Below are 72,089 nucleotides of genomic sequence, written 5' to 3' on the forward strand. Positions count from 1 at the left end.
AATCATAAATCCCTAAAAACTTCCATTGAAAAACCACAAAAACATACAATGTATATAAAAAAATGCATAAAAATGTAAAACTAACACAAAATCATGTATATTACTCATCCTAATGCAAAACCTATGATTTATTTGCAAAATAATTAACTAAAAATCAAGAAAATAAAAAAAAAACTTACCTTAGAACCCTAAAAACGCAGCCCCAAATCGCCCAATTCTTCTCTGGTTTGCTCTCGGGTTCGTGTGAGGAAGAAGAAGGCTGATATGTTTGTTTTATAAGTGGAGACATCCAACGTCTCCCACTGGGAGACGTGGGACACGTGGCACGTCTCCCAGTGGGAGACGTTGGATGTGCTCCCATGCACATCCAACGTCTCTTACTGGGAGACGTGCCACGTGTCCCACGTCTCCCAGCGGGAGACGTTGGATGGACCCATAAATCACTACCAGCCTATTTCCAACGTCTTCCACCATTTTTAATGTCTTCCAATTGTAACCATTAATATGCACTTTCAATGTCTTACACCATTAGCCATTTAAAATCCCTTCTAATTTTTAATGTCTTACACCGATGGTGTAAGACATTGTAGGGAGTCATTGAAAGTAGAATTTGTTGTAGTGCCAGCTTAACCAAAGGCCTTCCCTCATTTTTTCTCACACGCGCTGTGGCCCTGCCTGTAGGGCGTCGCGGCGCGCCTCCACTTTCAGGCCGCACAAAGTTCTAGAGGGTCACGGCTCAGCAAGAACAATGCCGCGGCCCGACCCCTCGAACCCAAAAAAATCCTCCATTTTTCAACCAAAACCAAGACAATTTACCCCTCAAATCATCCCAACAACTTAGTTTAATCCTTCCAGGAGTTCCACCATGATTCCAGCAGCAAAACTTAATAAACTCTTGCTTTAAAACTCATCAGACGAAAAATTCAGTCTTCAACTTCAACACCTCAAAAGAACTAAGAAAACCAGCCAATAACAACTGAATTAATTAACTAAAATAACAGTTTGATGCTTACCTTTGCCTCTACTTGAATCCACAAAGTGAAGCTAAGTTAATCCCCAAATCTATAGCTCAATTTCTTGCTTAATTCCCAACTTTTCCCTTGGTTTGGCTTAGAGAGAAAATGAAAGAGAGAAAGGGATAAGTGTTTTGGGTCGGTTTAGTGAATTCTGGGTGATTCTTATGTTTTGCTTTATTTAACTTAGTCTCTAAGGTTACCTCAAGGCTCGGGGTACCAAAAGCGTCCCCGAGGGCAAAATGGTAAATTTCCCCGATAACTTCTCCTAAACATTCTAACTTCAAATATATCTCCAAATCTTTATTTTCATAACTCGATAACCCCATAAAACGTCAAATACCCAGAACACCCCTCGACTCACCCCGAATCGGGTATTCAACCCCGTTGTGGCTTTCCAGCAAACTACTCCCTAGGACTTTCTCGGATTGAATGCTACACATATAGATATATCCACATAATAATGTGGTCTCAACAGTTTATCACATTTATGCCCTAACGGGCCAAAATTACAATTATGCCCTTACAAGCTAAACAGGGCCCGCATGCTTATCTAATACTCATAAACATGCATTCCACATATCCATATAATCATAGGACCATGCATATCACATAATCATACATTTTCACCATTAATTCACATAACTTCCATTTATGCCCTCCCGACACACTAATCAAGGCCCTTAAGCCTTATTAGTAATTTTGGGTAGTTACAACTATCCCCTCCTTATAACAATTTCGTCCTTGAAATTTATTCGAGCACATCAGATAGTAAACCTCGTACCTCTAACTATAATTCCCAAGATCCAACGCCTTTACTCTTACTCTTTGATAACACTCAAACGTGAGTAACAAACTTGTTCCACAAGATCTTGTCTGTTAATTGGACTTTCATTAACCATCGCTTGCACATCAGATCTGCAGAAACTCTAGGGTCTGCCTATTTCATCATCCATCGCTTTATTCTCTTATCGTTGATACCAAAAATACTTATGATTCATCACCCCTACCAGGGTGAGATCAGCTTGTAGGCCCCCGGCCTAACCATTGGTACAACCTCAGAATTCTTCTCGAATCAGGAGTCAGAACTTCTCTTTTCTTCCCAGAGTATCATACTCTTCCATGTCTGCACTACTTGGAGAGATACAAATCTCTCATCCTGGAACTTTGTATTCCAAAGTTAACAATTTACCAGTTCTTATGTCCATTCAAATAGGCAGTTACTCATGCGTTAATAATTTCCAACAACTTCTTTGGTTCTCCCCTGAACCAACACTGAACCGTAGTGTCCACTACTCTTTACTTCTTTACTTAGAGCAGTACCCCTTGTTTTGTATCTTATCATGTCTTGTGTTGTGTCACCTTAGCTGAACTCCAGCATTCATCACTGTGACCACATCACCAAAGGATTATACTTTCCTGGACATCTCAAATATCTGCACATTCAATGCATACTCTCTTAATTAACCGTTAGGTCTTCAGATTGCTATACCATCTGCAATCAACCAATAATTCTGGGTTCCCACTCTATTCTCTTCGTTCTCTAGTTTCTTTCCACAGCTTGGAAAAATATACGGTTTCAACTTGGCATTACCAATGCTCTGCCCCATTATCAGTTGACCTGATCCAAATTACATTAACTCATTTAATTGAGTTATACCTTTCCCTATCCTATCACTTTAGTTATAATATAATGTGGTCCATTCCTATGATCCACCACCATATCCCTTTACTTTTCAATATCCGAGCATATTAAATTCTGTCACCCGCTTAAACCTCCCGGTACAACATACCCTAGGACGTGCAACGATACCCACTCAGAATTCTCATCTCCACGCCAAACTCCCATCGGACCTTTCATCCGATCATTGTACCTTAACTCGTATTATATTCATAGAATTCTTCCTCGTCTCCACAAAACCATCACTCTGGATTCCATTGTCCAAAGGGATACATATCTGTTCATCACCACACACTGATGCTATACCAATCTCAATCGTTATCTTGTTGATTCCACTGAAGTCCGTGGTCCTCTATTCATGCGACATACTCCTCCCAAGAAGAAATCTTCCTCCAATTAAATCTCATCATCATACAGTCGATGACTTCTAATATAAACCATCCATCTATTACGTTTCGCTAAATCTTGGTCTCAAGGTTATCTTTTTTTTTTTACAAATGACCAAACGCTCAGACACCTTATATTATGCATTCACCGCCAATTTAACGTTCCACGTATGTCGGCCATGTTCCTATTCTTTTACCTCCCACAAGGTTCGATCCGTCCTCGCGTCAGTCTGTGCCTGGGCGCATCTCATTTTGTGATGTACTACTTACAGTTCACATCTTATAAAAAATTAGGTCCTTCATGCTACCCTTCTGTATTCAACCATAACACGCATATTCCTAAATTAATAAGCACTAATCAATTCTCACTCTCTCTTCTGAACTTTTGATTTGACACTATCCATTCAGGCTAACTTCAAGTTCTAAATCCTTCTAATCTCTGGTTTAACTGCCTACGAAGATACTTACGTAGTAGATGACGCGGTTATCGTCCTCGTTGTGCTCCCTATCCCTCAGATGTTCTTCAGTAGCTTCTCTAAGGCTTCAGATCAAATCTCTTCACACCTAACCCCTTCACTTCTTGTCGCATTGTCTTGAATAACCCTGGCGAGATCGAAACTGGTGCTTCCTAGAGCCTTACCTATAACCCTGATTCTTTAGTACTAACATCATCAGCGCCGTAGTCATTCGTATTCCATTTCCAACTGGAGAGTAGCCCAACATACCGCCAATAAACCTGAAGTAGACTTGTCCATACTGTTCCTATATCTTCTGCTTGTAGAGCTTACCTGTGTTGCTGAGTCTTGAATCAGTTAAAAAAAATCTTCATTACCAATTCATCACACCTCGCTTGGTACAAGTAGTAATTCCTAAAATGTCTCTTTCCTTGATCCTCAGCTGGTAATAACCAGATCATAGATCAATTCCTGAAGACATTGTCCTGTCTTGTAACCAGGCATTTAAACACTTCTTCCTTAACAGATGATGCAAAAAATTCCCACAATATGATGCTCTATCTGATTCACCCCGAGGTCAAACTTCTTCAACTGCTTCAGTAATTCTCTCTGTCAAACCATACCATCCTCCATAATGTCCCTGATACCCAACTTATCTGTAGCCCAGTCCTGAAGTGTACCTAGTCCTTCCTTGTATACCCATTTGAATCCCTACTGGTCAGCTTAGTTCCCACTCAGACCAGCTAAAGTACTTCAAGTGGTATCCCCCATAATCCACGGTGAACGGATTAACTCTCACTCTGACTCATGTCAAGGCTTCCATATGTCGAGCTTTATTGCTCTCACCACGAACCTCTCTATTACTTGTCTCCCAATTCTTCTTCCAACAGTTTATAATTCCTCTTCAACAAATACTAGTATTTCTAGCCCCTCACAAAATACCTTGAGGCATATTCTCTATGTCTGAGTCTTTCTTGGGACATTCCCAACACCGAACTCTTCCAGCTCGTTATATAACCACAAACGTGAAATATCCAATCAACTAATCAGCTCTGAGGAACTAGCCTCGTGTAATGACCCAACTATTTCTAAAACTTAGATCATTAACCCTACTAGACATAACTACTACTTTGAAGAGAACATACATGAGAAAAATTCATAACTTTATTGAAAAATTTAAAGTAAAATTTGTAATACATAAATACATAAATGAGCTCATTGTTTTAAAATAAAACATAACTTTAAATGAAATTGTTTACAAAGCTAAATGCAGAAAATACATAAAAACGTAATTTAAAGAAACTAAAGAAAAATAACGTCATCCTCGAATCGACACGTAGCCTATCCACTCCATTCACCTTAACACACACACCAAGCTTCCAAGAATCCTTCCGCCTTTGTATCTATTTTCCTGCATCACACTAATAAGAAAAAGAATGAGCCTACTGCCTAGCAAGGAAAATCAACCAACATATATATAACATCAAACGTAAACATTAGATCATAACAAAACATACACTATAAAACATATAACCCATGTACATGGTGAATATTGGGGTTTCCTAACTAAGCAACTGTAAGCCCGAAGAACATAAAAGTGTTGGGGTTTGCTATTTAAGCAACTATAAGCCCCAAAACATATATACTATAACATATCATAACATAACATATTATAGCATAATCATAACATACAAGCATATAAAACTATCCTATTTTCCTTACCAACACCGAAATAATTGAGAGCAAAATGCGGGACTTCTAACACTCCTAAAGCCAACAATAGAATGGTGAGTATTTCTAAAGAGTAAAGAATCAATATCAAAAGTTTCAAGAGCTTAATCAAAAACCAATATCAAAAGTTAGGATCTGAATAAAAAGAATAAAGAAAACTAAAGAGTTTTAAAGGATTGAACTTAAAGAATAAGAGTACCTTAGTTGACCTGATGGATTGGTCTAACTCCAATACCGAAATACACTAAACCTCACTACCCAAGTATTTTATAAAGCTTAAGAATGGAAAAGCTTTTTCCCAACCCAAGTGTTTATCACTCTATGGTAGTACTAGCACCTTGGAGTCTGATCACAGCTAAAGAGTGAGTGGAAGGGCTAGGTACTAGGTCCTATTTATAGAGTTCTTGGAATAAATATCTTATTTTTGGCTTTGAATAAAAATAATGAATAAAATTGAAAATAATTGAGTTTTCATCAATCAGAGGCTGAGGACTCAGTCAAAATGTTCAGAAGTAGGTTTAAGGAGTCAAGCCTTATTTTAAAAATTCAAAACAAAAATAAAAAAATAACTACTTAGGGCGATATGTCACCCCTATGTGGTGATATATCGGCGCTGCCCTAATCCCGAGCCTCCATTCGTATGATCGTGCAACGTCAATGTGTTTTCTATATCCTTCGTCATGCGATATACACTACAAGAAAAAACAGTATTCATAACACTTAAAAACTGCTAACCGGGAGTATTGTTAACACTTCTGAAAACGCTAACATAGTCCCTGTTATTAAAAGTCCTGTCTTTTCTATTATAGTATTTGAATGTTATGTTTGATGTTATCTTAAACTATTCAATAACACATTTTTATTTGCTATAATATTCAAATAATAATATTTAGTTAGAGTATTTGATTATAAATTTGACGTTTGATCTTATACTTTTTGCATAACACTTTTCAACTGTTAGATTTGATTATTTTGATAATGTTTTTAGTTTGTTATATTATATAAATCATAACGATTTGTTACGCTTATAATATGTTTCTAAATCATAACATATCAAAAGTCTAGTAATAAAATTGTTACTTTAGTGTGGATAATATATTTTAAATTTTATTTTGATAAGTATACTTGTAAGGTTTTTTTTTTTAATTAAAAGATTTTCATTATTGTATTTTGATAAAAAAAAAATCAAAATTAATCATAAAATGTAATTCTCAATAGATTGATAAACCATGCGTATTGACATTAAACAATAACTAATTCAAACCATGAATGTGTCTACTTCATGAGATTTTAGTTCTAACTTAAGTTTGAAAGCATAACATAATAAAATTTTATAATCTTGAACATTTTTTACTTGAAAAATGAAAAACAAAAACAATACAAGATACACAAAAGTAAACCATGCATGAAACTTGCTGTATTCTTCAATTCATCATCCTTTGTCCACTTGTCTTTGTTGTGAGTCCATTTGCTTAGCAAGTCTTTGTGTTTACCTAGATATAAAGGGAATATATGGTGAGAGAGTTTGCTCAAATTTTTGTGTGCTTGCAAAGCTAGTAGTCCAGTATATACATAACTAACAAACATATAAATATAACATGGATATGAAATACTAAAAACAAAGTTATTAAATTGAATATGTCTTTGAAATAATAGTAAAAAACCACTTAAATCCTTAATTGAATAAAAACAAGTAAATGGAATGCAAAATTATTGAGAAAAACCTAGTCAAATCAAAGTGGATCTAACTCTGTGAGCTGGGGTTTCCCTGCTTCTTCTCATGCTTCTTTTCAGATAATAGGATTACAAAAGGCCCTCTTGGTTATGTAATTGATTCCTTGAGTGTGATACATATTAAAAAAATTAAATGATTATATACTAACAGTATAATAAAATCGAACATGGCTAAGTTTAAAAGGTTATGCACAATGAAATACACAAAAGAGAGCTGATTGTATATATATATTATTTCTGTAAAATACCATTTTACTCATATGATCGTGAATAACTAGAACACTTGGAGAGAAAAAATAGCACAAAAAACAGAGCATCATAGATCAGATTTTAAACATACTCAAAAACAGAAAAATTAATCTGAAATAACATCATAGATTCAAGCAAACAAAAGTCAATAACAAAATAAGATCAATAATCAAATTCACCACACAACATAGACAACCGTAAAAGGAAAAAGTCTCAGCAAATAAAAATCATCATAAGCCACCCTTCAGTTTTAGGGATTTTCATCAAACAAGATCAGAAATATACCTCACAAATAAATTAATTACAAAATAAAATCAAAGACCAGAAAATCACTGAACCTGAAATATATGAAACATGAATCATAAAAAGCACAACCTTTTATTTACTCTCTTGCTAACTAAACTATGAAAAAGAAACAACAAGGTTTGTACATGAAAAAAAGAAAGTTCAAGGAAAAGTCCAGAAAAAAGAGTTACATAATTCTCTTCCAATTCTATATGAGTGAATGAGGAGTAGAAAGATGAGAGCCAAACTTGAAAGAAAACATGGACTGCTCTCTATCAATGCCAACCCTAGAAAAAAAATTAAATTTACAAATTAAAAAAAAATCAAATTTACCAAAAATTAAAAAATATTATGTCTCATAAAATTCATAACAAACACCATAAATTAATGAATAAATAAAAGAATCATATCCTTATTAATTATGCATATCTCAAATCTTAGTAAATGCCCTGCCAACAATAAGAGTGGACTCTAATTACCTCATGCTAGAAACATAACCAACCAAGGATAAAGGACCACTGCCCAAAACAAAATACCAATTCGCCCTCACATCTAATTCTTTTGTTGCCTACTATATGTGAAGCATCTTGGAGGCCTAACACATCTAATACCTTTCCTATTTGCAAAATAAAAAAAAACAAAAACAAAAAATATAGAAAGAATATGCTGATATTGATGATCGTGCCACACTAATCCTTCTCATTTGCTGAGAATGATAAGTCACAGGTGAAATTTCAATGTTTGATTACTACCATGACTCATCCTTGTTAATATTCAAATATAGTGTCCAAATGTAAAAATATCAACTTTGACGTTTTTCCCACAAGCAAATCAAAAGATGAGACCAAAAAGAGGGATTCAGGGATGTTAAAGGATAAAATTTTTTGTCATAAGAAAATCTAATAGAGGAGGTCATGGTTGTCTGTATGTAGCTAAATTGAGCTGACTCTAACAAATATAGTAGCCTCAGTTTATGATTATCTAATCTCAAATCTAGGTCCATAGATCAAATTGACATATGAAAAAACCATTTGGCAAAGTAATTGGGTAACATAGCTTCAGTGGCAGCATCACAACCAAAAATTCAATATAGAATTTCCACAATTGAATCTTAAAAGCTTCGACATTTTTATTAGGAAGGCATTCCACTACTATTTTTATAGAAAATATTACATAAAAGGAACACATCATTGTTGTAATCAAACCAGATAATAGGGCAGCATAACAAACGAATTGGTCAAAATGAATCATACTCTTTATATATATATATAATACTGGAGGAAAGGAACCCTTTTTGGTCACTAAAACAATAAAAATGGAACCCTAATTTAGAATAAAGCAAATGGCCAAATCAAGCACTGCCCTATTCATATCTAAAATAGAGCACAATTCAAAACCAACATAATTGAGAAGAGTAGAAAATCCAATCCCAAATGATTGAAATAGAGAAGTACCTGAGAGCCAACAAGCTCCTCAAACTGCTTGACCCAATCATCCATCATAGCATCATTACCCAAGTCTAGAATAGGTGGCCTGGCAAATAATATTGAGCATAACATTTGCTTTTATAATATTAAGAACTATTATAATGGGAGTTATAACTCATAAGTGTTATTCATGATAAACTTAAACCAGTAAATGAAAGTGCGGTCTAAAGGAAAGCAAAAAATGTCTACAATCACTTCCAAGATACCATAATCCGCACAAAATCAAACCAGAATTGGTACAAAACTAAGCCAAAATTGGCACAAAACCAAACCAGAATTGGCACAAAACTAAGCCAACGTTACAACAAAACCCAACCAAATTAATCATAAGAAATTAGATAAAGATATAAAATTTGACCTATAACTATAGTTAAACACCCCTTGTAGCACAAATGTATATACGTGCAAAATTAATAAACCCATTTATAAAATTTTGTTGTTAAAGGAAAAGTAAAATTAGTGTGAGTTTTACCTTTTAATGCCTTGAGATATAGATTCAAATTCATTTCTTTAAGCATAAGAAATCATAATCTTAAAGTACAGTAAGATTAATTAGGAGACCTTCATTGTAGTCAATTCAATAGAATAATTATATACTTAAAGCTGATTATAGTTTGTTGTTTTTCCTTAATAATCGCACAACATGACAACTAAAAATCAAGCAATCCCCTAATTCAAGGCCTGCAGTCTAACAAAATACAAAAGCCCAAGCATCCAGTAATTCACAATACAATCAGCAATGTCAAACAAATCTTTAATATAAGATTAAAAAACCTAATTGTGTATAAGCTTGAAAATGTGAACCAAGAAAACTTTGAAAGAGTAGTTTAGACCATACAGATGCTATTTTCTGTGTACCCCACATTTAGATTATATACACGCATACACATATCATCACAACATCATCAACACACAATACTTCAATATATATAATGAATATTAAAATTTTATGGAAGCATTAATATATAATGAAGAGGGTTTAGCACCGATCCAATCAAAGATTGCATCAATATACAATACTCAGATTCAAGAAATCCACAGATAATAACAAGATTCAAAAAGAAGATATACCTAGATTCAAGAACAAACATATAATGTGGTAAACAACATATGAAAATTAAACACTGTAAAAGATTAATACACTCATACGAAGACTGCGTCCACCACGAATGGCAAGGACAACCACCAAAAGAGCACGTATATATTACTCGGAGATCGTGAGCTCAAGCACCGCTGCACCCACACCGTAGACCCACCGCCGCAAGAACCGTCGCACCCATGAACGAACCACACCGTAGACCCACGAGTCGAGCCTCCTTGTCACACGACCCAAGCCGCGGGCCCCCATCACCTTGTTACACAGCTGCAACAAACAAATAGAAAGAAAGAAAGATTGAACGAGAGAGTTGCTCAGAGAGAAAGATAGAGCAAGAGAGAGTTACTGAGTGTGAGAGAGAAACAGAGGAGGCGTAGGGTTATTAGGGATTCTTTTGATTTTGTCTTTCATTTGGCGCCTAAGTGTATCATTTACCGCCTAAAATTTTTAGCTGTGTCTTTTTCTATTAGAAAAAACAATAGCACTTTTTAAAATAAGTGATATTTTAATGTAATATATGGGCATAATTGTTGTAGTGATATCGGCTCCAATGTTGCGATATATTAGCATATGTGAATATTTTAAACACGTAATTACACTTTTTCAGCATAATTATGGTTGGATACCTGCTTTGACTGAGTCAAACTACGACCCTAACAGTTTCTGGTGAAGACTAAAGCTTATATTTCCTTATTTAATCTTTAAAATACTTAATTCCTTAATAATCATGCTTATGACAAGTGTCATATTCCTATTGGCTCTATCTAAACCTTAGGTTATAATAAATATCATATTTGTGACCAGCAATATTAATCAAACCTTATGTTATAATTAATATTCTTAAACTATAGGTTAAACTTATAAAATCCATAACTATTGCTAGGAGTTTCCAACTAAGCCCCGGTTTGAACCAAAATCCATGAAATCTAGAATACTACAACTACTACTAACTAGCTAACTAAGTAAACATTCTGGGACTCTACACCTCGGGCTTCGAATCTAACAAGGAATTCTAATCTCCCATTCCCTAATCATGGGCAATCCATCCCTACATTTCGAATCATTCCATGTAGAAGTTGTATCCTCACCTGACGCCTTTCCAGGTGAAGTTCCCTGCCTCTGGTGCATAATAGATAACCCCACCAGTTCCCATCACTGCCCTGACATCTATCTTGTAAATCAGACCCCCCTTCCTATCAAAACCAGGTGCCATAGCACTGTCTGGGGTTCTTCTGCTTCAATTACTTAGAGTCTGTCCTTATTGAATCCCACCAACGGAAATACTGTCATTTGCATCTCTTGCTCTATGACATTCATGCTCTATACCTCTTTAGACAAATGTCAAATAACATAGCCCTCCCTGATGTCAAAATACAGACAAAGATCTCATACATTGGAGCGGCCCTGATGCTTTGGACTATTCCAAAGTTTAATCCTTACATGGGTCATCATTCCCATCTACACCTGCCTGTATCAATTTCCCAAAATAAATTACCCAACTCACAAAACTCATTGACATACACAATCATTACCTTATCATTCCAAATCAAGCTTATAAGCCTATTAGTCTCCGCTGCTCAAACTATGTCATTATAACCTTTTTCATCAAATCGCCTTCTGAGTTCTTTCCAACCCATCATGCCAATATCTCAGTCTGAGTACCATTTCCAGGCATCCTTCTGCCACAAATACTTAGCACAACCTCTTAGTTATGACCTCTCTCCTTCATATAACCAAGGATGGAATTAGCTTTGCCTATCACCGACCAATTCTTAGGAGAATCCGAACTTTCCTCAAAACCAGAGGTTAACGCCTTATAAGCCTTCCATATAATACTCTTATCTGTCTATATCCTCATATTAAATCAACACTGGTAACTTCAATGTCAAAGTAGGCAAAGCAACTTTTTCCCTAGAGAAGTCTGCTATTATTCCATCTAGTCTCAACTATTAGACCCCACAGCCTACTCATATACTAGAGAATATCTTCTGCGACTTTCAGGGGAAGATGGAGGTTTCCAACCCCAACTACCATCTGCAACCCCCTATAATACAATGCCAAGTCCACTTAACCATTCTGGGCGCAAACAATTTGAATCCATCCACCTTCGCTGACTAAACTCCTCAGCCTTGAGGTTCACACTCTGAATCAATCCACAACCCTGTCCAAATAACCACAATAATCATGCATACATAAAGCATATTAAACACAGGTCCACAATACTATACATTTAGTTGCCAAGTTTCCTTACAACCAAGTATACTCACACTTTATCATGCTTCCTACAAGCCAATAAACAAGTACAACATATAAGTTCAATTCAGGCAGTTCACCACATACAATTAGTTTACAAACCATTATCCAAATATTCATTCACATGCGATAGCAATGCAGATCAGCATGCCTCAATCTCATCGCACAATAGTCAAGGGCCAAGCCCTATCAGTATCTCATGCTCCCTATAATCAAACAACATAATACATTCATATTTCAACCAAGAACTTAAGCATATAATCTCATATATTCAATTATAGAACCCTAAGTCGAGCTTGTCTTTAGCGGCGAGTGTACATGTCTAGCCTATCTTCAAGAACCCTTAAACCAAGGACGCTCCGATACCAAGTTGTAACGCCCTGGATAACCAAGACTGTTACACTGTGTGTTTAAAATAGTGCGAGACTTGCAAATCAAGTCATTGAAATAAAAATGTGAGTCTAAAGACATAAATAGGTTAGGTTTAAAAGGTTTTGGTTATAAGCAAATAATATTCATTAAAACAAATGTTTGATACATGGGATCCCAAATCAGGGTTTAAATGACACATTTACAGGGTTTCCAAATGCTATAAACATGCAAATCCACTCTAATGGCAAAATACATATTTTAGGCCTCAGTCCCTGTACAAACCCTCGACCGTGGTGGCCGAGCAGCTGACAATGTACACCTCGCCCCCAGAGCTCTCCAACCCATGGTCGAATCATCTTACCATTGCCTTTACCTGCACCACGTAGCACCCGTGAGTTGAGGCCAAGCAAGAAAACATAATATCATAGCACATTCAATATCAATAACCAAGTAGTCCACAAAGCATAATCAAATGATTTACAAGACATTAATCAATACCCAGCAATCCATAGCATTCGTTCAATCCAGAATATCAGTCAATAACCAACGAACTAGTTTCCAGATATTCAACATATCATATATATCAATTTAACAATAGTATACATGTCAAGTGACAACTAAGGTCGACGCCCGTAGGTCGCACCCTTTATTTAATCCACTGTCTTTGGCTCGCTTAGGCCAAGCCCAGTGTTCACCCCACTGACTCCGGCCCGCTTAAACCGAGCTTAGTGATCATTAAGCTGTCCTCAGCTACCAGTGGTTGAGCCGTGCCCTGTGCACAAGTTGTGATTCTAACACTCTTAGGCCGTTTATCACATGTCCCCATGGCATAATACCACTAATGATATTCATACAGTTATATGGAGCTCTTACTCCCAACATATTCACATAGTTTATCACAATCATATAAGAGTGCATACAAATATAGGGAACGCTTAGTCCCATCCTATCCACATAAACGGGTGCAAGTTTTCTTACCTAGTTCCGATCTTTCCAAGTACCGATGTCCCGAGCACAGTCCCCTAGTCCAAGCCTCGCTGAAAACCCTAGCCACAACGCGTCAATAATATTCATCCATCAAGTTCTAATCCATTAAATATCATTGAATCATGATTCTAATCTCCGGCACCTTGAATTCTATCAATCCGGGTGATAAAATCCATCCCGAGCCTTAACTTTTGGATTCCCGAGCCTAAAACCTCCTTAAAGTCCGAAAAGACACTAAGCGCCACGGCCTCAAGAACCCATGCTGCGGCCCCTAGCTTAACACGAGACCTTGCCTTATTTTTTCCCACACACGTTGCGGCCCTGCCTGTAGGGCGCCGTGGCGCGCCTCCACTTTCAAGCCACCCAAAATTCTAGAGGGCCGCGACTCAGCAAGAACAATGCCGCGGCCTGACCCCTCGAACCCAGAAAAATCCTCCATTTTCCTACCAAGACCAAGCCAATTTACCCCTCAAATCATCCCAACAACTTAGTTTAATCATTCCTGGAGTTCCACCATGATTCCAGCAGCAAAACCTAACAAACTCTAGCTTTAAATCTCATCAAACCCAAAATTCAATCTTTAACTTCAACACCTCAAAAGAACTAAGAAAGCCAGCCAATAACCACTGAATTAACAAGCTAAAATAACAGTTTGATGCTTACCTTAGCCTCTACTTGAATCCACAAAGTGATGCTGAGTTAATCCCCAAATCTAGAGCTCAATTTCTTGCTTAATTCCCAGCTTTTCCCTTGGTTTAGCTTAGAGAGAAAGGGAGAAGTGTTTTGGGTCAGTTTAGTGAATTCTGGGTGATTCTTATGCTTTGTTTTATTTAACTTAGTCTCTAAGGTTACCTCAAGGCTCGGGGTACCAAAAGCGTCCCCGAGGGCAAAAGGTAAATTTCCCCGATAATTCCTCCTAAACATTCTAACTTCAAATATATCTCCAAATATTTATTTTCGTAACCAGATAACCCCATAAAACGTCTAATACCCGGAACACCCCTCGACTCGCCCCAAATTAGGTATTCAACCCCGTTGTGGCTTTCCAGCTAACCACTCCCTAGGATTGTCTCGAATCGAATGCTGCAAATATAGATATATCCACATAATAATGTGGTCTCAACACTTTATCACATTTATGCCCTAACGGGCCAAAATTACAATTATGCCCTTACAAGCTAAACAGGGCCCGCATGCTTATCTAATACTCATAAACATGCATTCCACATATCCATATAATCATAGGACCATGCATATCACATAATCATGCATTTTCACCATTAATTCACATAACTTCCAATTTTGCCCTCCCGGCACACTAATCAAGGCCCTTAAGCCTTATTAGTAATTTTGGGTCATTATAGTCTGTATTTAAAAGACATGGTTTGGGGGAAGCTAGACCTACTTCTATTACTCTTCAATTGGCTGATCGTTCATTAACACATCCCTGAGGTATTATTGAAGACGTTCTAGTAAAGGTAGATAAGTTAATTTTTCCAGCGGATTTCATTATATTAGATATGGAGGAAGATGAGGACGTGCCTATTATATTAGGATGACCCTTCTTATCCATGGGGCAAGCGCTAATAGACGTTCAGAAAGGAGGGCTTGGAGTACAAGGACAGGAAGTCATTATTAATGTTTTCAAAGCTTTGAAATATCCTTCAGCTAGTGGCAGTTGCTTTTGTGTTAGTGTATTTGAGAAATCAAGTAAAAGGGTTGAGATTATTAAAGATCCATTGGAGTTGAGACTGATAGAAAATCCTAAAGAGTGTGCTGGTACTGAAGTTGGTGAGTATGTTAAGTGGTTGAATTCATCAGGGCAATTATATAAAAAGAAATATGAGGAATTAGGGCAAGTGCCTGAGAGACCTCTTCCATCCATTGAGAAGCCACCGACCCTTAAATTAAAAACCTTAACTGATCATCTTAAATATGCTTATTTGGGTAAGAACGATACTCCAATTATTATTTCTTCTTCTTTATGTGAGGCTGAAGAGGAGAAGCTTTTGAGGGTATTGAGGGTTCACAAATTAGCAATTGGATGGACTTTGGAAAAAATAATGGGTATTAGTCCTTTGACAGTAATGCACTGTACATTAATGGAGGAGGATAGTAAACCTAGTATTGATGCTCAAAGGAGGCTAAATCCTTCAATGAAAGAAGTGGTAAGGAAAGAAATTCTTAAATGGTTGGATGCAGGAGTAATTTAGCCAATATCTAACAGTGCTTGGGTTAGTCCTGTCCAGGTAGGTCCAAAGAAAGGTGGCATGACGGTGGTTAAAAACAATAATAATGCACTTATTCCGACTCGTACGATGATGGGGTGGAGAATTTGTATTGATTACCGTAAACTAAATAAAGCCACTAGGAAAGGCCATTTTCCTTTACCTTTTGTCAATCAAATGCTCAATAGATTGGCCGACCATCCTTATTTCTGTTACTTGGATACATATTCTGAATATCATCAAATTCCTACAGCATCAGAGGATCAAGAAAAGACTACCTTCACATGTCCTTATGGAACATTTGCCTTTAGGAGGATGCCATTCTGGTTACGTAATGCTCCCGCCACCTTTCAAAGATGTATGATGTCAAATTTTTTGGACATGGTGGAAAAAGGTATTGGAATTTTTATGGTTGATTTTTCATTCTTTGGACCTTCTTTTGATGGATGTTTACTTAATTTGGAAAGGATTTTGAAAAGATGTGAGGAGTCAAATTTAATTTTAAGCTGGGAGAAATGTCACTTTATGGTGACAAAAGGAATAGTCTTGGGCCACAAAATTTCACGCCATGGAATTGAAGTAGATAGGCCCAAGATATCAACAATGGAAAATCTACCTCCTCCAGTGTCTATTAAAGGGGTTCATAGCTTCTTGGGTCATGCTCGATTTTATAGGAGGTTTATGAAGGATTTTTCAAAAATTTCAAAGCCCTTAATAACCTTACTTATGAATGGTGTGGTATTCAATTTTGATTTTGAGTGTTTAAAGGCATTTAATACATTGAAGGAAAAAATAGTCTCCACTCCAATTGTTGTATTACCAAATTGGGAAATTCCTTTCGAATCAATGTGTGATGCTAGTGATTATGCAGAGGGAGCGGTTCTTGGACAATGAGTTGACAAGGTATTTCGAACAATTTATTATGCTTGTCGAACATTGAATGATGATCAATTAAATTATGCAACTACTGAGAAGGAATTACTTGCAATAGTCTTTGCATTTGACAAGTTTAGGCCATATTTAATTGGTAAAAAGGTGATAGTTTACACATATCATTCAGCTATTAAGTATCTTATGATGAAAATGGATCCTAAACCTCGTCTGATTCGATGGGTTTTGCTTTTGCAAGAGTTTGATATGGAAATCTGTGATAAGAAAGGGACAAAAAATCTATTTGCTGATCATTTATCTAGATTGGAAAAAGAAGAAGAGCATAGTGCGAAAGAAGAGTCAGTTGATGAGAATTTTCCAGATGAACAATTATTTTCAATTGAATGTGAAGTGAAGATACAATGGTTTGTAGATTATGTTAACTATTTGGTAGCAAAAGTTGTGCCTCCTGACATGTCAAGGCAGCAACTAAAAAAGTTCTATTCGGAAGTGAAGCATTATTATTGGGATGAGCCCATTCTTTTTCATCATTGTGTTGACCAAGTGATTAGAAGATGTGTCCCAGAAGAATAAATGACTTCCATACTTACTTATTGCCATACTTTACATTGTGGTGGTCACTTTTGGGGAACAAGGACAGTAGCAAAAGTTTTGCAATATGGTTTTTATTGGCCTACGTTAATTAAAGATGCTAATGCCTTTGTTAAAAGTTGTGATCGTTGCCAAAGGACTGGTAATATATCCAGAAGAGATCAAATGACAATGACTGGAATTCTGGAGGTTGAGCTGTTTGATGTGTGGGGCATAGATTTTATGGGACCTTTCCCGTCATCTCATAATAATAATTACATTTTGCTGGTAGTAGATTATGTTTGTAAATGGGTAGAAGCTCCAACAACTCCTACTTGTGATTGTAAGGAGGTACTTAAATTTCTTCATAAGAATATTTTTACTCGGTTTGGTACTCCAAGAGCTATTATTTGTGACAGAGGTAGTCATTTCTATAATAAATTATTTACATCTTTATGTGCTCGTTATGGAGTTCATCATAAAAAAGCTCTGTTTTATCATCCATTAGCTAATGGTCAAGCTGAGGTGTCAAATCGAGAAGTTAAAAGTATTTTAGAGAAAACCGTAAACACATCAAGGAAAGATTGGTCGAAAAAGCTTGATGATTCACTATGGGCGTATTACACAGGTTTGAAAACTCAAATTGGTATGTCACCATATTGGTTGGTGTTTGGGAAGACATGTCATTTACCAGTCGAACTTGAGCATCGAGCTTATTGGGCGGTGAAAAAGTTGAATGTTGATTATTTATGGCTGGGCAGAATAGGCTTCTAGAGTTGAATGAGCTTGATGAATTTAGAAACAAAGCTTATGAAAATGCAAAGATTTATAAAGAAAAGTCTAAGGATTTTCATGATAAATGAATAATCAGAAAGGATTTCCAATTGGGAGATAAAGTTATGTTATTTAATTCTAGATTGAAACTGTTTCCAAGAAAACTAAAGTGTAGATGGCCAGGATTGTTTATAGTTGTGGTATTGTTACCTTATGGAGTAGTACAAATTCATGGTGAGAAACAGGACGTTTTAAAGTAAATGGTCAGAGGTTAAAGCATTATTTATAAGGACCGATGGAAAACTGTAAATCAGTAATGGTTTTGGAACCCCTTTAAATGGGGTGTTCAGCATCCGGCTAAATGACGTTAACGAGAGCGCTATAGGAGGCATTCCTATATTTAATTTTACTTTTTGTTTTTAATTTTAATTAGTGGACAATTTATTTAATTTTATTTTGGATTTGTAAAGTTTAGTTATTTTAATTTTATTTATTTTTCAGTATAAAGTTGTAAAAATCATGAAAATCGCGAAAAAAATGTGTTTTTTGATTAGTCATTGGGCCAAGTCGCGACTTGAGATAGCAAGTCGTGACATTATCAAAGTGAGAGAGTATTCCAAAAATAAAGAAGGGGTGGGTCGTGACTTGGGCTTATGAGTCGCGACCCTATGCTGAAATAGAGAGCAAGGATTTCTGGTATATAGTGGTAGTCCTTGACTTGATGATCTAAGTCCCGGCACTTGGAAGCGAGTCAGCTAGAAAAATTTAGGGTGGGCCGAGACTTGAATAGGCTCCGTCGCGGTGCGCCTATGCCAGACTGAAGAAAAAGGCTTAAAACTCGTTTTTTTCTCACATCCTCTATCATTTTTTGAAGTTTCTCATTCCAAATCAAATTTCTTCAAGAAAAAGCTCTGCAAATTTTCCCTCTTCTCTTCTATTTCAAATTCTTTTCATCTATTTTTCTAATTTCTACTTGATATTTCTTATTGATTTCTTCCATTTTTTCTCTAAGCCTAATTTATGTTCTATTGGTGCTCATTGAGGAATTGAAGGAGGATTAAAGGGTGGCAGATTTTTCAACATTCAAGGCTAGAAAGTTTTTATTTTTGAAGTTTTCCTTGAGTTGAATTTATATTAAGAGATTGCCTTCGATTTTTGAACTATTTATTGGTATATTGGGTGTTATTGGGTGAAAATTTTTGGGAGTTTTTAGTAAGGAAATTTCAGAGTTTATGGGGAAGCGCTGCAAAAATATTTGTGTGCCATTTTTGAGAAATTGTGAAGGTATGAGACCAAGGAAACAACCCATTAGGGCAGCATCTTCAAAGAATACTAGTCGTCCTTCCTAATCCCATTCCCAACCACCCCAAACCCAGAAACCCGCCAGCACCTCAGCCAATTTTAGAATATGATCTCGCGCGCTTCATTAAAAAGGATGCCCATGATCTTTATCAAAGGCTATCCCAGCAGCCAGTTATTCAAGAGTGTGGGATGGACATTAAAGAAGAACTGTACCCTAATGACAATCATCATATTACTAGGAATGAAATTTTACACCGAGGTTGGCAATTGTTTGTGGATGATAAGATGCCAAAAACCAATTGCTCCTTGGTTTATGAGTTTTACGCCAATTTTCCTAGGGCTGGAAATAGAAAGGTGTTTGTTTGGGGCATTTCAATTGAATGCACCATTGATAATATTGATGAATTATCTAATGTACCTAAGTTATCTCCAAAAGAGGATTAGCATTATAAATTGGCATATCATAGTGAGGTAAATTGGACTTAGGAGGCTGAGACCTTAGGAATTCCTGGTTCTTCTTTTGTAATATAGAATGGGGAGCCGAAACATTTAAGAAGATACCAAATGAATGTCGTAGTTAAAGCTTGGACTCTTTTTGTGAGTGCACGACTTATGCCAAACACCCACTTTTCTGAAGTGGGGACTGATAAGAGTTGTTTGGGGTATTCCATTACGACAGGGCTTTCCAATTATATCGGGCGAGTTATTCACCAAAGCATGAGGGATTTATGTAGGTTAACCACTGTTGCTGGGTAGGGGCACGGTTTTATCGATGGTCGAACCAAGTGGCGGACCGCCAGTACTTCCATTATCCACCACCTTGGCATCCATTTCTAGACCCACCACCATTCTGAAGTTATTTACATCAGGTAAGTTTTCTTTTCTTTACTTATTTTTAAACATTGGGGACAATGTTTAGGTTAAGTTTGGGGGAGGGAGCTTATTTTTTCTGTTAGTGTTGTTTTTTTTTATTTGTTTATGTTAGTGTTTAGAGTTTTGTTTTAGTGTGTTTAGTTTGGTACCAACATGAATGAAAATTGACAACAATTGCCGATGAGAATAAAATGAATGTTATGAGTATAATTAAATGAAAATGGAATCTGAAACAAAATCTATGTGCTTGATTGAACACTCTGGTAGTACATTTTAGTTTAGATAACATTTTTTGAATATTTTTTCATGGTGTTAAATTTATGTTCTTTATATTGATTATCTTTGTTGAAATTGGTTAGTGGAATGATGAATGGAAAGTGAAAATTATTTTCAACAATTCTAGAACTTGCTTACTCGTTATTTGAGGCAAAATAATATATCATGTATGCTTAGGAATATGATTTAGGCTATCATTTGGATCATTTGAGTTTTCATTCCAACGTTAAATTACTTAATCCTTTGTTTACCCTTTTTGAGCCTAAATTTGTATCCTTTTTGTTCTAAACCATCATTTATGCCTAATACTTGCAACTTTGTTATACATCAATCCTTGACATACTATGAGCATATGATTGAGAAATAATTATGGGGATTGATTTGTAATGGGGTCTAATTGTGATTTGAGTGGGTTTAGAAAATGAAAATTGAAAAAATAATTAGAGAGAATATATTTATTGAATATATATATATTTCAATACACTCCCAAAATGAGTATATAGAAAAATCAAATTTGGGGGAGTGTAGTTATTATTGAAAAAAAAACAAAATAAATATATATCTCTCTAAAGAAAGAAAAAAAAATAAAGGGGATTAAGGGATTATATTCTTATGGAAGTAAAGTTTGTGATTTTTGGTCATGTGCTTATAGTAATGTGAGCTTCAAATTTACTTTGTCAACTACCTTTACCTAAGCCATCGTTACAAGCCTATAAAAGTCCTATTGATTCTTATGCTTATCATGATTTATATTAGTGGGGAATAGCAAGTAAGTGAGCTTATGGAATTATTTAGTTTGAATGGATCGATTGAAAAGAAATTTGGTCAGCATAATTGATTTCAAATTCATTTATTTAATGATCATGATTTGATAATCTAAAATGTTAGTAGACTAAGGTGTCCTGACGGAGTGTTTTGATCAAAATTCTAGATTGAATAAACTGTTGAGTAGTTTTCTGAGAATTATATGATTAACATTCATGATTTTGAGGCATAGTTGTTTTTGGTGTAGTTCATGTTGTTAGAATCTAAGATTGTCTTTAGTCCTTTATTCGAGGGCGAACAAAGAGTAAGTTTGGGGGAGTTTGATAACTTCATTTTAGGGTAATTTTAGAATGTGTTTTTGTGGTAATCTTGAGTTTTTATGTGTGTTTTGTGCGAGACTATGCTTTTGTTTGTTTTAGATGTAGGTTGGAGCAATGAATCACGACAAAAATGCAAAAAGAAGCAAAAATGGTGGAAAAACGAGGCCCTTGGAAGTTGTGGACTAAAAATGATTCTAAGGATGCTTAAAGGACGGTTTTTGATGAAGAGATGAGCTGAAAGATATAATTTGAGAAAAAATTGAATTAAAGTCACAACTTGGACTTATGAGTCGCGACTCAAGGTGAAGTCAGGCGCGCATATGCTTGCTGGAAGGAATTAATGTCGTGAATTGGGCTTACAAGTTGTGACTCAAGAGGGAAATAGAGGCTCAGCTAAGGGGAAACTCAGACACGGGCCACGACTTGAGATTCTTGAGTCGCGGCGCCTGAAGACTTTACACGAGAAAGAAAGGTCCCAAAACAGACAAGGGCCACGACCCAGAGAAGGCCATGTCACGATCCGCACATGAAAAAACACATATTCTTTTAATTTTGTATCATAAATTTATATTTAGGGTTTAATAAAGTCATTAGGTCAGTTTTTAAGTACGTTTTTGGAGACTAATTTTGTTTTCTTAAGCTAGTAATTTTTCAGTTTTATATTTTCTTTCTTCTTTAAGTTTATGAATCTTATGTTCTTTAATTATTATTTTATTGATTTAGTCATGTCTGGTATGAACTAAACAATTTTTATCTAGGGTTTAATGTAGTCACTTGGAATTCTATCTAATTGAATTATGATGTTCTATTTATTTTTCTTCTCTATTCTAATCTATATAATGTGTGTTTAATGCTAGTAAATACTTGATCACTATTTGCTTGATATAATGATTTTGATTCAAAATTCAAAAAATGATAGTTGAATATGCTATCATTATATAGACATAGTTTGCATATTGAACGAAAATACTTGTATGGCTTGTGTAGTAATTAGGTTTCCATGCTTAATGCCTTCTATATGTTTAAGTTTATCACAGAGATGTAGAAAATCTGCATATAGGTTGAGATTTTATATCTTGAAAAAGAATAGGAATCAATTTATGTTAACCTGATATTAGAATAGAAAGAAAGAAATCTAGAAGTGATTAATACAATTAGTAGAATGAAAAGTTGATGAAATTAACACCCTATGTATTTTTGATGGTGATTTAAATCTTTTTTTTAGTTGTTTTTTTTTAAAGTTATTTTCAAATTTTAAAACCAAATTCTTAGTTACCAAATAGAAATTTAAAGAACAATTAGTGGTACTTGGAAGATAGTCTTCAAGGGAACGATACTTTACTTATCATATATTACTTGAATCGATTGCGTGCACTTGTGTATATAAATATTTTCACGATCAGTCGGGTATGTCTAATTCTACAAGATATGTCTAGCGCTATGCTCAAGCAATTTACAAGGCATACCCAATTTATCAATCAAATTCATAGCAATATCAGAGTGAGTCGCTCCAGAACCAATAAGGACTCTACACATCATACTAGAAATAAGGAGCTGAACTGTGACTACGGTGTTACTGTTGACTGCTTCATTTTGGGTTAAAGCAAAACCCATGCTGGCACTAGGTTGCTATTACTATCATGTCCCACTTTCCATTGTGGGCAATCTTTTCTCAGATGTCCTACCTTATCGGACTTGTAACATTTATTGGTGCCGTCCTCACATTCTCCCATATGTCATCTCAAGCATTCAGGACAGCTGGGGGGCTCAACTTTATTGCTTTGGTGATTGCCATGGTTTCAATCATTATTGTGACTATTGCGGTTGTTGTCATTTCCATTGGTGGCTGCGACCTTGGGCCTTTTGTCAGTGCCACTGTTTTTACCCTATTAGGCCTCCTCTTGTTACTCTCTTGAAAGACTTTACCCTTATTTGCCTCATTCCTTGCAGCATTGTCCTCCATATAAAAATCTTCATGTACTTAGTGTCTAAAGCTTTGTCCAGAATCTCAGCATAGCTACCTAGCTCTGCACTGCTCATTTTGACATCCCTGGCAATCATAGGCATCAGTCCCCTTACGAATCCTTTAACTCTCATGACCTTTGTTGAGATTATCTCAGATGCAAACCTTGCCAGTCTTTCAAACTTTTAGGCATACCATGTGACTGGAAGACTAACTTGTGTGAGTGTCACAAACTCATTTACTCTAGTTGCTAGTATTGTACTACTTTTTGCTGAAAACTTGTACAAAGTCAGCCTGCGTCATGGTGTCTAAAGTTTGTGTCTTCTTAACCATGTCCAACCAAATTCTAGCATCCATATTTAGGATTGTTATTTATCTTGTTGTCCCTGGAAATTCTTAGTCTGTACTAGTAGCCTTTGTCTTATTTTGTCATATCGCAACTCATTACTTATCCTCATTGTTATGTCAGTTTGTAGCTTGTCATTATCCTCTATGTTCAACTATGTAATCAAGGATTTACTCACCTCTCCGCCTCCTTAGTCTCCACTTACTCCATCAAGATTTTGTTGTTGTTTGCTACTACATGTTGTGCCGTGTCCACTTTGTGTGCTCCTCTGCTACTGAACATATCTATCTAGTGAACAACATCACCTTGCAAGATAATTTCGCGGAGTAAAGTCCGTAACCTATTTCTTTATTAAAAATCGCGTCTCAAAACTTATGTGCCCTTTGATCTTGACAGTGTCCAGTTATATTATCATCGTCGTATTCCATTCTTCGCTGTACTTGAAACTTGATAGTGTCATACTTGCGATTTCCTATGATGCATCTCATCCATTAAATACATTTATTCACAACAAATATCTTTCGGGGAGCTGATATCCACTCATATTCGTTGTTTACATCAACTATATGAACCCTTGAGATCCCACTGATCTCATCGAGAAGTTTTTTTCTAGAAGTACTAATTACTAGAGGCATACTTTATACACATCAATTACAAAACTATAAAATTTAAAAGTAGGAAAGAATATAGATAACATTTAGAGCAAATACTTACGATGCGGTGAGGTGAGATTTTCCCGTCTTTAGCATGTATGGGGAGGATCCTTGGAAACATGGACGACCGTCTCTGATACCATTTGTAAAGCGTCCTAAACTACTACTTTGCAAAACGTCTACATACTCATAAAATTATAGATGAAAAATCACTTCACATATGAAATCTAGTAGGGCCTTGAGAAAACATGCATGTTGGGCAAAATAGTTTAAAATAAAATTATGAGTACTTATGCAACGTTTAAAATAAATAAAGCTTAAGTTCCACTGATAGTTTTAAAACCTAAGTTCATAACATATCTAAAAAAAATCCGGCATTTAAATTGATCGTTTATTCGTCCATAGGATACCCCCACGCCATACACACTCTGATGTCGGAACTCATCACATCACAACGCATGCCAAAGTGATACCCTATTTGTTATCTGAAAGGGAAATGTAAGGGGTGAGCTACAAGCCCAGTAAGGAAGTACAAGTAGCATACAAAGAAAACACAACAAAAACATAATCATATCGTAAGGCTCATACAACATCATATCCATACATCATTATACATCATACTTAAACGTCATCATCACAATCAACATCATCATCATATTCACGTATCATCAACATATTCAAACATCATCATCATATTCTTTGTGAACATGTCCCCTCTATTGTCCATGTCACATCTTGAGGTAAACAAGAGGCTCTAGTCCTTGAATAAGCTTGGTGCGTCCACCCTTTGAGTTACGTCATACCTTAGTAACTCGGGTTAAGTCTTATATCCTTAGTAACCCCTTTGTTGTGTCGCGTTAAACACGCTAACAACCATTTTCTTTCTCATACAACATACAAAACACATGAAATCCATTTCATATCAAGACAAAGGAAAACACATGTTGCACACACATTCATCGTAACATTTCATATTAGATTTTAGAAGATATTATTGGGTAATTTTTGTATATTATTTCTAATTCAAAAGACATGTATATATTGAGTACAAATATCCCTATAAAAGAGGGAAAGAATAATTACAATAAATAAGAGAATAAACCTATTAACTACTCTCCTAATATTACAGAATAATATACCGTATAATAAATAAACATCAACTGTACAGCTACCTAAGAATTATTCCCAAATATAGAAAAGATTTTCCTATACTCCGCCTCAAGCTGGTTGAAAAATGTTCTCCATGGCCAGCTTTCTAGTTAGAAATTCAAATTGTTGTATACATAATCCTTTTGTAAAGATATCTACCACTTCTTCTTCAGTAATGATATAGGACATGCTCACTTGGCCATTCTCAATATTTTCCTTGATAAAGTGCTTGTCAACTTCGACATGCTTAGTAGGATAGTGAAGCACTGGATTATGAGAAATGGCAATTGCTGACTTGTTGTCACAGTACAACTTCATAGGAGATGACTGTGATGACTTCAGCTTTTCAAGCAATCTTTTTATCCATATGACTTCACACATGCCATGAGCAACAGCCTTGTATTCAACTTTCGTACTACTTCTAGCCACAACATTCTGTTTCTTACTACGCCAAGTAACTAAATTACCACAAACGAATGAACAATAGCCTGAGGTAGATCTCTTGTCTACTATACTGCCAGCCTTCGAGATTTGAACAAGAGGCCTTTTCTAGGTGTTCCCTTTAGGTACCTTAGAATTCTGTAAATTGCATCAAAGTGCTTAGAACCAGGTGAATGCATTAACTGACTTATCATACTTACAGAAAAGGTTATGTTTACTCGTGTATGTGATAGATAAATCACCCTACTAACTAGTCTTTGATAAAGCTCACGATCCTTTTAGGAAAACTTATACATGTTCTTTATTTATTTTCATGTAGATCTAATATTAAACAAATTAATATGAGATAACCTAGAGCATGTTTCTAAAATTTAATTCAAGAAGAAATAATGATAAGAATACTTACATTATACGCAGCGGAATGAATGAGTCATTCCTTCAGTTGCTTTAACCCTTGTATCCTTTATATCATAGAGTATTACCAAGAAACTAAATCGATCTTCAATTTTCTTCACAGCCATCCAAAGTATCGTTAGAATCACCTATACTAGAGTGGGAAATTCTCAACACATCAGATAGATACAGAGAGAAGAAGAATAGAAGTGAAAAATTGAGGCTTAGAAATGACTTATGTTTAGAGATAATCTAAAACCTATCAAAAACTTGTGTTTCAACTTGTCTCTTAACACTCCTTTTATAGAATCAATTAGGTCATTTATTTAATTAAAAAATTAATTTTTAATAGCCAATTAACAGCCCTAGGACGAAATTATCATGGGCTTTAGGCTCGTTAAATTTCCCATTTGATTATAAGCCCATTGGACTTAAAAGCAAGACCTGTATTATTTTCTATTGATTTAATTAATTAAATAATTATTTAAATCCTTTATCAAATTAATTATTTATAATTTGAACCTTGATTTAAACTTATTTATTAATCTAGATAGCAATTTATCTTAATTAATAAATCTGCCCTTATTTCTCTTTTCTTCTCAAAATTGTATAACTATCTGAAACTATCCAAAATTGACCTGGTCAACTTTGATAATTATAATTGATAATTAAATCAATTAATTGAGACTATCTAGATAATTTTATCCAAGGTATAGTGGGGACCATGGGTGTAACATCCCAAATTCCCTAATATGGTTTAATGCCTGGATTAGGGGGGCGGGAGGCAATAATTGTGTTTATTGTATGCTAATGTATTTTGAGCATGTCATTTGTGAATTATATTATGATATAATTATGCTTGCATGTTTAGAAATATTAAATATGTGTGTGGGCCCGTTTCTTATTAGAATGGCATTTTAGTAATTTCGACCAGGTGAGGGTATAATTGTAAATATGTGTGTGTGATTGAGACCACATTATTATGTTGATATATTTGGATTACTCGACGCGAGGCGATTCTGGTGAGCAAGTTAGTGGAAAAGTCACAACGGGGTTAAATACCCGGCTCGGGTTGAGTCTAGGGGTATTTTGGTAGTTTAGCACATTACCGTGGTTATTGGGTAATGGGGGATTAAAGTGGTTATTACGTTATGATAGTTGAGGTTTAGAGGAACACTTGAGGATTTTCCAAAAGTGGCAATTGATGAAATTTCCCTTGATGTCACTAAAGGATTTAAGTTAACTATAAGGGTATTTTGGACATTTTGGCAAAAAGGGGATATGCTTGGTTTAGGCAGCTGTAACCTTAGGAACAAGCAGAAAGAAAAGAAGGAAAATTTTCTCTCTCCCGTAACTCTCTCTTCCTCTCCTTGGTGAGTTGGGGACTTTGAGAAATTGAAGGAACAAAGCTTAGGAAATTGAAGATTTGATGTATAGGATTAAGCTAGGAGCAACTTGAGATCATAAGACATCCATTGGAGGTTTTCACTAGGGGCTCGGAATCCGGATTGATCTCGAGGGTCGCTCATATTTTTACGCTATACTCGGACCTGAGGTAAGAAACTGCACCCAAAATATGATATACATGATTAGGGCTTGGCCAAATGCTTAACATAGTCTTGAATTAAGCATTGGCCCTTTTAATGCGCATAATTATGGTTATGCCTGTGTATATCTATTTTTACCATATATTAATGCATAGTATCTGCATGTATGATAAATGTATTATATGGTTGTTTGCTATGGAAAGTAAGCTCGATTTATAAGCCAAGGATCTGCCGTTGTATAATATTAAAGATTGACTTGTTAGTCAAGGGCATACATGGTTTAAGGAGCTCGACTTATAATTCGAGGGTCTCCAAGGCTTGACTTATAAGTCAAGGGTCTTAAAGGCTCGATTTATAAGTTGAGGATCTGTGAGGTTCAGGTTATAAGTCGAGGATCTAAAAGACTTGGCTTATGAGCCAAGACTGGTGCTAAGAGCATTGAGCACAGACTGCCATGGCTGAGCCACCCTGGGAGTGCACTAAGCATTTGACTAGCTCGAATGCCATATGAACAAAAGGGAGTGCATTAACCACTTGACTGGCTTGGATGCCATATGAACAAAAGGGAGTGCACTAACCACTTGACTGGCTTGGATGCCATATGAACGAAAGGGAGTGCACTAACCACTTGACTGGCTCGGATGCCATATGACCAAAAGGGAGTGCACTAAGCACTTGCCTGGCTCGAATGCCATATGAATAAAGGGAGTGCAACACGCACTTGTGTAACCCTATGCTTGTTGATCTATATATTTGATTGGGGAAGTACAACTTATAAGCTGAAGATTTGTCTGTGTTATCTGCTGAAGGGCCTTGCTTAATGGTCAAGGTTATAACATGTTCTACAGACTCGACTTATCGGTCAAAGGTTAAAGGACTCGACTTATCAGTCGCAGATTGAAAGACTTGACTTATTAGTCAAAAGTTGAAAGGATTCAACTTATTAGTCGAAGGTTGAAAATACTCGACTCATCAATCGTGGATTACATACTCGACTTATTAGTTGAAGACTAAAGACTTGACTTATCAGTCGAAGGTTAAAGGACTCGACTTATCATTCAAAGATTATGGACTCGACTCATCAGTTGAAGGTTACAAATTTGACTTATCAGTCGAAAAACAAAGACTTTACTTATTAGTCGAAGGTAAAGCACTCGACATATCAGTTGAGAGTTAAAAGACTCGACTTCCCAGTCGAACTCTAAAGGACTTGACTTACCAGTCAAAGGTTGATGGACTCGGCTTATTAGTTGAGGGTTTGAAGGCTTGAGTTAGGAGTCGAGGGCGGCGGTAACATGTCAAACGTTGACAGATAGGGTTAAGCCTATCCAAAAGTAAGATATACGCTTGAATGATCCCGGGGTCGCCCGAAATGTTAAGCATCACACCCTCTTGGCCAGCTCTAGGGCCGGTTGTATGAAAGATGAAAATAGGCTCTAGGTTAATTGCATGCATGAGTATGATTATTATTACTAGCCATGTTAATTATAAGTCTGTGATATGATGATGTATTGTTTATAAGTATGATTATGTTTTCTTGCTGAGCCTCCACTCACGGGTGCTAGTTGGTGCAGGTAAAGGAAAGGAAAGGTTGGACCAGCCATGAGTTGGAGAGCTTCAGAGGTGGAGCGTACATATGCAGCCTGCTCGTTCTCCACGACCGAGATTGTCAGTTGGAACTAGGGTTGGACACTGATTTTGCGACCTAGGTCAGCTATTGTATTCATTTTTGGGTTTGTAACCGTTTTTAATTACTATGGAATTCCATACATGGAAGTTAAACGCTTTAATAAAGTTGTTGACTTTTGACAAAAAAATTTAGTGCCTAAACTTGTGGTTAGTTTGGGCCTATGAAATCAAGCTCCAATAAGTTATCTTGAATCTAACAAATAAATTTGCTAACTTATTAATTCCTCGTGACTCCACTAAAGACTCGGAATTGCACTCTTGAATTCATTGAACACTCTATAACAAATATAGATACGCTATTAATTATCCATTGTTACAACCATAATTGTCACTCAATCCTCTATAGACAGTCTACAATGAGATGGGACTAAAATACCATTTTGCCACTCATTGTATTTTATCCTTAAAACACTTAGTTCCTTGTAAATGATATTTCAGTAAACTAATATTAATTACTAAAATGAGATTTCTATCATTTAACACCTTGAACCAAATTAGAGGAAATCATCGTTTCACTTCTTCATTAGAAGCTACAGATGTTCATATATATGATTAACACTCCCACTCAATTATACTACCGAGTTCCCAAGATGTAAGTATAGGCTAGTCCATTGGGTAAGCTGGTAACGAACAAGTCAAAGAACTCAAATAATACAACCAGTTAGAATACTAACCACTCAGAATTGAGATTGAATTGACCTATGGTCAACTATATGATATGAATAGAATAGATCATAACAGTATGTTTACTTATCCTATCAACTGTCAATATTGGTTCACTTCGATGTAACAAACACATCTGATCTTATCTACTTTGCTAATGTTCTGGAAAGAACATAACACTACAATGTGTAAGTAGATCATATCATAGATTGGAAAGTCAGTGTAAATCCTGTGCACTGAATTATCTTATGACTAACTTATTTTGAACATATAATCATATTTATATTCCACTATGATTACGTCACTATAAATACAATTAGCTATATGCTCATGATTTAAAAGAAGTTTAGATTAAACAAATAATCATGACAATAAAACATGTGAGCAAAGTGATTGACCATGTCAAAAAAAAGAATTCTATTCTTTTAGTGATAATAAATGAGATTACAAAGAAATTGGGTTTTAATTAGGGCATAAAACCCTAACAGGTCCTTCATATTCTTCAAGTCTACATGTTGTAATTTAACATTAAGTTCACTTGGTGTTTCAACAGGGTTACAACCCATCATTCCTATCTCATTGTGAAGATCAAGCACATACTTACATTGACTTACAAATATACCTTCTTTTTGCAAATTCCATTCCAAGAAAGTATTTCAAAGCACCCAAATCCTTTATTTCTAATTCTTCACCAAGTCTTCCTTTCAAATTTTTCAGTTCAACAGAATCATATCCAGTTAGCACAATATCATCTACATACACAATTAGAATTGACAATTTACCCTATTCTAAATGTTTGTAGAACATTGTGTGATCTTCTTGACTTTGAGTGTACCCATAACGCTTTAACACCGTACCAAATCACTCAAACCAGGCTCTAGGGGACTGTTTGATTCCGTATAAAGAATTTTTTAATTTGCCAACTTTTCCTGCTCCAAAGCGGCATTCGAAACCTAGAGGGATATTCATAAACACTTGTTCTTCTATATCTCCATTAAGAAAAGCATTGTTTATGTCTAATTGGTGTAAGGGCCAATTAGAATTAACTGCTAGAGACAACAACACACGAATAGAGTTAATTTTAGCAACATGAGCAAAAGTTTCTTGGTAATCTATTCCATAGGTTTGAGTGAATCCCTTAGCCTCAAGTCGAGCTTTGTACCTCTCAAGACTTCGATCGGCTTTGATTTTTATTTTGAACACCCATTTACACCCGACAATTTTTTTCTCCTTCAGTAATTCCACAATTTCCCAAGTACCATTCTTTTTTAGAGCATTCATTTCCTCAAACACTACTAACCTCAAATTCGGTTCATCCAAAGCTTCCTAAACATTCCTAGGCACAGCCAGTTTTGAAAGTTTAATGGTAAAGGCTTTAAGGATTCAAATAAGTGATTTTAGGATATATATTTAGCCATGGGGTGTTTGGTATAGGTACGAGTTCCTTCCCCATCAGCAATGGGAAGGTTGTCTAATTCAAGATTTCCTGCGGTTGATTCTAGGGTAGATTAGGAGCAGAATTTGGGTTTAAATCATGTTGAGATGGCTGAATAATATGTGGAGATGAATAAAAAATCGGAATAGAAGAAGAATTACCTGGAATAATTGAAGAACCATCATCCAGGGCTTCTAATTGACCATGCCCATGGATGATTAAAGGATCCCTGCTTCTTTCAGTTACATTTTTCCTTGAATAAACCAAAGGCTCAAGATTATTATGATTTTTTTATTAATCGTATCATTTCTTTATCTAATAAACTATTTTTAGATTCGTATGTGGGATTAGTATCCTCAATAGAAACTTCAAAAATAGTTTTAGGTAAGGGTTCTATAGTTTCCCAAAAATTTGGTTCCACTAAATTCTCCCCTTGAATTGAATTTTTGGAGAAATAAGGGACATTTTCTAAAAAGGAAACATCCATAGTCAAATAAATATGCTTAGTAATAGGATTAAAGCATTTATATCCCTTTTTATTAGGAGGATAACCCAAAAAAACACATTTTTCAGCTGTAGGATCTCGCTTAGACCGAGGTCGTTTAGGACTATGAAAATAGGCAGTACAACCAAAAAAATTTAAAGGTAAATAAGAATTAATTTTAGAATCATGAAAGAATTTTTTGAGACATTCTAATGGAGTAAGATACTGTAAGATTTTTGTGGGCATCCTATTTATTAAATAAGATGCAGTAAGAATGGCATCTCCCCATTAATATTTAGGAATTTGCATATAAAACATCATAGCACGAGCAGTTTCTAATAAATGTCTATTTTTTCTTTTAGCCACACCATTTTGTTTAGGTGTATCTGGACAAGTAGATTGATGCAAAATACCTTTTCCTTTTAAAATATTCCCAAGGATTTTATTAAAATATTATGTTCCATTATCAGATCTTAAAATACTGATTCTTGTGTGAAATTGAGTTTCAATCATTTTATATAAATCTGAAAAAAGCTGCTCAACCTCAGATTTTTCACTCATTAAATATACCCAACAAAGACGAGTATGGTCATCTATAAAAGTAACAAACCATTTTTTTCCAGAATTAGTGGTGACCTTAGAAGGTCCTCAAACATCACTATGAGAAAGATAAAAAGTTTTTGAAGATTTATAGGACGTTTTAACATAAGACTTGCATTGGCTTTTCGCCAATAAACAACTTTCACACTGAAAAAATAAAGATTTTAACCGTTTAAACAAAGTTGGAAATAAATGTTTTAAATTAGAGAACTAGGATGGCCCAATCTATCATGCTAAACCACTATTTGATCATGAACAGAAAAATAACTAATGCTAATAAACCCCTGAGCAATTTTATTCTTTGAAATATTATCTTCAAAATAATAGAGACCATTAATCATCTTAGCACTGCCAATCGTCTTCCCCGAACTCTGGTCCTGAAAAAGACAACATGATTCATGGAATATCACTGAACAATTAGAATCTTTCGATAATTTACTCACAGATAAAAGACTGCAGGTGAGATTAGGCACATGAAGAACAAATTTAAGATATATCCCCTTATATAATTTTACTTGACCTTTTCCTACAATAGGTGAGAAATTACAATGTGCAATCCTAACTTTTTTATCTCCTAAACAAGGTATATAGGAATCATAGAATTTAGAAGAATTTGCCATATGATCAGAAGCCCCAGAATCAATTATCCACGGAGCATTAGATGGAAAGAGGCAGTTTAAGGCATGTATTTCATTACCTGATTGTGCAATAGAAGCAGTAGATGGAATAATACCATAAGAGTTCGAATTGGATTTCAGCAATGCATGAAGATGATTGAGTTGCTCCTTGGTGAAAGAATTGGTCTCGGCTTCATTGGGAACAAGTGTACAATTTGATCTCTCAACTTTTCTCTTCCAATTTGCAGGTTTTCCATGAATCCTCCAACAAGTTTCATGAGTATGGCGATGCTTGTTTAAGAAATCACAACAAACTCGTGGTTTTTCATCAGATTTAGGAGGATATGAATTGTTCTTGCTGTAACTTCCTCCAACATCTAGTGATGAGCCTTCAATAGTAGACCCAAGTGCCTTCTTTCCAAGCATATCACTCCGTCGACTCTCCTCCCTCCTGACCTCTGAGAATACTTCACCAATTGGAGGCAAGGTCTGCCTTCCAATAATTCTCCCCCTTACCTCACCAAAATCCACATTGAGACCAGCCAAGAATTTGTAAATTTGCATCTTCTCAATAGTTTTCTTGTGATGTTTTCCATCTTCAACCGATTTTCATACATAGGTGTCAAAGAGATCCAAATCTTGCCATATTCACTTCAATGAATTGAAGTATTTTGTAACGCTGTCCTCCTCTTGCCTTATCTCTCCAAGTTTGACATTCAATTCAAATATTTGAGATTGATTTTTCAAATTAGAGTATATCTAAATAACATTGTCCCATAGTTCCTTCGCTGTGGGATAACACACATAATTTGAGATGATATCTTCCTCCATAGCATTAACAAGCCACGCCATTACCATAAATTTTTCTGCATCCCAATTGTCATAGGTGGGATCAGTCTCCAACAGAGCCTTCTTTTCACCAATTAGATATCCCATTTTTCCTCAGGCTCTCATACACATCTGAAAAAATTGATACCATCTCAGAAAGTTGTCTCCATTTAAGCGAATGCTGGTTATTTGGACATAGTGGGAATCGAAAGTGGTGGTTTTGGCTGGAACAGAGGTGGAATTGGTGGGATTGGCATTTGTGGAGTTGGCTTGGGTGTTGGCAGAGTTTCAGACATGGTGGGATTGGCTTCAGATGTGATTAGCAGCTAGGGTTTATACGATTGTGAAAAGATGAGGAAGATGAAGCCGTGTGATTAGGTTTTGGGAAGAGTGCGATTTTGTCTATGATACCAAGAAAATATTATTGGGTAATTTATGTATATTATTTCTAAACAAAAATTATGTATATATTGAGTACAAATATCCCTATAAAAGAGGGAAAGAATAATTACAATAAATAAGAGAATAATCCTATTAATTAATCTCCTTATATTACAGAATAATATACCGTATAATAAATAAAATATCAACTATACAGCTACACAAGAATTATTCCCAAATATAGAAAAGATTTTCCTACACAATACTTCATATTTTATAGTCCATCAACATACATGGCATATCATTATTCTCATAACATACCATTCTTACCATTTCATAACATAAACATAGAAATTTTATCTAACTTCCTTACCTCACGTCCGAGTAAAGCGAAACGAGAAAAACTTCACAACGAGCCTATAATCATAATCAAACATCTTCTCTTAGAATCACATGTCAATACTCTTGCCCAACACATACACCCCACGTGTGCATGGGCCATGCACATGTGGTACGCGTTGCCCAATAATTCTAAACATACATATTTTAACATAAAATCACAAAAGAATAATGTCAATTCTACCTATTATCCCTTTATAGTTACAAAGTAAAAACTATATATTTAAACAATAGGCATATATTTGACCGTAAATATGCATTTTCATGCGACATGCATACATGGGAGCGTTGTTAAAAAGTGACGTTTTAAAATGATAATTTCTACATGTTTATTTCTTACTTTTTCAAATAAATTCAGCAACATGATTTCTTTACCATTATTTGTTTCTTTATGTCCCAAAGTTTGATTAAACCATTTAATAAATTATTTTACTTTATAAAAATAATTCATTTAGCATTTTTCTTAATTTCTCATAAAATAATAGTCTCACTTATTATTTTAAATAATATAGAAAATAACAAAACTTGTACTCACTTAGAAATACTTAATAAATTTCTTGTTTCCTTTAGAAAATAACATTTTTTTTCTAAATTAATAAAAAATTACATGATTAACATGATAATTTATAATTTTAAAGTGTGGAAAAATAATATATTTTCACTTATATTATTTAAGACTTGAATTTATGTAAGTGTAAGACCCATTAATTTTGAACAAAATAATATTATAACTTAATAACATAACTTTCAGCAACTATTTATTTTGTTTAAAAATCATGAGTGTGAATTTAAACCAAAACATTTGTATCAAAAAACTATACTTAAATAATAATGTGAAAATTCATGGTTATATTTAAAAAAAAAATACCATTTTTACACATACATAACTTAGGGCATAATTTATTTGATGCATTAGCATTATTTATCTCATTTAAAAGATATTTCTTATTTTTAAATAAAATATTCCAGCAACTAAATAATTCATTCAACATCACAACTTGGATTAAAAATCATATTTTCTTCTTAAAAATCAGTATGTGTTAATTTGAAAAAGACACCATTTAAATGTGAAATAAAACATCCTTTTATTTAAATAAAATCAAAATATCATTAGAGACATCACAGGTGCATTTAAAACATTGTTTCATAGATTTACTCACTAATTATATATAAAAATCAGCAAGCATAATTAAGATGAAATTCAAATATGCTCATATTCATTTTAACCAATTACCCTAGCATATTTCTATAGCTTCTATGCATTCAAAAATCCAATTAGCATGCACCAATAATTTAGACTATTTTCAAGACACAAACTCCAATATAACGCTTTAACCAAATGTATCATTAAACATAAAATACAACTAGTCATGCCTCTTTTCTCTCACAATAGAATACCTTAACCCATGATGCCTATAAATGCACAAATAAACAAAAAAAATCCCTAATTTTATGACAAGGCATGGTCGAACCCCTATACTATATCTAGGGTCAATTTGTGTTCTTTCATTATTACCATACCAAGATTTCTTACATATAAGCCCTCATTTTCAAAATAACAATAAGACTTTTTAATAGATCTTGAAAAAAATCATGTACAAATATTTGGCCAAAACTCAAATCCAAATTCTCTTTAAAATCCATATGAACCCAAAACAAAGATACAACATCCAATAATACTAACATGCTTTTTAAGGACAAGATAAAATCAATAAATAATAAACAATCTCTAGACTTAAAACATCACATTTCATGCCAACATCAACCAACAAACAAGGACCAGCACGTCAAGACAAACAATACACAATACCTCTTGATAACCTTGCTTAGCCAAGACTCTAGAATCATGTCTCTTGACACGCTCACCACTTATCACAAGAACATATATGCGAAACACTCCAAATATGCATATTTTAGAAATCTTGAAAATGGAAAAGAAGGGAAAAAAAATCAAGGGATATCATCACACCTCTTTCAAATTTTTGAAATCCTACAATCATCTTGGCATGGTGGTCGACTTTTCTATGAGGGTAAAACTCTTGAACCTTTTGTTAGTACCACCCCAAATAACTTAGTTCATGGAATCCTCGACAACTTTGGCATAGAACATAGAAGTAGAAACAGAGACAATGGAAAAATTAGAATAACCCTTACCTCTACCTCCTTGAGATTAAAAAATTCTCGTAGTGTTGATGGCGAGAACTAAATGAGAGACAATCTTTTCTCTATAGTGTTTGGCAGCCACTAGAGTGTTGAGAGGAAGAGAAAAGAAAATGTGGAAATAAAATAAAAGGATACCTACTTATGCAACCTACCCAAACCCTAATGCCCTTGGACCTAATTTTATGTAATTGATTTATTTCTTAATCCCCTTTTTCCCTTGGCTGTCCATGGCTGATAAAGGAAATTATGTTATTCTCGTAACTATAGGGTCCTGCGAATTGGAGCCGAGTTTTGACTCGTTTCCCTTTCATTTTAGGGAAAATATGATTTCACACAAGTTGTAGGAAATTTCATTAGTTTTCTAACAGTACCAATTGGGTCTAAATCGGATACCCACGACCCAATTATGCCTGTTTTATTGAGCCTGGGTCTAGGGTTACGGGAAATTAGTAAAAGACAACTCTCTTTTCTACACTTGTTTGGCCAATTCTTATTTGTGAACACAAAAGCTTACCTTATTTACCTTTCCCATTAATTCTTTTTCTAATTTAAATAAAAAAATAAAACAAAACTAATTAATTACTAAGGGAATAATCTAGAATAAAGCATGGGAACTTGCATGCTCACCATGCAATCATGCACATACACACACACAAGTGCTAATGTGCACTAACCATGCACTTTGGTGCACATAATCAAAGCTAATTTACTTTCAAATTAACTTAATAACTAAATAAAACAATTACCAATTAAAATTCACATAATTCCTTCCAAAAAACTTAAACAAATAAAAAAAAATTATAACACTTAACAATTAAAAATAAAACAAAGCACAAAATTAATAAAATAAAATTTTTTTTGGTGTAATACGATATACCATCCTTAAATGGAATTTTGTCTCGAAATTCTTTCATACCAAATAACTCAGGGTATCTTTCTCTCATGTCTTCCTCCAACTCCCATGTTACTTCTCGTTCTGTACTATTCTTCCACAGGACCTTAACTAATGGAATCCTGTTAGATATCAGTTCCTTGATTCCCTTTTCGATAACACGCTTGGGTTGTTCATTGTAACTCAGCTCATGCTTTAGCTGTAACGGCTCATAACTGAAAACATGAGAGGGATCTTACACGTACTTACACAACATCAAAATGTGAAAGACATTATGCGTTTCGGCTAGTGTAGGGGGCAGTGCTAAATGGTATGAAACTTGCCCTACTCTGTCCAAAATCTCAAATGGACCTATATATCTCAGGCTCAACTTCCCTTTCTTCCCAAAACACATACCACCTTTCATTGGCGAGACTTTCAAGAACACAAACTCTCCCACTGAAAACTCGATGTCCCTTCTCTTAAGGTCTGCGTAACTCCTTTGCCTACTTTGAGCAGTAAGCATCCTTTGGAAAATTTTCTCGATCGCCTCCCTGGCATCCCTAACTACCTCGGGGCCTAATATATGCTTCCCCTCAACTTCACCCAAGTGGTAAGGAGATTTACACTTGCGCCCATAAATCATCTCATACGGAGTCATCCCAATAGTGGATTTATAACTATTATTATAGGAGAACACCATCAGGGGTAGGTATCGACTCCAAGATTTTGAAAAGTCCAAAGCATAGCATCTCAACATGTCCTCCAGAATCTGTATAGTCCTTTCAGACTACCCATCGGTCTAGAGATGGAACGTGGTACTGAACTTTAACCTTGTTCCCATAGCTTTCTGTAATCCCTTCCAAAAGTTTGATGGGAACACTACCCTCGATCAAAAATTATTGACTTTGGAACCCCATGAAGTCTCACTATCTCACTCACATACAATTCTGCATACTGATCCACCGAGTAGGTGCTCTTAACTAGTAGGAAATGGGCAGACTTACTGAACTTATCAACTATTACCCAAGTAGAATCATGTTGTTTTGTGGTCCTTGATAGCCCTACCAAATAATCCATTGCTATATCTTCCCATTTCCATTCTGGAACGTAAAGTGGTTGAAGTAACCATATTAGATTTTGGTGTTCTCCTTTAACTTGCAGGCATGTCAAACATCTGGCAACAAACTCAGCAATGTCCTTGTTCATTCAAGGCCACCAATACAATGTCGTAAGGTCTTGGTACATCTTTGTTGACCTTGGGTGTAAAGAATAGGGTGTTCTATGCGCCTCTTTCATAATACTTTCCTTAATCTCATCATTATTAGGCACACAAATCATATCCTTCTATCACAGTAACCCACCGTTGGACATAGTGAAGTCACAGTTACCACTTTCTTGTACCAAAGCCTCTTGCTTCATTAGGGCTTCATCCACTTTCTGTCCTTCTTTAATTTGTTCCACTAGGGAGGATTGTAACGTGAGGTTCGTAAGGCCTCCTGTCACGAACTTAATATCGACATTTATGATCTCCTTCTGGAGAGGCACCTCTATTGTGCTTAGGGCTAAGACAATCCCATGTCCCTGCCTACTTAATGCATCCGCAACCACATTGGCCTTGCCTGGGTGGTATAGGATTTCACAATCGTAGTCTTTCACTAGTTCCAACCACCTTCATCGTCTCATATTCATTTCTTTCTTAGTGAAGAAGTATTTCAGACTTTTGTGGTTGGTATAAATTTCACACTTATATCCATAAAGGGGATGTCTTCATATCTTTAGTGCGAACACAACCGCTGCTAACTCAAGGTCATGGGTGGGATACAGTTGCTCATAATCCTTGAATTTTCTGGAAGTGTAAGCTACCACATTCCCATCCTGCATCAACACACACCCTAAGTCATTCTTTGATGCATCGCAATACACCACAAATTTCCCACCCTTTGTGGGAACACAAAGGATAGGTGTAGAGATCAACTTGTCCTTCATAGTCTGAAAGCTTTCATCACATTTTTCGGTACATGTGAACTTCTGATGTTTGCGTGTCAAGTTGGTCAACGGTGTGGCAATCTTTGAAAATCCCTCGAAAAAATTCTGATAACAACCCGCTAACCCTAAGATGCTTCGAACTTTGAGGAATTCTTTGGCTAGGGCCAGTCTCTAATGGCCTCGATCTTTGATAGATCCACTACTATTCCATTCTTGGACACTATATTCCCTAGCAAAGTTACTTGTTCCAAAAAAAAACTCACACTTAGAGAACTTAGCATATAACTGATGTTCTTGTAGTCTTTTTAGGGTCAACCTCAAGTGCTCCTCATGCTCCTCCTTGGTCTTTGAGTAGATAAGGATATTGTTTATAAACACTACTACAAACTTATCCCAATAGTCCTTAAATACGCTGTTCATCATGTCCATGAATGTTGCTAGGGCATTAGTGAGTCCAAAAGACATCACTAGGAACTCATAGTGTCTGTAGTGAGTTCTGAATGCTGTCTTAGGAATATCTCCCTCCTTTACTTTCAACTGATGATACCCAGATTGCATATCAATCTTTGAGAATACTGCTGCCCCTTGTAGTTGATCAAAAAAGTCATCTATCCTAGGGAAATGATATTTGTTCTTAATGATGACCTTATTGAGATCTTGTTAATCGATGCACATTCTCATGTTCCCTTCCTTATTTTTAACAAATAGGACTGGTGCCCCCCATGGAGAATGACTAGGTCTTATGAACCCTCTATCCAACAATTCCTGTAGCTGGTTCTTGAGTTCCTTCGACTCTGCAGGTGCCATTTGAAAGGGTGATTTAGATATTGGTGCTATTTCAGGTGCAAGTTCAATCATGAATTCGATTTCTCTATCCGAGGGTAAACCTGGTAATCCCTCGGGAAACACTTCCAGAAACTCAGAAACAATATGAACATTCTCTGGTTTCAACTCTGTCTCCTTGGATTTATCCAACACTAGCCAGATATGTTGACACCCATGATGCATCATATTCCATTCTCCCAGTGCTGATTTATGGATGTATGAAAACCCGCTACTTCTCCTTTAAAAGAAAAAAGTTCTCCTTCTTCTTGTCTGAACTCCAAGGTCTTTTCCCGACAGTCAATCATCGCTCCATGTTTGGATAACCAATCCACGCCAAGTATGGCCTCATAGTCTGGTATGTCTAATTCTATAAGATATGGCGGGCAATCCCTGCCCTTTATTTCTATAGGTGCTGACTGTAACCACCTAGTTGACAACATCATGTCTCACGATGATAACATTGTATTAAAACTATGCTCAAACAATTTACAAGGCATGCCCAATTTATCAATCATATTCATAGCAATATCAAAGTGAGTCACTCCATAATCAATAAGGACTCTACACATATGTAATGACCCAACTATTTCTAAGTCCTTGGACCATTAAAACTACTAGACTGAACTACTACTTTTGAAGGAAACATAAGAAATAATTATAACTTTATTAAAACTCCAAAATAAATATTGTATCAATAACATAAAATTATAAATTTAAAATGTAATATGGCATGGGACCCATTGTTTGTAAAACATAAAACATAACTTTAAATTAATTGTTCAAAAAATAAATGCGGAATTACAAAAGAAACATAATTCAGAAGACTAAAATAAACGTTATACTCGATCGACGCGTAATCCACTAAGTCCATTCATCCTTACAAGCCAAGCTACCAAGAATCCTTCCGCCTCCATAATCACTTTCCTGCATCACAGTAAAAAAAAATAAAGGAGTGAGCCTAATGCCCAACAAGGAAAAATCTACTAACAATAATAGATCATAAACATAAGGCCATAAACATATACTATAAACATGTGTCTAATAAAACATATATCATATAGGACTATAATGGCCATCATACTTCTTGGGGCTTGTTAACTAAGCAAGTCATATGCCTATAAATTTTGTGGGGCTTGCTATCTAAGCAAGTCATATGCCCATAAATTTTGCGGGGCTTGCTATCTAAGAAAGTCATATGCCCATAAATTATTGGGGCTTGCTAGCTAGACAAGTCATATGCCCAAGGACTACAAAACATACTATACACATACATATTATAACATAAGTTTAACATAACATAACATAAATATAACATATCATAAAGCACATAACAACTATCCTATTTTCCTTACCAAAAGCCGGGATACTTGGAAACAAGAACGAGATTTAGAAACTCCTATAAACCAACAGTAGAAAAGGGTGAGAATCTTTAAGAATAAAGATGAATATGGGAACTAAACCTTCAAGAAGAAACTTACCAAGAAAGACCTTAAGTTTCAAGAACTTAAACACCTAATCAAGAATCAATAACAAGAGTTAGGATCTGAACAATAGAAACTAGAGAATTATATAGAACTAAACTTAAGGAATAGGAATACCTTGATTGACCTATGAATTGGGCTAAACCCCAATACTGAAATCACACTATTTCTCACTTCCCAAGTGTTTATACAAGCTTAGAATGATAAAGCTTTAACCCAAAACCCAAGTGTTTCTCTCTATAGTAACACTAGCACTTTGAAGGCTCTGAGCAAATGCTTTTAGAATGAAGGAAATGGCTGAGCACTAGGTCCTATTTATAGAGTGAAAGGAGTGAAACTAACCCCTTTTAATTTGAATAGATAAATGATTATAAAATGAAAAAGATTTGAATTTTTGTTCAACTGACGCCCAGAATTCGGTTAAAATCGTTCAAAGGCAGGTCTAATTAGTTAAGGGTATTTTTAAAATTCCAAAAAGTAAAACTTCCAACACTATACTCATGGAGCCGATATATCGCCCACCCTAGGCGATATATCGCCTCCCCCAGTATTCTCGAAGCTTGTTCGATCGCTCGTGCAAAGCCGACGTGTTTTCTGTATCTTCCGTTAGGCGATATATCGGCCCCTATGCTGCGATATATTGGCATACATGAATATATTAAACACGTAATTGCACTTTTTTTTAGCATAAATTGAATTGGATAACAGCTTTGACTGAGTCATAATATGATCCTAACAGTTTCTAGAGGTTCTAGAGCTTCTAGATCTTTCTTTTATTAAAACTATCCATCAAATATACTTAATTCCTTAATAATCATGATTATGAAAATTGTCATGCTCTTATTGGCTCTATCTAAACCATTGGTTATAATAAATACTATATCTAGGACCAGCAATATTAATCAAACCTTATGTTATAATTAATATTCTTAAACTATAGGTTAAACTTATAAAATCCATAACTGTTGCTATGAGTTTCCAACTAAGTCCCGACTTGAACCAAAATCCACAGTAACTAACATAGTACTAACTAATACTAATACTAACTACTACTACTACTACTACTACTACTACTACTACTATCTAACTAGGCTAAGTAAATATTCTGGGACACTACAATTCTCTTCTACTACAAAAAATTTCGTCCCTGAAATTTACTTACCAAACAATTCCAGATACCGGGCTAACATGTCCTCCTCCAACTCCCACGTTGCCTCTTGTTTAGAACTATTACTTCATAGGACCAAGACTATCGGAATATTCTTAGACCGCAATTCCTTCATCCCTCTATCTAGGATGCTAATTGATTGTTCCTTGTAACTCAAGTCTTTCTAGAATGCTATCGTATCGTACTTGAGGATGTAAGATGGGTCTGGCACATATCTACGCAGCATCGAGATGTGGACCACATTATGGCTATCTGCTAGAGATGGCGGCAGGGCGATTCTATATGTAACTGCTCCACTTTGTCCAATATTTCAAAAGGACCTATAAATCGGGGACTAAGCTTGCCTTTCTTCCCAAACCGTTTCACACCTTTCATAGGAGATATCTTTAAGAAGACTTGATCTCTGACTTTGAATTCCACATCACGCCGCTTGGCATCCGCATAACTTTTCTGACGGCTCTGAACAGCAAGCATATGTTTTCTAATCAGTACTACTACATCCTGAGCTTCTCTAACAGCTTCGAGTTCAAGAAGTTTCCTTCTTCTACCTCGTGCCAATGTAACGGCGATTGACACCTCCTTCCATAAAGCAACTCATAGGGTGCCATCCCGATTGTTGACTGGTAGCTATTGTTGTAGGAGAATTCTATTAGCGGCAAATACTTACTCCATGATCCTCTAAAATCAAGTACACAAGCATGCAACATATCTTCTCAAATCTGTATGGTTCGCTCGGACTAACCATTGGTTTGAGGATGAAATGTCGTACTAAGACTTAACTTGGTACCCATGGCTTACTGCAAGCTTCCCCAAAATCTCGATGTAAACACCGATCCTCTATCGGACACTATGGTCTTAGGGATTCCATGCAATCTTTCTATTTCTTGAGCATAAATGTCTGCATACTGATCTGTTGATATGTAGTCTTAACAGGAAGGAAATGAGCTGACTTGGTTAGTCTATCTATTACTACCCAAGCCGAGTCGTGCTGCTTATTTATTCGTAGTTGTCCTGTCAAGAAATCCATGGATATATCTTCCCATTTCCTTTCTAGAATACTGAGTGGTTGTAATAAGCCTGCAGGCCGCTGATGTTCTGCTTTCACTTTCTAGCATACTAAGCATTTAGACTCATACTAAACTATATCTTTCTTCATTCCTGGCCACCAATATAATGCCTTAAGGTTGTGAGTCATCTTGGTCGATCCTGGGTGAAATGAGTATGGGGTATGGTGCACTTCTTCTAAAATCTTCATCTTAATCCCTTGATCATTTGACACGCATACCCAATCCTTATATCTCAAGAACCCTGTCTTGATATCGAGAAATTTGTGGCCTTGCCTTCTTTAACGGTGTCCATATGTGCTACTAATGTGCCATCATGCCCTTGCCCGATCCGTATATCTTCTAACAGACTTGACTGGATGGACAAGTTAGCCAGTTTACCAATGACTACTTCTATTTCGGCATTGATCAGCTCCTGTTGTCGCGGCCTTTTTATTCCAGCTAACGCTACTAGACTTCCATAACTTTTCCTATTTAGCGTATCAGCAACTACGTTTGCTTTTCCCAGGTGATATAGGATTTCACAGTCATAATCCTTTACTAGTTCTAACCACCTGTGGTGCCTCATGTTCAGCTCCTTCTGCGTGAAGAAATACTTTAAGCTTTTGTGGTCCGTATAAATCTCACACCGTTCTCCATAAAGATAATGGCGCCAGATTTTTAACGCAAATACCACTGCTGCCAACTCCATATCGTGCGTTAGATAGCGTTGCTCGTACTCCTTCAACTGTCTTGAGGTGTAGGCTATCACCTTGTCATTCTGCATCAGCACACAACCCAATCCTTGCTTCAACGTATCACAGTAGACCACAAACTTGTCATTGGGTGTCGGTACACAAAGTACTGGTGCTGACCATAGCTTATCCTTCAGCAACTGGAAGCTCTCTTAACACTTATCCGTCCAGTTGAACCTTTGCTACTTCCGGGTCAGGTTGGTGAGCGGAGTGGCTATCTTAGCAAAATCCCTCTACAAACCTCCAATAATAACCTGCTAATCCCAGAAAACTTCTTACCTCCAACGCGTTCTTTGGTCTTGGCCAATCCTTCACAGCCTCTACCTTAGATGGGTCTACATCAACTCCTTCCTTAGATACTACGTGGCCGAGGAATGCTACTTTAGAAAGCCAAAATTCGCACTTCTTGAACATGGCGTAAAGTTGATGCTCCTTCAGTCGTACCAAGGTCATCCTTAAATGTTCCTCGTGCTCGTCTTCGTCCTTTGAATACACCAAGATATCGTTGATGAACACTACGATGAATTTGTCCAAATAATCCTTAAAGACCCTATTCATTAAATCCATAAATGCGGCAGGAGTGTTGGTAAGACCAAAAGACATAACTAGAAACTCGTAATGTCCATAACGAGTTTTAAAAGCTGTCTTAGGAATATCCTCTTCCTGTACCTTGAACTGATGATACCCAGACCGTAGATCAATCTTTGAAAACACGGTTGCTCCTCGAAGTTGATCAAACAAGTCACCAATTCAGGGTAGCAGGTATTTATTCTTAATTGTCACTTTATTCAGCTTGCAGTAATCTATGCACATCCGCATGCTTTCGTCCTTCTTCTTCACAAATAGAACCGGTGCTCCCCATGGTGAATGGCTCGGTCTAATGAAACCTAAGTCTAAGAGTTCTTGTAGCTACGTCTTTAACTCCTTGAGATCGGTAGGTGCCATCCGGTATGGTGCCTTGGAGATAGGCTCGGTGCTCGGTACTAGCTTGATTGTGAAGTTAATTTCCCGAGTCGGCATCAACCCTGGTAAGTCATTAGGAAATACTTTTGGGAATTCCTTTACTATGCGAATGTCTCCAAATTTTAGTGGTGTTTCCTTTACCACATCCTTGACGCTAGCTAAGAATTCTTGACATCCTTTTTCTATCATCCTTTGAGCTTTAAGAGATGAAATAAGCAGTGTGCGTAGTCCTGAAACTTTTCCCATAAAGCATAATCTCTGACCATCAGGAATCTTGAACATCACCATCATGAGTTTGCAGTCGATGGTTGCGCCATGGCTTGCTAGCCAGTCCATTCCCAGTATCACGTCGAAGTCTTTGATCTCTAGCTCTATCAGGTCTCCTTCTAGTTCTACGTCCTCAATTTGATCGGTATGCCTCATACTATCCGTGACGATAGGACTACTTTACCCGAAGGCAATTATGTTACAAACCTAGTTCTAAATATTTCACAAGGTTTGTCTAATTTCTCTATCATTCCTAACGAGATATATGACAGAGTGGCTCCCAAATCAAATAATACTGAACATACATTATTGAGGATAGGAATCTGAGCTGTGACCACTTTATTGCTAGCGTCAGCTTCTCCCTGAGTTAAGCCAAAGACTCTGGCAGGAACCATTTTATTGTCCTTTTTCTCCTCACGCTTGAGCTGGGGACATTCTCTCTTTCGGTGACCTTCCTGACCACAGTTGTAGAATCCCTTGGTGTCTGTACGACACTCACTAGGATAATTCTTTTCACACTTAGCACATTGCAGGTATTCTACATAACCCGACCTACTACCTCCATTGTTTGTCCGAGCTCTTTTATCATTGTCGGACTGCTTGTTGTCAGGATGCCTTCTCTTCTGACCATTATCATTGTTGCTATGTTGATGGATGTTGTGGTTGTTGTTTCGACCATTCTGAGGTTGACCCTGTTGTTTAGGCTCAGGATTACTGGCTTCCTCCTTACTAACATTCGCCTGAAGCCTTTCTACTTCTATAGCCGTTTCTAGAACATCTACATACGTAGTATTTCCCGGGTTTGCTAGTTTAACCCCTAGCTCAATCTTTGGTCTGAGCCCTCTAACGAACTTGATAACTCTTAGAAAGATAGTTGGAACCATCTCTAGTGCAAACTTAGCTAATCAGTCGAACTGCCGAGCATACTTTGCTACCGTAAAGTTTCCCTGGTTCAGACTAGCGAACTCCTCGACCCTTCTAGCAATGACTGTCGAGTTGTAGTACTTTTTGTGGAACAGCTCCAAAAATATGGTCCATGTCATGGTGGCGACGTCGTGAGTCTGCTCAACTAAGTCCCACCATATTCTAGCATCCTTCTTAAGCAGAGACGAAACGCAGTATATGCGGTCCGTGTTGCCGACATTCATATGCGCTAGGATTGGCTCTACATTTCTGAGCCATTCTTCCAGCTCGAAGGGGTCGGTTGTCCCTTCAAAGTTTGGAGCGTGTTTCTTACGAAACCTCTTGTAGATTGGCTCCATGTGCTGAGCTAGGTAAGGAGCATAGTTTTCCATTGGCCATCCCCTATAAGGACCTACTTGATGGGGTGCTTGAGCCATTTGTAAGGTTGCGGTTGCGGCTGAGGTGGAGTTTACGGCTGCGGCTGAGCATGTTGTCTCTGTTGCTGCAGCAATTCCTCCACTTGCTATCGAAGTCTGGCAATTTCTGCGGTGTTATCAACCAGCAGCGTCGGTGCAGTTCAGTTAGCAGCAGCTCGTACTCCCCTTCTATGAACTGGAGGGGCTTCATTAGTCTCAGGAGTGATGCTGGAGGCATTGACATTGGTGCGTGCAGACCTTCTGAGCGACATCTTTAGAAAAGTTCTAACAGTCGAGAAAAACATGTTAGAACTTACCCTAATAGGCTCTAAAACTTAATCTAAGCAAATATAACTCCAACTTATTAATTATGACTTTTTATAAAAAGTATAAGCCTTCTTTATAATTAGGGTGTGTTTCCATACTTAGAAAAATAACCCATCTTTATTATTTTCTAAGTGTGTTTCTAATCATCCTATATGACTTAATTCTCAGGCTCGAAACTCGTCGTTGTTCCAAAGTTAACCATATTGAAGGAGAGCTGGGATCAGTAAAATCGTTCCCACTACTATGGCCCCCTAACTCTCAATATAGAACCCGGTTCATTGATTTGTATCCACCCTCACCGAACTTGGTCATTATTTATTATGATTGTAAAAAAAATCAAACTCATACATGTCATTCAATGATAACAATGATATTTATTTGGAAAAAGGTTTTCACTAAGTACAATCATAAATGCAAAGATAATAAATAAAATAAATAAAGAAACTAATCTAATCTAAAAATCAGGGTCTTCTACATCTGATCCTTCATCTAACATATCATCATCTATCTCCTCGTAATCATCATTATTGTGAGCCTCAAAATTCCCTCTAGGAAGATTCGTAAAGATTCTATTATTTTTTTTTTTTGCTCATTTGAGAATTGGAATTCCATCTTAGAGGTGAACCTAAGGATGAGAAAATAATATCTCATAGCTACTGGTAATTCATCTTCATTATCTATAGTCTCCCATATTTCTTCTAAAGCCGCAATTACAATAGGATAATCTTTAAATAGTCTAATCACTAAAACATATTGCTCCGTTGCTCTCATCATGATTTGTTTAGTTGTTTGGAGGTGACCTATCTCATGGTGGAATAAGAGTAATCTTCGAGTAATTATTTCTAGCACTCCTACTGTATTTATTGGCTCTCTAATTCTTTTCAAGGCCTTAATGGCTCAAATATCCTCATAGGTTAAGGCTCCATCCATTCTAAACTGAAAGTGTAAGGTTAAGCACATAAACATAATAACTATATCGTAAACACTTACCTTGGCTGTTAGATTCGAAGCTTGAGCGTGTGTATCAAGGAGAACTTCATGCAAATGGACCGTTTCTCTGAAACCAACTGTAATGACCCAACTATTTCTAAGCCCCTGGACAATTAAAACTACTAGACTTAACTACTACTTTTGAAGGAAACATAAAAAATTATTAAAACTCCAAAATAAATATTGTATCAATAACATAAAATTATAAGTTTAAAATGTAATATGGCATGGGTACCCATTGTTTGTAAAACATAAAACATAACTTTAAATCAATTGTTCAAAAACTAAATGCGCAATTACAAATGAAACATAATTCAAAAGACTAAAATAAACGTTATCCTTGATCGACACGCAATCCACTCAGTCCATTCATCCTTAACACACAAGCCAAGCTACCAAGAATCCTTCTGCCTCTATAATCACTTTCCTGCATCACACTAAAAAAAAATAGTGAGCCTAATACCAAGCAAGAAAAAATCTAATAACAATCATAGATGATAAACAGAAGGCCATAAACATATACTATAAACATGTGATTAGTAAAACATATATCATATAGGACTATAATGGTCATCATACTTCTTGGGGCTTGTTAACTAAGCAAGTCATATGCCGATAAATTTTGTGGGGCTTGCTATCTAAGCAAGTCATATGCCCATAAATTATTGTGGCTTGCTAGCTAGACAGGTCATATGCCCAAGGACTACAAAACATACTATACATATACATATCATAACATAAGCTTAACATAACATAAACATAACATAACATAAATATAACATATCATAAAAGCACATAAAGTCTATCCTATTTTCCTTACCAAAAGCCGGGATATTTGGAAACAAGAACGAGATTTAGAAACTCCTATAAACCAACAGTAGAAAAGGGTGAGAATCTTTAAGAATAAAGATGAATATGGGAAGTAAACCATCAAGAAGAAACTTACCAAGAAAAAAATTAAGTTTCAAGAACTTAAACACCTAATCAAGAATCAATAACAAGAGTTAGGATCTGAACAAAAGAAACTAAAGAATTATATAGAACTGAACTTAAGGAATAGGAATACCTTGCTTGACCTATTAGTTGGGTAAACCCCAATTCCGAAATCACACTATTTCTCACTTCCCAAGTGCTTATAAAAGCTTAGAATGATAAAGCTTTAACCCAAAACCCAAGTGTATCTCTCTATAGTAACACTAGCACCTTGGAGGCTCTAAGCAAATGCTTGAAGAATGAAGGAAATGGCTGAGCACTAGATCCTATTTATAGAGTTCGAGGAGTGCAACTAACCCCTTTTAATTTGAATAAATAAATGATTATAAAATGAAAAAGATTTGAATTTTCATTCAACTGACGCCCAGAATTCAGTCAAAATCATTCAAAGGCAAGTCTAAGTGGTTAAGGGTATTTTTAAAATTTCAAAAAGTCAAACTTCCAAAACTATAAGGGGTTAGGCGATATATTGGCCCCTATGCGGCGATATATCGGCACCCGTGAATATATTAAACACGTAATTGCACTTTTTTTTAGCATAAATTGAATTGGATACAGCTTTGACTAAGTCATAGTACGATCCTAACAGTTTCTAGAAGGTTTTAGAGCTGCTAGATCTTTCTTTTATTAAAACTATCCATAAAAAATAATTAATTCCTTAATAATCATGATTATGACAAGTGTCATGCTCTTATTGGCTCTATCTAAACCTTAGGTTATAATAAATAATATATCTAGGACCAGCAATATTAATCAAACCTTATGTTATAATTAATATTCTTAAACTATAGTTTAATCTTATAAAATTCATAACTGTTACTATGAGTTTCTAACTAAGTCCCGACTTGAACCAAAAACCACGGTAACTTACATACTACTAACTAATACTAACTACTACTACTACTACTACTACTACTAATACTACTACTACTACTACTACTACTACTACTACTACTACTACTATATAACTAGGCTAAGTAAATATTCTAGGACACTACAACATCATACCAGAAATAGGGAGCTGACCTGTGACTATGGTGTTACTGTTGGCTGCTTCACTTTAGGTTAAAGCAAAAACCCATGCTTGCACTAGGTTGCTGTTACTATCCTATCCCGCTTTCAATTTTGTGCAATCTTTTCTCAGATGTCCTGCCTGACCGCACTTGTAACATTTATTGGTGTCGTCCTCACATTCTCCCATATGTCGTCTCAAGCATTTAGGACAGTTGGGATGCTCAACTTTATTCCTTTGGTAATTCCTACGGCTTCAATCATTATTGCGACTATTATGGTTGTTGCAATTTCCATTGGGGGCTGCGACCTTGGGCCTTTTGTCAGTGCCATTGTTTTGACCCTATTAGGCCTCCTCTTGTTACTCTCTTGAAGGACTTTACTCTTATTAGCCTCTCTCATTGCAACATCGCCCTTCTATATCCAACTCTTCATGTACTCAGTGTGTAAAGCTTTGTCTAGAATCTCAGCATAGCTAACTGGCTCTATACTAGTCATTTCGACATCCCTGGAAATCATAGGCTCCAGTCACCTTATGAATCCTTCAACTCTCATGACCTTTGTTGAGACTATCTCAGATGCAAACCTGGCCAGTCTTACAAACTTTTAGGCATACTCTGTATTGGAAGACTATCTTGTGTCAGTGTCACAAACTCATTAACTCTAGTTGCTAGTATTGTAGCATTGTAGTACATTTTGGTGAAAACTTGTACAACGTCAGCCCAGCTCATGGTGTCTAAAGTTTGTGTCTTCTTAACCATGTCCCACCAAATTCTAGTATCCATCTTTTGGATTGCTAATTATCTTGTTGTCCCTGGAAATCCTTTGTCTGCACTAGTAGCCTATGTCTTATTTTTTCATATCGCAACTCATTACTTATCCTCATTGTTGCGTCAGTTTGTAGCTTGTCATTTTCCTCTATTTTGAACTATGTTACCTTTGATTTACTCACCTCTCCACCTCCTTAGTCTCCATTTACCCCATCAAGGTTTTAATGTTGTTTGCTCCTAAATGTTTGGGCGTGTCCACTTTGTGTGCTCCTCTGCTACTGCACGTATCTATCTAGTTAACAACATCACCTCGCAAGATAATGTTGTGGAGTAAACACCTTAACCTATGTCTTTATTAACAATCGCATCGCAAAGCTTATCTATCCTTTGATCTTGATAGTGTCCAGTTATATTATGATCGTCGTATTCCATTCTTCGTTTGACTTGAATCTTGATGGTGTCATACTTGCAATTTCCTATGATGCATCTCATCCATTAAATACGTTCATTCACAAGAAACATCTTTTGGGGAGCTGATATCCACTCATCTCTGTCATTTACATTATCTATATGAACCGTTGAGGTCCCACTGATCTCATCTAGAAGTTTCTTTCTAGAAGTACTATGTAGAGTCCAAGAACTTTACTTAGCTAATTGTTTAGTAGTATTATAGTATGTTTAGTGTTATCTTTGTTACTATGGATTTTTGGTTCAGACCGGGAATTTTTTTGGACACTCATAGTTGTACTTATAGATTTTCTAAGTTTAACCTATAGTTTAAGAATATTAAGTATAACCTATGGTTTGATTATATGACTGATATTAAGGATAGTATTTGTTATATTATAAGGTTTAGATATCAACCAATAGGATTTTAAGCACATGTTATGAATGGTAATTAAGGATTAAGTATTTTTGAGGATTAAATTAAATAAGGGTAAAATTTGAATGTTATAGGGTCAGTCAGCAGCCTTGAGTACGTTGAGGGCTTAGTCAAGGCTGTTTACTCCATTCAAACTTAGCTAAAAATGTGTAAATTCGTGTTTAAATATTCAGCGTATGCCGATATATCGCAGCTATAGGGGGCGATATATCGCAGCACGTAGATACGGAAAACACGAATCGATGCACGGTCGCCTCGGGAACAAAGGTCCAGGCGATATATCGCCTATAGGGGGCGATATATCGCCTCCTCCAGCATATGTTCAAATGTTTTTGAATTCATTTCCTTTCAGCCATTCAAACTCCTTCAACAGTCCAGCATCTTTTGAACGAGTCTTCAGCCTCTGCTGAACGATTATTCAAATGATTTTCACCTAAAAAGCCATTATTTTTATTCAGGTAAAATCAAGATATTTTCATTCCCAAACTCTATAAATAGGACCTAGTACCCAGCCATTATTCACCATTTGCTCTAAGTTCAGAAGCTGCTAGTGTTAAGTGAGTGTGAGAGTGTAAACACTTGGTTTAGGGAAAAACTATAAGCTTAAACATCATAAGCTTATCAAACACTTTGGGAAGTGAGTTCTATAGTATTTCGATGGAGGTTAGATTGATCTTGCAATCTTTGAGGTAAACCCAAAACTCTAGTTCCTTTCTGTATTTTATGTTATTTCCTTTCTCAAAACCTTCTACTCAGTCCCCTAACCTTATTCTTATTTTGGTTAGGGAATCCAAGCTCTTAAGCATATAAGTCGGTAAGCATGTTTTTTTTATGGTTTAGTCTTTCCATCTCTTTCATTTCATCTCCTTTCTTTAGACTTACTTTTTCTTATGGTTTTAGGAGTGTTCCAAAAGTCCCAACTCAGTCCATAATCCCGGTAACTTTGGTAAGGAAAATAGGCTAGAATCAATATGTTATGTGCTTATGTATCTATATGTTTTATGTTATTAAAAGTGTTATGATATGTATGCATGTTGTAGGCTTGGGCATATGACCCATATGGCTAACAAGACCCCAAATGGGTTGTGGGCATATGACCTACTTAGCTAGTAGGACCCCACTAATTCCATGGGCATATGCTTGTTTAGTCTATGGGACCCCAAGTGATAATGGCCATTATAATAAGTGTATGTTATATGTATTATGTTAAGTCTTTATGTTTTTATGAAATTATGTATGTGACTTTGTGTTAGATTCTCCTTGCTGGGCATTAGGCTCACTCCTTTCTGTTTATGTGTAGGAAAATAAGCTTTAGAGGCGGTAAGATTCGTGACGCTTGGAGGATGTGTATCGATGGTGAATGGAGTCAAGGGGCCGAGTGTTATTCGATTCAAGGATGTAGTTTCGGTTTTATGTCTTTTTACATGTATTTTCCGCACTAATTATGTAATGTCTTATTATTTTAAATTATGTTTTTGTTTTAAAGACAATGGGATCCCATATCCGTTTTGGTATTTACTTTGTAAATAACTCTTATTTTGCAAGTTATTCAATAAATTATGGTATTTTCGTAAAAATGTAAGTTTTATGTATAGTTTCGTTAATGGTCCAAATAGTCTAGAGTAGTGGGTCATTACAGTTGGTATCAGAGCAAACGGTTCATTCGCATGAAGTTCTCCTCGATACACATGCTCAAAGCTCCGAATCGGACCGCCAAGTAAGTGTTTAAGTTACAAGTTACAAGTTACTTTGTCTATGTGTATAGCTAACAACTTTAGTGTTTATGTTTCAGTTAAGAATGAACGGAGCCTTAACCTACCAAGATATCCGAGCCATTAAGGCCTTAAAAATAATAAGGGAGCCAAGAAACACCGTAGGAGCCCTAGAAAGGATTACTCGAAGGTTGCTTTTGTTTCACCAAGCGATAGGTGGCCTTCAAGAGGCTAAACAAATAATGCTAAGATCAACCGAGCAATATGTATTAGTAATTAGGTTGTTTAAAGATTTTCATTCTGTAATAGCAGCATTAGAAGAGATATGGGAAGAGATGCATGAGGAGGATGAACTACCCTTAGCAATGAGATACTATTTCCTCTTAGTTAGGTTCACCTCAAAAATTGAATTTCAGTTCACCCAAGAGCAAAAGAATAGGATTCTCACCAACCTTCCTAGAGGGCATTTTGATGCTCATGATAATGATGACTATGAGGAAATAGATGATGATATGTTAGATGACGGATCAGATGTAGAAGATCCCGATTTTTAGATTAGTAGTTTTTATTTGTTTTATTTACTTTTGATTGTAATAAGTGAAATTGTTTTCCAAATGAATAACATGCTATTTGAATATCATGTGTGAGTTTGATTCTATTTTCGCAATCATAATAAATACTAAATAAAATGAATAATGACTAAGTTCGGTGAGGGTGGATACAAATCAATGAACCTGGTTTCCTTATTGAGAGTTAGGGGGCCTTAGTAGTGGGAACGATTTTACTGATCCCAGCCCTCCCTCAATATGGTTAACTTTGGAACAAAGATAAGTTTCGAGCCTGAGAATTAAGTCATATAGGATTATTAGAAACACACTTAGATAATAAAGATGACTTGTTTTTCTAAGTTTAGAAACCCACTCTAATAATAATAAAGACCTATATAATCTTTCATAAGAAGTCATAATAAATAGGTCCGAGATATGTTTGTTTTAGAATAAGTTTTTGCCTTAGAGCCTATTAGGAAAAAGTTCTAACATGTTTCTTTTAACTGTTAGAACTCTGCTACGATGTCTCTCCGAAGATCTGCTCGCACCAACGGGAACGCTTCCAACAATGTTCCAGCGACCAATGCGGTCCCTACCGTTCGCCGAAGGGGAGTGCGTGCTACTGCTCGCCGCAACGCACCGGCACAGCCAGCTGACAACACTGCAGAGATTGCCAGACTGCGACAACAAGTCGAGGAACTTCTGTAGCAACAACGCCTGCAGGCTCAATCTCAGCCTCAGCCTCCGCCACAGCCGCAGCCACAGCCAATGGCCCCAGCACCCCAACAAGTCGGTCCATATGGGGGATGGCCTATGACGAACTACGCTCCATATCCTGTACAACATATGGAGCCAGTGTACGAGAGGTTCCGCAAGCAGCACGCTCCGAACTTCGAAGGGACTACGGACCCCTTTGAAGCAGAAGAATGGCTAAGGAATGTGGAGCCGATCCTAGCCCACATGAACCTCAGTAACGCAGACCGCATATCCTGCGTCTCATCTTTGCTCAAGAAAGATGCCAGGATATGGTGGGACTTGGTCCAGCAATCCCATGATGCTGCCACCATGACGTGGACCCAATTTGTGGAGCTCTTCCACAAGAAGTACTATAATTCAGCGGTACTTGCTACGAGAGTTGAGGAGTTCACCAATCTGAAGCAAGGGAATTTAACAGTGGCGGAATATGCTCGTCAGTTTGATCGCTTAGCCAAGTTCCCGGCAGAGTTAGTTCCGACCGATTATCTGAGGGTGAAAAAATTCGTGAGAGGACTCCGACCAAAGATTGAGATGGGGGTGAAACTAGCAAACCCAGGAAACACTTCATATGCCGACGTTCTTGAGACGGCAATCGAAGTAGAAAGGCTGCAGGCCAATGTAAGCAAAGAAGAAGCCAGCAAGCCGGAACCTAGACAGCAGAGCCAACCTCAGGCCAGTCGGAACAACAATCAGCCCAGCAACAATCAGTCCAACAACAACGGTAACGGACAGAAGAGAAGGCATCCTGACAACAAGCAAGCCGACAACAATAAAAGGGCACGACCAAACAATGGGGGAAATAGGTCGAGCTACGTGGAATATCCGCCATGTGCCAAATGCCAGAAGAAGCATCCTGGAGAATGCCGTGCCAACACCAAGGAGTGTTTCAACTGTGGTCAAGAAGGGCATCGTAAAAGAGACTGTCCTCAGCAAAAGCCGGAAGGAAAGAAGGACGAAAAGATGGTTCCTGCTCGGGTTTTTGCTTTAACCCAAGGAGAGGCGGATGCTAGCAACAAGGTGGTCACAGGTCAGGTTTCCATCCTCAATAAATTATGTCATGTATTATTTGATTCGGGAGCCACCCATTCGTATATTTCGTTAGGAATGATAGATAAACTAGACAAACCTAGTGAAAGATTTAGAACTAGGTTTGCAACCGAGTTGCCTTCGGGCAAAGTAGTTCTATCATCACGAATTGTACGAGGCGTACCAATCAAGATTGAGGACAAGGAACTAGAAGGAGACCTGATAGAGCTGGTGATCAAAGACTTCGACGTCATACTAGGCATGGATTGGCTAGCACGGCATGGCGCAACGATCGACTGCAGGCGCAAGAAGGTGACATTTGACACTCCTGACGGCCAGAAACTGTGCTTCATGGGACAAGCTTCAGGACTACGCACACCGTTAGTGTCATCTCTCAAAGCTCAGAGAATGATGGAGAAAGGATGCCAAGCATTCTTAGCCAACATCACGAATGTGGAGAAGGAGACATCACTCAAAGTTGGAGATGTTCGAGTCATACAAGAATTTCCAGAAGTATTTCCCGATGACTTGCCAGGATTGCCGCCAACTAGAGAAATAGACTTCACGATAGAATTAGTACCGGGCACCGAGCCTATCTCTAAGGCACCATACCGGATGGCACCTACGGAACTCAAGGATTTAAAGACGCAGCTACAAGAACTCCTAGACTTGGGTTTCATTAGGCCAAGCCATTCACCATGGGGAGCTCCGGTACTATTCGTGAAGAAGAAGGACGGAAGTATGCGCATGTGCATAGACTACTGTGAGCTGAATAAAGTAACAATTAAGAAAAAATACCCGCTACCTCGGATTGATGATTTGTTTGATCAACTCCGAGGAGCGACTGTATTTTCGAAGATCGATTTACGGTCCGGGTATCATCAGCTCAAAGGGAAGGGATAAGATATCCCTAAGACAGCCTTTAGGACTCGTTATGGACATTACGAGTTCTTGGTTATGTCTTTTGTTCTTACTAACGCGCCAGCCGCGTTTATGGACCTAATGAATAGGGTCTTCAAAGACTACTTGGATAAATTCGTCGTTGTGTTCATCGACGACATTTTAATTTACTCCAAGGATGAGGTGGAGCACGAGGAACACTTGAGGATGATTTTGACGCGATTGAAGGAGCACCAACTCTATGCGAAGTTCAAGAAATGCGAGTTTTGGCTCTCACAAGTGGCGTTCCTCGGGCACATCATATCGAAAGACGGAGTTGCAGTGGATCCATCGAAGGTAGAGGCCGTGAAGGATTGGCCTAGACCAAAGAACGCATCAGAAGTAAGAAGCTTCCTAGGGCTAGCAGGTTACTATAGAAAGTTTGTAGAGGGCTTTTCTAAGATAGCCACTCCACTCACCAACCTAACCCGGAAGCAACAAAAGTTTAACTGGAATGATAAGTGTGAGGAAAGCTTCCAGTTGCTTAAGGATAAGCTTTGCTCAACACCAGTACTTAGTGTCCCAACACCCAACGACAAGTTCGTTGTCTACTGTGATGCATCAAAGTTAGGATTGGGATGCGTACTGATGCAAAATGACAAGGTGATAGCCTACGCCTCACGTCAGTTAAAGGAGTATGAACAACGCTATCCAACTCACGATATGGAGTTGGCAGCGGTGGTGTTTGCGTTAAAAATCTGGCGCCATTATCTTTACGGAGAACGGTGCGAGATTTATACGGACCACAAAAGTTTAAAATACTTCTTTACTCAGAAGGAGCTTAACATGAGGCAGCACCGGTGGTTGGAATTAGTAAAGGATTACGACTGCGAAATCCTATACCACCCGGGAAAGGCAAACGTAGTTGCCGATGCACTTAGCCGAAAAAGTTATGGGAACTTATCAGCCTTATCCGGAATAGAAAAGCCGCTACAGCAGGAGCTTATCAGTGCCGGAATAGAAGTGGTTGTAGGCAAGCTGGCTAACTTTTCTATCCAATCGAATCTGCTAGAGGACATACAGATTGGTCAGAGACATGATAGCACACTAGCAACGCACACGGATGCAGTCAGAGAAGGCAAGACTACAGATTTCTCAATATCCAGTCAAGGTTTATTGAGATATAAGGATCGGGTATGCGTGGCAGACGATCAGAGTATTAAGAAGACGATCCTAGAAGAAGCGCACAGCACCCCATACTCGGTTCATCCAGGGTCTACCAAGATGACTCATGACATCAAGGCAGTCTATTGGTGGCCAGGGATGAAGAAGGACATAGCGGAGTATGTATCTAAGTGTCTGGTATGCCAGCAAGTGAAGGCGGAGCATCATCGGCCTGCAGGATTATTGCAACCGCTTAGCATACCGGAATGAAAGTGGGACGATATAGCCATGGACTTCGTGGCGGGTCTGCCAAAGACGAATAAGCAGCATGATTCTGCTTGGATAGTCATAGATAGACTAACCAAGTCGGCTCATTTTCTGCCTGTTAAGACTTCTTATACGGCAGACCAATATGCAGACATCTACATCCAAGAGATTGTACGATTGCATGGAATCCCCAAGACGATAGTATCAGATAGAGGATCAGTGTTTACGTCAAGATTTTGGAGAATCTTAGAGCAAGCCATGGGTACTAAGTTAAGGCTTAGTACAGCTTTCCATCCTCAGACAGATGGGCAGTCCGAGCGTACGATTCAGATTTTAGAGGATATGCTACGCGCATGTGTACTTGACTTCGGAGGATCGTGGAACAAGTACTTACCGCTGATCGAGTTCTCGTACAACAACAGCTACCAGTCGACGATCGAGATGGCACCTTATGAGTTGCTATATGGAAGAAGGTGCCGATCACCGTTGCACTGGGACGAGGTAGGAGAAAGGCAGCTTCTAGGGCCCGAAGCTGTTAGGCAAGCTCAAGAAGCAGTAACGCTTATTAGACAGCGTATGCTTGCTGCTCAAAGCCGTCAGAAAAGCTATGCGGATACCAAGCGACGCGATGTGGAGTTCCAAGTTGGAGATCAAGTCTTCCTGAAGATATCTCCTATGAAGGGTGTCAAGCGGTTCGGGAAGAAAGGAAAGCTCAGTCCCCGATTCATAGGTCCTTTTGAGATATTGGACAAAGTGGGACCAGTTGCGTATAGACTAGCCCTACCGCCAGCACTAGCCGATAGTCACAACGTCTTCCACATTTCGATGCTACGCAAATATGTGTCAGACCCATCTCACGTCCTCAAGTACGATACCATAGCGCTCCAGAAAGACTTAAGTTACGAGGAACGACCGGTTAGCATCCTAGATAGAGGGATGAAGCAGTTACGGTCCAAGAGCTTTCCTATAGTCAAAGTCCTATGGAACAATAGTTCTGAACGTGAGGCAACGTGGGAGTTGGAGGAGGACATGCAAGGCCGGTATCCGGAGTTATTTGGTAAGTAAATTTCGAGGACGAAATTCTTTTTTAGTAGGGGAGAATTGTAGAGTCCAAGAACTTTACTTAGCTAATTGTTTAGTAGTATTATAGTATGTTTAGTGTTATCTTTGTTACTATGGATTTTTGGTTCAGACCGGGAATTTTTTGGACACTCATAGTAGTACTTATAGATTTTCTAAGTTTAACCTATAGTTTAAGAATATTAAGTATAACCTAAGGTTTGATTATATGACTGATATTAAGGATAGTATTTGTTATATTATAAGGTTTAGATATCAACCAATAGGATTTTAAGCACATGTTATGAATGGTAATTAAGGATTAAGTATTTTTGAGGATTAAATTAAATAAGGGTAAAATTTGAATGTTATAGGGTCAGTCAGCAGCCTTGAGTACGTTGAGGGCTTAGTCAAGGATGTTTACTCCATTCAAACATAGTTAAAAATGTGTAAATTCGTGTTTAAATATTCAGCGTATGCCGATATATCGCAGCTATAGGGGGTGATATATCGCAGCACGTAGATACGGAAAACACGAATCGATGCACGGTCGCCTCGGGAACAAAGGTCCAGGCGATATATCGCCTATAGGGGGCGATATATCGCCTCCTCCAGCATATGTTCAAATGTTTTTGAATTCATTTCCTTTCAGCCATTCAAACTCCTTCAACAGTCCAGCATCTTTTGAACGAGTCTTCAGCCTCTGCTGAACGATTATTCAAATGATTTTCACCTAAAAAGCCATTATTTTTATTCAGGTAAAATCAAGATATTTTCATTCCCAAACTCTATAAATAGGACCTAGTACCCAGCCATTATTCACCATTTGCTCTAAGTTCAGAAGCTGCTAGTGTTAAGTTAGTGTGAGATTGTAAACACTTGGTTTAGGGAAAAACTATAAGCTTAAACATCATAAGCTTATCAAACACTTTGGGAAGTGAGTTCTATAGTATTTCGGTGGAGGTTAGATTGATCTTGCAATCTTTGAGGTAAACCCAAAACTCTAGTTCCTTTCTGTATTTTATGTTATTTCCTTTCTCAAAACCTTCTACTCAGTCCCCTAACCTTATTCTTATTTTGGTTAGGGAATCCAAGCTCTTAAGCATATAAGTCGGTAAGCATGTTTTTTTTATGGTTTAGTCTTTCCATCTCTTTCATTTCATCTCCTTTCTTTAGACTTACTCTTTCTTATGGTTTTAGGAGTGTTCCAAAAGTCCCAACTCAGTCCATAATCCCGGTAACTTTGGTAAGGAAAATAGGCTAGAATCAATATGTTATGTGCTTATGTATCTATATGTTTTATGTTATTAAAAGTGTTATGATATGTATGCATGTTGTAGGCTTGGGCATATGACCCATATGGCTAACAAGACCCCAAATGGGTTGTGGGCATATGACCTACTTAGCTAGTAGGACCCCACTAATTCCATGGGCATATGCTTGTTTAGTCTATGGGACCCCAAGTGATAATGGCCATTATAATAAGTGTATGTTATATGTATTATGTTAAGTCTTTATGTTTTTATGAAATTATGTATGTGACTTTGTGTTAGATTTTCCTTGCTGGGCATTAGGCTCACTCCTTTCTGTTTATGTGCAGGAAAATAAGCTTTAGAGGCGGTAAGATTCGTGACGCTTGGAGGATGTGTATCGATGGTGAATGGAGTCAAGGGGCCGAGCGTTATTCGATTCGAGGATGTAGTTTCGGTTTTATGTCTTTTTACATGTATTTTCCGCACTAAATATGTAATGTCTTATTATTTTAAATTATGTTTTTGTTTTAAAGACAATGGGATCCCATATCCGTTTTGGTATTTACTTTGTAAATAACTCTTATTTTGCAAGTTATTCAATAAATTATGGTATTTTCATAAAAATGTAAGTTTTATGTATAGTTTCGTTAATGGTCCAAATAGTCTAGAGTAGTGGGTCATTAGATACTAGTTACTAGAGGCATACCTTATACACAATAATTGCAAAACTACAAAATTTAAAAGTAGGAAAGAATATAAATAACATTTAGAGCAAGTACTTACGACGCGGTGAGGAGAGATTTTCCCGTCTTTAGCGTGTATGGGGAGGGTCCTTGGAAACATGGACGACTGTCTCTGATACCATTTGTAAAGCGCCTTAAACTACTACTTTGCAAAACGTCTCCTTAGTCTTCACATATGAAATCCAGTGGGGTCTTGATAAAACATGCATGTTGGGCCCAATAGTTTAAAATAAAAATAAGAATACTTATGCAACGTTTAAAATAAATAAAGTTTAATTCCCACCGATAGTTTTAAAACCTAAGTCCATAACATCATTCTAATAAAAAAAATTGGTGTTTAAATTGATCGTTTATTCGTCCATAGGATACCCCCCCACCATACACACTCGAACGTCGGAACTCTTTACATCACAACGCGTGCCAAAGAGAAACTCTATTTGTTACCTGAAAAGAGAAAGTAAGGGGGTGAGCAAAAAGTTCCGTAAGGGAGTACAAGCAGCATACAAACAAAACACATCAAAAGCATAATCATATCGTAAGGCTCATACAACATCATATCGATACATCATCATACATCATACTTAAACGTCATCATCATACATTATACTTAAACGTCATCATCACAATCAACATCATCATCATATTGACGCATCATCAGCATATTCTAAGTGAACGTGGCCCCTCTATTGTCCATGTCGCATCTTGAGGTAAACATGAAGCTCTGGTCCTTGAATAACCTCAGTGCGTCTGCCCTATGAGTTACGTCATACCTTAGTAACTCGGGTTACGTCTTATATCCTTAGTAACCCCTTTGTTGTGTCGCGTTCAACACGCTAACATCCATTTTCTTTTTCATACCGCATACAAAACACATGAAATCCATTTCATATCAAGACAAAGGAAAACACATGTTGCACACACATTCATCGTAACGTTTCATAATAGATTTCAATACTTCATATATCATAGTCCATCATCATGCATATCATATTATTATTCTCATAACAGACCATTCTTACCATTTCATAACATAAACATAGAAATTCTATCTAACTTCCTTACCTTAGGTCCGAGCAAAGCAAAATGAGAAAAACTTAACAACGAGCCTATAATGAGAATCAAACATCGTCTCTTAGAACAACATGTCAATACTCTTGCCCAACACATACACTCCACGTGTGCATGGGCCATGACACGTGGTACATGTTGCCCAATAATTCTAAACATATATATTTTCACATAAAATCACAAAAGAATAATGTCAATTTTACCTATTATCCCTTTATGGTTACAAATTAAAAACTATTTGTTTGAACAATAGGCATATATTTGAACGTAAAAATGCATTTGCATGTAGCATGCATATGTGGGAGTGTTGTTAGAAAGTGACGCTTTAAAATGATAATTCCTACATGTTTATTTCTTACTTTTTCAATTAAATTCCGCAACATGATTTCTTTACCATTATTTGTTTCTTTAAGACTCAAAGTTAGATTAAACAATTTAATACATTATTTTACTTTATAAAAATAATTCATTTAGCATTTTTCTTAATTTCTCATAAAATAATAGTCTCATTTATTATTTTAAATAATATAGAAAATAACAAAACTTGTACTCACTTAGAAATACTTAATAAATTTCTTGTTTCCTTCATAAAATAATATTTTTCTAAATTAATAAAAATTACATGATTAACATGATAATTTATAATTTTAAAGTGTTGAAAAAAATATATATTTTCGCTTATATTATTTAAGATTTGAATTATGTAGGTGTAAGACCCATTAATTTTAAACAAAATAATATTTTAACTTAATAACATAATTTTCAGCAACTATTTATTTTGTTTAAAAATCATATGTGAATTTAAACCAAAACATTTTTCTCAAAAAACTACACTTAAATAATAATGTGAAAATTCATGGTTATATTTAAAAAAAAAAACTATTTTTACACATACATAACTTAGGGCATAATTTATTTGATGCATTAGCATTATTTATCTCATTTAAAAGACATTTTTTTTATTTTTAAATAAAATATTCCAGCAACTAAATAATTCATTCAACATCACAACTTGGATTAAAATCATATTTTCTTCTTAAAAATCAGTATGCGTTAATTTGAAAAAGATACCATTTAAATGTGAAATAAAATGCCATTTTATTTACATAAAATCAAAATATCATTAGAGACATCAATGTGCATTTAAAACATTGTCTCACAAATTTACTCACCAATTATATAAAAAAATCAGCAAGCATAATTAAGATGTAATTCAAATATGCTTTTATTCATTTTGACCAATTACCCTAGCATGTTTCTATAGCTTCTATGCATTCGAAAATCCAATTAGCATGCACTAATAATTTACACTATTTTCAAGACAGAAACTCCAATATAACGCTTTAACCAAATGTATCATTAAACATAAAATTCCTTGCCTCCTTAGCTCCAATTAATTTCACTCCAGTCTCTTCTGGCTCTAGCCCTCAATACCACCTTGATGCCCCCTAAACCTCGACCCTCCCAAACTCTCTTAAGGGGATTAATTCCAACTATTTACAACTTCACTAAAATTTAGGGGCTTTTGTAGCCCATGATAACTCTAGAATATAGAGTTATCTAAGGCACTTTTAGGATAATAAAATGAATTAGTTCGAGTGATAGGTGTTATTTGTGGCTATTTTGTATTTAATTTCATTTTATTTTGGGTGTTATTACTTGTTGTCTTTGTTGTTTAGTTGTTGCTAAGAAAGGATTAAAATGACTCAAAATAATTGAGAAAGTTGTTTGGTTGATGTTGGACTCTATTGTGTGTGATAACTCTACATAATAGATTTATTTTACCACATTTTATATGTTAATTGTTGCTTAGTTTTCAAGTTTTTAATTGATTAATTAAGCTTTTGAGTAATTTAAAATTTATTAGGTTTATTTAATTTTATAGATTTTTGTGAGTTTTTTATAGTTATTTTGTTGTAAAATGTTGTAGTATAAATTATTTGAATTATTGTTGTTTAGTTTAAGGTAATAAAATGCACTTCTATTGCTCTTAAATGTTAAATTAAATTAAGTTATAATTAATATTTTTAAAGAATTAATATGATTTATTTTATAATTGAAATATTTTATTATATTTTAATTTATGTTTATTTGGTAGGAAGTGCGTTGCATATTATGTTTGAAAATTCAGAAAAAAAGAAAGAATACAAAAGAAACACAATGCTAAAAGAATTAAAGGAAAAGTGTCATTTATGCAAAAAGTAGCTCAGGCCTTGATGGGCCCGTTTTCCTCCATTGGAGTCCACGGCACAGCCTCCTCCCTGCCCAACTAGCCCTTTACACCTCGGCCTTTCTCCACCAGCACTAGGCCCACAACGCCAAGGCCTCCTCCAGCTACTCCTTTCCCCACCCCGACGCCAGCCTCCTCTTCTCTTGAGTCAAGCAATGGTCCCCTTGTCCCACCTGCTATGGATGTCCAAAAATACAACATTTTCCCGAACTTTTCTACATATTTTACTACAAAATCTATCTTTACCCCCAAAAATTCACCTTCACATGGCTCAAGACATCTTTTTACACTACTTATGCCATATTATTCTTCATTCAAAATTTACTTTAATCAATTTATTTAATTTAAATTGATTATTTTAACACTTTATTTTCGCTATAAATAGGTAGTTTCAAGAGCATTTTCGGGGCTACTTGACATTTTGGTTACTATCATATTTTCTACACTTTCTCTATACATTTTCTCTATTCCTTTAAGAAGACCATTTCGTGCCAAGTATGTATTTATTTTATAATTTTTTTATTCTAGCTATGTGCTTCTAATATTTTTCATAAGATTATTAAGATCATGATGAAGCAATAAAGTTTATGGAATTTTTCTTCTTCATATATGTCTTTTATCTTCAATATTTTGTATTTTGGATTGTTAGATAATATTACACTTTGTTCTTCATCTTGCAAAACATAATATTCTTTGATTATGATGCGTTATTAAATTGTACACATCCAATTCTTAGAATGAAAATATTATGTTTTGCCTTATAAATAATGTTCTTTGATTATTTTTTTTTCCATTAAGTTGATTCACATTAAATACTTTGAAATTATATTCTTGGAAAGTGAAGAAAAACCTTATTGTTTTTAGAAAAGATTTGTGCTTAAATTATAAATCTATTTTCAAAATGATAGTTTGATTTATTTTAACTATGAATAAAACTTGGGAATCAATATACTAATAAATATTATTAAACTTACATTTAGTGGATTCTAGTATCTTAATTATTTTTCTCTTACAACCTTTTTACAAATCATAACTTGTTTATTTTTCTTGTCTTAAATATCATTATCTTCTATCTTCTATCTTTTATTTTATTTTATTTACACAAAATCTTATCAATCTTTGGAGCTTGGTTAGAGTTTATTTAATTTTGGTTTAAAATAGTTTCTTTTTTATTTTAATCATCATTGCTTGGACGAACAATATTCTATATACACGATTCGTGAGCTTGCGATTTACATTTTAAAACATAACAATTTTGGACCAACATGTTTTTGGCGTCGTTGCCAGGGAATTGCAAGAAAAGAAATTAACTTTTTCTCAAGGTTAGTGAATTCTTCTACTAGTTATTAAATTTATGCAGTTAAAAAATATTAAAAATATAAAAAATTAATATTTTTTTACCTATTTGTATATATATAACTATTTATACTTATGCTTTATCATATTGTTGATAGTCGAAGACACTTGTGCCTCCTACTTTTTTGTTGTAACTTTTGTTTTAATCTTTTTATTTTTGTTGTTATATTTTTGTGCATATTTATTAGTTGATGACACTTGTGCCTCCTATTTTTAGCCTTATTTATATAGTTATGGCACTTATGCCTCCTAATTTTATTTTGTCTTATTTTTATAGTTGATGGCACTTACTATGCCTACAACTCTTGTTCAATTTTACTTAACATTATTTATTTTTCTTTATTTTATTTCTCCTATAATTTTATTGTGTAATTGTGAAAAAAAAAATACTTGAAACAAAATCGATTCTTGTCCTTTCATCATAAAAAACTTTTGCTTAAAGGAAATTTAAACAAAATTCTCAATTCGCCTCTACTAATTAACCTCAGGGAGTTATTAGTAGTGTGAAAGTAAGTGGAATCAAATAGGCTCGGGGACAAGTAAACCATAAATAATATTGTTGTGAAATCTCTAAAAGTTCTAAGTATGCTCCGTGGTTGCGATTTTAACTGATCTTCCACATTAGAAAATTGTTTACTTGAGATTATCTTTGTTGCCTTGTTTGTGAAAATCATATGCATCAAAGGGTAAAAAAATCTTTTGGTAAAAAAAATGTTTATCTTTGTTTGAAATGAAAGTGTTAGTGGAAATTTAAGCATCATGGAACCAATGGGTAATGATGATAGAAATCTTGTTTTTGAAAATGTTGTGCAAGAAAGAACTTTACTTGAATATTTTTCACCTATTTCATATAATGCTCATTCATGTGTTATTTTTCCTACCACTACCACTACCCATTTCGAGCTTAAACCAACAATCATTCAATTATTGTCATCTTTTTTATGGGTTTGATATAGAAGATTCTTACATGCATGTAAAAGATTTGCTCAACATTTTGATTTCAGAATTTTTTCGATGAGTTGGTCAAACGTAGATTATTCCCTCTTTCATTACAATACAAATCTAAAGCTTGGTTAAACTCCCTTCCTACGAGGACTATAACCACATGAGATCAACTTTATAATAATTTTTTAAAAAAACAAAAATTCCTCTGTCTAAAACTGATAATATAAGGAGATAAATCTCTGAGTTTTTTCAAAAAGAAAATGAAGTGTTTTATGAATGTTGGGAAAGGTTTAAAGATTTATTATTAAAATGTCCTCATCGTGGTTTTGAAAAATGGAGGCTTGTAAAATATTTTTATGATATTTTGACTCCCTCTAATCGTCAAATGATACAATCTATGCATACCGAATTTTTTTACAATTTCAAGGGAAAGAGGCTTGGGATGCCCTTGAATATTTATATGTCAATTCACAACAATTCAATTATTTTGATCCTAGGTCTAGGTCGACTAATTCACCAAAAAGAGGAAGAAGGTAAGAAGTAAAAGATGAATTAGACTTGAGAACATCCTTAGACAAATTAGCGAGAAAATTATAAGCTTTAGCCATAAGGCAAACTATAAATTCTCCAATACAACCCAGAAAAAATGTTTGTTCTATATGTTCTAGTCCTTGCCATAATGCCCACTAAGGTCCTTCTTACCAAGAGGCATTTTCTGAGGAGGCCAATACTCTTCATGCTTATGGGAAACCAATTGATAGCCCATTCTCTTCCACTTATACTCCAAATTGGAGAAACCATTCAAACTTTTCATGGAGACAAAACTAGCCTCCAATGAATCAAGGGCACCAATATAACATGCAAAACCAAAATCATGCCCCACAAAATCAACTATATCCTCAACAAAGGAAATCTTTCCTAGAAGATACTTTATAATAGTTTATGCAATCCACTCAGCCATATTACAAAATCAGTCTCAATCAATTACCAAACTCGAGACACAAGTAGGACAAATCACAACGGCTTTAGCTGATAGAGAAAAATGAAAATTTCCTAGTCAACCCATTCCAAATCCAAATGGCCAGTGTGAGATAGGAAATCCTAGGCATAATGGAGAAGCCAAGTCAATTTCAACTCTTGGGTCAGGAAAGAACATTGTCAAACCAGATTACATACCCGAGGTTGAAAAAGAAAAAGAAAAGAGTCAACTCACTAGTTTCAATGCTAATGACACTTCAAAGGAGGATACCCCAATCCTTCCTTTCATTCCCAATGCCTGATTCCCACAAAGACTTCTTCCAATCAAAAAAGGAGGCCAATATAGTGACATCTTAGAGGTTTTCAAGCAAGTTAGTATTTGTTGTACAGTAAAAACATGAGCTAAAATATCAAGCTCGAGGTACAGCTGGCGCAAAATAAATAAAGGGGGAAAGACTTCGGAGGTGTTTCGTTAATTCCTGACCAAACAACTCGAGGCTATGTCACTGAGTTCGGAACAGCCCAGGATCTTCCAGACCATTGGAGGGGCAAATGACAGAGACTGAGATACCCAGCGTCCAGATCGCCTCCATCAAGCCCAAGCATTATCTAAGTCAAGCCATCATGTTCCAGTCATATCCAGCTAGAGAATGGCATCTAGCTTGGGATCGTTCAACGACGCACATGAAAGAATCCCTACAGACTCGGATGCCTGATATGTGTAATAAATGCACGCAATCACTATATACATTTATTGATTGATGTAAATGGCAATAGGCTTAATTAGGATATTTAAATGTCCATTAATTTGGAAAGTTACTGAATATTGTACGAGACCATTTGTAGTACAGTTACCCAATATTGTCTACCATAATTCCCATATAAATACAAGTGGAATGGACAGTAAAAGGGACCGACATTCTGTATGCAAGAACTCTGCCGAAATTTTCACACACAACTTTGTTGAGGGTTCCTAAATAGATCAATAATAGTGACTTGTGGACTAGGTGGATTTTAACCAGTGAACCACGTAAATTGCATGTGTGTTTATATTTCTTAATATTTGGTTTACTTTAAGCTTAATCTCTCTATTTCAGATTTCTAAATCCCTTGTTGACGAAAAACTGCGTTAAAAGATTGGTGCTTTCATTGAGAAAGGAGATTAAGCTTGAAATCTTGCTTGATATTGAACCCAGCAATCATCATGGTTGTTACTCGTTCCATGCGCGATAATGAATCAGAGCAACCTGATGATCATGGAGGTCATCATACGACCATTCCAACTTGGGAAGGTACGTCTGCACTGTAATGACCCAGATTTTCAAGACTCGATAATGCGGAAATATAAATGTTTTCATTTAACAAAATGTCTCAAAAACCCGTATAAAAAAACTTTTTAAAAAGTCGTATGGCCATACTTAACATTTAGTTACAAACATGTTTTATAAAGAGTAGAGTGAGCCTAGTTTAGGAAAATTACACAACATTTCCAAAAATAAAACGGCTTCCCAAAAGGTCGGTCCACATGTTTTATAAAAATTATTAAACAACTACCATAACCTTATTACATCACCAACAAGAAACTTTAAGCATTAGATATACAAAATAATGCTTAAAACTAAAAACCCTACAACAAAATCATCAAAAGTAAACTTTTTACCTCCTTGGTGTTCTTGCTTAAGGTTTGGACCTTCCTATAAGCTTTGACTCCTCCAAAACCTTTCAAAAACCCTAACCAACTTCCCCCAACAACATAGTTAATTAGCTATTTGAAACTCTATGCTTAAAACTTTACAAAAGCCTAGATTAGTGAAGCTTTACCTTAGGGAAAAATACTTCCTACACCAAGACTTAGCCTCCAAGTTTTCCTTGGTGTTCTTGAGGTTGAATATTGAGGGAACACTTTGAGAGGTCCTCAAAAAATTAGATGAGTGAATGAGAGAGGGAGAGTGATCGGTTCTTAGTGTGGGAATTGCTCACAAAACTCTTCAAAATATCACAAAGTACTTGAGTGCTTTTCTAACCACTTGCCCACTTGACTTCTTCATTAAATGGGATTTAATCTTTATAAAATTGGGTTCACACCACTCTAAAATACCACATGGCCGGCCAACCCTTGCTATATATATGATCATTTCAATATTTTTTTTTTTATAAAGCTTATTAATGTTTCATAAGAAGAAAAGTCCAAATTGGCTTTTGACACCTTTTTCACTCTTATTAAGTTTTAATCACCAAAATTAACATTAATTAATTAAATTAAATGTCTCTCACATTTAATTTAATTAATCACATATTAAAATTTAACCTAAGGTCCATTCATGGAATAAAATTCCCCATTTCGGCAAAATTTGGCATTTACCACAAAATGCCTTAAAATTTCCATTTTCTTTTAGGTTTATTATTTTTGACCAAACTTTAACTTTTATGAATGTATTTTATGCCCAAAATATAATTGCCATGATTTTTCGTTTTATTTTCCGAGATTTTTACCCGATCAGGGTTTTTGTGTCGGTCCACGACCGAAAGTCTTATCTTGACTTTTAAAATCACAAACTTCATATTTTGGCTAGCAATAACTCATGGAATACTTACAAACAAAAATATAATATTATTTAAAATAATATTCTTAACCCGGGGGAAAAAATCCCGACCCGAGTCGTTTAAAGGTACCCGAAAACGTAGGATGTTACATGCACAGTGTCGTCCTGGAAAACAACACGTGGACCAGGTCGATACTGGAAGTTCAGCCTCACGCCCACTGAACCCTAATACTCGGTATTTGACTACCATTGAAATGGAAAATGCCCAAATAAGGAGACACCTTGCCCAGGCAAATAAGCGAGATCATGGCTTGTCTACCTTCCCCTACAACCAACGATAATGTCGGAAGGAGGCAAAGTGGGTCCCACATATCTCGATCCCACCGAAATAATCGACCTGATGTTAGCCGTTTCGTCAGAACACCAAC

At 36.1% G+C, this 72,089-nt stretch overlaps 1 protein-coding gene, 1 long non-coding RNA gene and 1 other non-coding gene across 5 annotated transcripts; all 3 read right to left on the minus strand.

The window, feature by feature from the left end:
* Window positions 1–12,685: 12,685 nt before the first annotated feature.
* LOC133829004 (uncharacterized) lies at window positions 12,686–37,845 on the minus strand. Of its 3 annotated transcripts, none has more exons than XR_009891449.1 (3): window positions 37,471–37,845; window positions 35,291–35,334; window positions 12,686–13,115 (listed from the first exon to the last, which is right to left on the minus strand). It is a non-coding gene; the product is annotated as an uncharacterized LOC133829004 (long non-coding RNA). The 3 variants fall into 3 exon arrangements; XR_009891447.1 differs by lacking the exon at window positions 37,471–37,845 and adding an exon at window positions 37,286–37,459; XR_009891448.1 differs by lacking the exons at window positions 12,686–13,115; window positions 37,471–37,845 and adding exons at window positions 26,697–26,827; window positions 37,286–37,459.
* LOC133829003 (uncharacterized) lies at window positions 33,191–35,284 on the minus strand. Its single transcript, XM_062258993.1, has 2 exons — window positions 33,789–35,284; window positions 33,191–33,468 (listed from the first exon to the last, which is right to left on the minus strand). The coding sequence occupies exons 1-2, from the start codon at window positions 34,270–34,272 to the stop codon at window positions 33,434–33,436; spliced, it is 519 nt and encodes a 172-aa protein (XP_062114977.1). The 5' UTR covers window positions 34,273–35,284; the 3' UTR covers window positions 33,191–33,433.
* A 30,515-nt stretch (window positions 37,846–68,360) lies between the features above and the next one.
* On the minus strand, window positions 68,361–68,467 carry LOC133833745 (small nucleolar RNA R71). The gene has a single exon (XR_009893108.1). It is a non-coding gene; the product is annotated as a small nucleolar RNA R71 (small nucleolar RNA).
* Window positions 68,468–72,089: the final 3,622 nt, after the last annotated feature.

This window comes from Humulus lupulus, chromosome 4, assembly GCF_963169125.1.
Source record: "Humulus lupulus chromosome 4, drHumLupu1.1, whole genome shotgun sequence".
NCBI lineage: Eukaryota > Viridiplantae > Streptophyta > Magnoliopsida > Rosales > Cannabaceae > Humulus > Humulus lupulus.

Bases quoted from the DNA above. Each gene is read 5' to 3' on its own strand.
- LOC133829003 (XM_062258993.1), bottom strand. From the start codon at position 34,272: ATGCAAATTTACAAATTCTTGGCTGGTCTCAATGTGGATTTTGGTGAG. The intron at 33,469-33,788 runs GTAATGAAATAC...TGTCTTTTTCAG, and splicing joins TGCTTCTATTGCACAATCAG to GACCAGAGTTCGGGGAAGAC.